Genomic DNA, 72,089 nt, shown 5'->3' on the forward strand with positions numbered 1-72,089 from the left:
TGAAATGCCCATACACACTGTCCAAAACTGATTTACAATCTAATATTAAGCTACCATACCTTTATTATCTTTGCATGTGTCTATTATTTTATGTTGTGGTAGTTTGTTATTCCACAGTATTGCTACACCTCTTTTTTTTTGTGAATGTTCAGAACTAACAAGAACTGAGAAAGATTTAAACTCTAATTTGGAAATGTTATCTTCTATCAAATGAGTTTCTTGGAGAAAAATTAATTGTGAATTATGTAACTGAAGATATTTATTCAAAAATCTTCTCGTTAGGTTTATTAAGTCCACTTATATTAAGAGAAATACAATGAAGTGATGTCATGTAAATTTGTTGGATTGAAGTGCGTGCTGACTAAAACTTCTGTTCAATTTTAGTTTATGAGTTGATATTAAAAAAAGGAATATAGCAATTTATAGAGTATAATATGCAGAAAAATGGTTTACGATTACAAATATTTAAATAGCTTTCAACTATACATATTTAGTGAACATCTAAAAAAAATTATCAAAGAATTATAACAAAAACTTCTAACAATAAAACCCTTTAAACCCCACTTGGAGTTATAAACTCCTAATTTGAGTGACATTAATCACTCAAATTAACATTCCTACTAGCAGCAAATTCCTATCATGCTCTGCCTGAAATATGAATTATTTCATCGTTAGAAACATGGCTTATTGATATGCATGTTAAAGCTATGCAAAAAAAAGGAGAATTTATCATACACTTGTGTTAGATTTAACTAATAAAACATGTTGACTAGTAATAATTTACAAAATTAGATAAGATGTTATAGATTTACTAAATATTTAGTATCAAAAAACTATGTACAACAAATAACACCAGTATTATTTTAAGACAGCAGAAAAAGTATATAAAACAAATATATTAGTTGGAACTGCATAAGATCAATACTTATACAATATTTAAATATAGGGAATTTTATTTGTAGTAGTATAAACTACCAAAATTAACAGTAAAAACTATTCGTAACTACTTATAATTTTGAAAAAAAAAAGATTAAATATTTCAACATTCTTTCTAGTTTACCTATTATTTCCTAAAAGAGGCCATTAAATTATAAAAATTATACCAAAAAGAGAACAATATATTTTTACAGAGTTATATAGTCATATAAAGTATTATATTCATAAAATAGCAGGAAGTATTCTAAGAACCAAACCAGTAAAAGAATGGAGAGAAGAGATTTTGCTGATAGGGTTGACTGTGGTCAGGGAAACAAATAATAAGCAAGAGGGGGCTGGAATTTATTGGAGAAAATTGGCAATGGAACCAAGGTATTGAGAACAAACAACTAGAAAGGGAAAAGTAAAAGGTTGATACTAGGCTATCTGCCCTAGGGCATTTATAAGCCTAGCCAGAGTGTGTTTGGCTTTCACCACCCTTTTAGATTAGTTTACTGTGCTTCTGTATAGTAGGGACACAGAAGAGATCCCAGGGTTAAACCTACGATCTCCCATCCACTCGTCAAGATTTCTCTTAAAAAGGGTCATTGAGGGGGCTCTGCCTAACATGGATTGGGATTTTGTTCCAGAGTGAGGGGAGCCTCTGGGATATGAATCTGTCCCTCTAGCATGTCCTATTTATTTCTGTGCTGAGGTTTAAGTCCCTGGAGCGTGTAGCTCTAAGGGATTTGGATTTCCTGAGGTGGAGCATGTCCATTAATTCTGGGTTGGACATGGCTTTATACGTCAGGCACAGATTGCCTCTGAGTAGGCAGTAAGCAACTAAGTAGAGCTGGAGTTTCTTTAGCCTAACTGCGTAGGGCATCTGTTTGAGTCCCTTGATCCTCTTGGTGAACTTTTCAAGTTGCTGCAGGTGTTGGGTAAGGTACATCCCAAATGGGGCATTGTATTCAATTATGGGCCTGATGAGTGATGAGTAGAGGGGCACAATTACCTCTCTTGATCTAGATGTGAACCCTTTTGTGATAAGGTGGGCTATATAGAAGGTCTTTCTAACCACTTTGGCAACGTGATTGTCAAAGGAGAGATTGCTATCTACTTGGGTCCCCAAATCCCTAATTACTTCTTCCATACTTAATGGATTACCACCTATGTGGTAATTTGTGGGCACTTTGTTTTTCCCAAAGGGGATGACTATGTACTTTTTGGCATTTAGCTTTAGGCCATGGCTCTGGCACCAGTTATCCGTCTCTGTGAGACCCTTTTGGAGGATGCTTGTGTCAGTCGGCGAGTCAGTTATGGCACCCAGTTTGCAGTCATCTGCGAACTTGGTCAGCCATAATCCTCCCGTGTTAGCCTGTACCTCAGAGAAATATATACTGAACAAGAGAGGTCCCAGGACTGAGCCTTGTGGGACGCCACTTGTAACTGGTTTAGAGTCTGACATGGCACCTGCAATTCTGACCATGTGGGTTCTATCTCTGAGCCAGTTTGCAACCCATCTTGTGACATAGGGGTTGATATTTAAGCTGGTGAGCTCATTTATGATGCCCGAGTGGGGTATTGTGTCGAAGGCTTTTGCGAGGTCCAGGTAGGCTGTGTGGACTACCTTCCCTTCATCTATGGCCTTGGTGACTGTTTCAAAGAAGTCGACCAGGTTCAAGAGGCAAGATCTGCCCTTAACAAAGCCGAATTGGGTAGGATCCAGTGTTTGGAGGTTCCCAATGTCTTTGTTTATGAGTTCCATGATGATACACTCCATAGCTTTGCAGACCAGGCTAGTCAGGCTTATAGGGCGATAGTTTCCAGGGTCCGTTGTGACACCGCCTTTGTGGAGTGGGACCACTGTTGCTGTACACCATTCCTTGGGTACATATCCTGCAGTAAGGCTGAGATTGAACAGTGACTTTATATGAGGGTTCAGTCCTTCTTGGAGCTCGTGTAAGACGCAGCCCGGGACACTGACCGGTCCCATTAATGCTGTGTTTTTTGCTTTGGAGAGGGCAGCTCTCACCTGTGCATCTGTGATGTCAGGGAGGCTACACTCTGTTGGGATAGACATTAGCTCTTTTTGGGGGGGAGAAGTTTGCACTGAACCTGTCTGTCAGGATGTTGGAAATGTCTGTGGGTTCAGTGTATATTTTGTCATTTTGAACTAACTCAGAGCATATCTGGGAGTTGCCATCCAGGTTCCTGACATAACTAAAGAAGGCCTTGTGATTATCTTTAGCGTCTTGTGCAATTTTTCTTTTGAAGCTGGACTTAGATGATTTTATGAGGGATTGTAGTTTCTTGCTAGTACTGATCAGAGATGCCTTCCCTTTTTGGGATTTTGCTCTATCATGTAGTAGCTGCCTCCTTCTGTTGTATAGCTTATTTATGGCTGGGGTCCACCAGACAGGTCTCCTGCCTTTGGAGGAGTGAGTCTTGGTTTTATTTGGGATAGCACGATCCATGCATTTCTGTAGGTGTGCATAGAATGCGTTTGTAAAGGATTCTGCAGTTTGAGCTGTATTTTCCACTGGCCCGGGGGCTTTGAAGGATTCCACCTCGGTTTTGAGAAGTGTGAAGTTTGCTTTTGAGAAGTTCTTCACCGTGGTTTCCTTGGCTGGGGGTGGGGATGGAATATGGATGTCCAGTGAGATTAATTTATGGTCAGATCTTACCAATGAGGGGTATACCTCTGGTATGGAACACAGAGTCCCCATGTTGGTGATGATCAGGTCCAATATGTTTTCCCCTCTTGTGGGAGTGGTGACCAGTTGTTCCATAGCATTTGAGTTTATAAATTCTAGGGACCGTTAGAATGGGAATAGGCCAAAAATTTATTTGGACTGCAGGTTAGAAATTGCCTTCCTTATCACGGATTGATATCAGAGTATAGGCAAAGGGAAATAAATAGGGGGTTCCTAAATGAAAGACCAGCACCAGTAGAATTTTTAATAGAATATAGAACAGAAGCTGCCATTAAAAAAGGAATAATTAATAAAGCATATAAAATAATGCATGATAATTACAAGAATCTATCAGAGGAGCTTAGGAAGGATTGGGAAGAGAGACTGGATAAGCAATTCAAAAAGAGACAATGGGTGGATATATGCATATCTCCCAAATATGCAACAGGATCTTTGCCTGGAAATGTTTACATAGGTATTTTTATACCCCAAGTAGACTCCAAAGAATTTCTTCTCAGGTGGATAGCAAATGCTGGAGGTGTGATGGGCAAGAAAGAGGTAGCTGGGAACATATTTTTAGGAGGTGTGATGAGCTGGCAGACTTTTGGGCTGCTCTGTTGGAGATGCTGGGTGGGTGGATTGGACTGACTGGGGAGATGATTTTTTTGAGTTATGCTACAGAATCAGAATTGCCTAGACATAGTAAAGCCTTGCTGAGTCTAATAATGGTGGCTGCCAAAAAAGCAATTACTAGAAAATAGAAATCAAAGTCTAGACCAACTTTACTAGAAGTAGTGAATACAGTAACTGAGATAAAACAACTGGAATTGGGATCTTTAGAAAACGGAAGGAGCAAACTACATAGAAAAAATGGAAATTGTGGGAAAAGTATATGCAGAGCAGGAATGAGGTTTAAGCGGCAGGATTTGAATGAACTATATAATGCTTAACTGCCAATGACATGAATGTTTATAAGTGATTAGTAATGTTTACAACTACAGTTATTTCAATGGTGTCTGTGATGTAAACTGTTTACAACTAAAGTGATTTCATTTTGTATGTTTTTCATTTATATAAATGTAAGATTGCTTTTGTCATGTGAAAATTTAATAAAGATGTTGTCAAAAATAGGCAAGAGGGGGCTGGAATTTATTGGAGAAAACTGGCAAAGGAACCAAGGTATTGGGAGCAAGTGACTAGAGAGGGAAAGATGATAGAATGGAAAGACACTGAGAATTTATTTGGATTGCAGGTTCGATATTGCCTTCCCTATCAAGGACTGGTATCAGAGTATAGGCAAAGAGAAAGGAATACGGTGGTCCTAAGCGAAAGACCAGCACTGGTAGAGTTTTTCGTAGAATCTAGAAAAGAAGCTGCCATTAAAAAAGGAATAATTAGTAGAGCATATAAAATATTGCATGATAGCTATAAGTTATCAATCAGAGGAGGTTAAAAAGGATTGGGAAGAGAGATTGGATAAGCAATTCACATAGAAACATTGGGAGGATATATGTATGTCTCACAAATTTGCAACAAAATCTAGAATATTTAGGATTTTTCCTTGGAAATGTTTACATATATATTTTTAAACCCTAAGTAGACTCCAAAGAATTTTTCCTCAGGTAGACAGCAAATGTTGGAGGTGTGATGGAGAAGAAAGAGGTAATTGGGAACATATTTTCTAGGAGTGCAGTGAGTTGGCAGACTTTAAGGATTCCCTGTGGGATGCATTGTCGGAGATGCTGGGCGGACAAATTGGTGTGACTAAAGAGATGATTTTCTGAGCTATGATACAAAATCAGAATTGCCTAGACATGGTAAGGCCTTGCTGTGTCTAATTATGGTGGCTGCCAAAAAAGCAGTTACTAGAAAATGGAAATCAAAATCTAAACCAACTATACTAGAAGCATTAAATATACTAATAGAGATAAAAAACTGGAACTGAGGTCTTTAGAAAAGGGTAGGAGCAAACTACATAGTTAAAATGGGAATTGTGGGAATAATACATACAGGGGAGGAATGAGGTTTAAAAGAAGGTAGGACTTAAATGAGCTATGTAATGTTTGACTGAAAATGAATGGGTAGATCATAAGTGTTGTTTAATGTTTGCAACTGGGAGTGTGTTAGTATGGTTTGTGATGTAAAATGCTTGGAACTAGGATTGTGTTGGTGTGGTTTGTTTTCATTTATATAAATGGATGATTGCCTATGTTTAAGTGATGGTTTACTAAAGATGTTTCTTGTTTAAGAAAATAAAGGGGAGGAATTAAATAATTTATGTAATGTTGCTTTGGTTATACGATATATACCAATACATGTGAAATATAATGTTTGTAAATGTAAGCTTGTTAATACAGTTTGATTACTTTTATATAAATGTAAATGTGTCTATGTTACAAGTGATAATTCAATAAAGGTGTTTAAAAAAGAGAGATTAATCTTTCAGATCTTTGGATCTGTTTGTTTCTGGTGAAGGTCAGAAGGAGCAACCTCTGTCAATACAGACTATTTACAAATGGTTGTCTAAGGGTATTGCCTTTTGTTATACTCACAGCAACAATTTTTTTGCAGGCAGGGCAGATTCAGCATAGTGTCGTTTCAGTTAACTGCACTTTCCACTATTCGGTCTCGATGTGCTGAATTTCTACATTTCAGTACGTCGAGATTGTCTAGTGTATCTGTTTATATAGTGCATTGGACATTTATATAGTGCACTGGACATTCGTTTGTTCCTAATGTCTTTAAAGATGTTCTGAAATTTACATTCTAAGGGGATGTGACATTTGTCTCATATAGAAAGCAGAACAGGTACATGTAGCTACATAAACAACCCAATCCGTACTACAATTACCAAATATATGAATGTCATAAACTTTGGGTGTGTTCTTGCTGGTAAATCGTTTGCTCTTTAATACATTTTTACAAAAAGGACAATGACCACAAGGAGTACAGCCTACAAAGTCCCTCTATCAATCGTGTTCTGACATAAATATCTGCCATGATTTCTCTTTTTGTAATAACTGAAACACCCACCTAGTGTTTTGTCTCTACAAAATGAAAAAATACATCTGGGCATCAAAAAATCACATACCTTGTCATCCAAAAACAAAATATTCCAATGTTTTTGTATAACATCCATAAAATGTCCTGTATTACGACCATAACTAGTAACACACTTGATGATATTATCTACCTTTTCTTCTGTTTGTTGATATTTTAACAATGAGGACCTATCATAACTAGATGTTAAATGACTAGTTTTAATAACGTGTTCCTTTTGGTAGCCCCAATTACAGAACCTATTCTCTAGGTCCTTTTGCTGTAATTTAAATGGCCCCTCGGAAGAACAAATCCTATGAATACGGAGGAAATGGGATTTAGGAGTATTGTGTATAATGTGCCTTGGATGAAAACTAGAAGCATGTAATAAAGTATTAAATTGTGGATGTTTACGACAAACAATACTATCTAAAGTACCAGCACTATTACGAGTGACTTCAACATCCAAAAAAGACATCTGATCAACATCATAATGTGCTGTAAACTGGATGCCCCACTTATTGTCATTCAGATGATGGACAAATTCAGTCAAATAGATAACATTAGATCTCCAAACCATCCAGCAGTCATCCAAATATCTACGCCAAATAATCTCATCTAAAAATATATTACCTGGTAGCTTCATCCTTAGCATATTTTTCCCAATATACTCTGCATCCCTCCTCAGCACATGTCCAAACCAACGTAATCTTGCCTCTCTGTATCCAAACCTTCCAACCTGGGCTGACCCACTAATATACTTATTCCTAATCCTGTCCATCCTCGTCACACCCAGTGCAAATCGTAACATCTTCAACTCTGCCACATCAAGCTCTGACTCCTGCCTTTTTGTCAATGCCACTGTCTCCAACCCGTATAACATAGCTGTTCTCACTACCCTCTTGTAGACCTTCCCTTTCACTCTTACTGGTACTCATCTGTCACAAATCACTCCTGACACTCTTCTCCACCCACTCCATCCTGCCTGTACTCTCTTCTTCACCTCTCTTCCACACTCACCATTACTCTGAAGCATAAATGTTGGTAATCTTGGAAACTTTGGAATATAGACTACTTAGGAGAGGAAATTAAATTTGAGTGAGCTTTCTGATGGCCATGGTTTGGTAAAGCTAGATGTACAATTGTCTGTGCACATCCAAAATGTGAAGCAACTACTCGGCCTTGGACTGACTGGGAAAGAACACTAGCAGATAGATGGGGTGATTCAAGCCAGATATGGATGGCACCTTAGAGATAAAGAAAGGATTCATGCTTAATAAAACTTTCTGTCTGTAAAAAATCAAATAAATAGGAGATGATAGTGCATGGGACTCAGGATATTGTCCCAGCTGCAGTTATAGCCACAAGGAACAAAGTCTTTCTTGGTAGGAACTTTAAGGAGGTGGTAAACACTGGCTCAAATGGGGACCTTAAGGATTTCACTACAAAACGGATGTCCCACTGAGGAACTGAAGCAGGAATATGACCTTTGAGAAAACTTTACATGTTGTATTTGGTTAAAGAATGGAAGTCAAAGCCATGGGGGGGTTGGGGACAGTGGCTAGTTGAACCTTGATGGCTGAAACACTGGAATCTGAAGAAGAGTTGCAAAGGAAGAGAAGTTCTTGGGGACCAGATGCATTGAAAGGGTCTATTCTTTGAGCAGCTGCCTAAGGTAAAACATCTCCACTTACTCCTCTATACTTTATGGGTACATTTGTTTTAGGAGGCATAAAGAATGTTTACCACCTCTTGAGACAGGGAAGGGTATTTATCCTTTATAAGAACTGGAGAAACCAGGTAGTTAGTTTGAAACTGAGTAGATCTGGATGAGGCAACCCAGATGGGTTAGAAAGATCCTCTCTGAGATCCAATCACCAGGGGGGAGCTTCACTAATGTGATGTCTGAGTAGATGGAACCAGACTGCTTGGGCCAGTATGGGACAATGAGGATCACCATGGATTTGCATAGGATTGCCTTCTGCATTGAGCTAGACAAAAAGGGAAGAGGAGGGAAAGCATAATAAACCCATTTGGCCCCTGCCCATCAAGAATGTCTCTCAGGGACTGTCCCTTTGGGGGAATAGTGCAAAGTAACCACTGAACTTGGTGTTGGCTGGAAGAGGCAAAGGGATTGCTGCAAGGATAGCGCTAGTGGTGAAAAATTTGATGCACCACGTCTGTATCAACAGACCTTTTTTTTTTTTTTTTTTTTTTTAACTTGACTTGCTGTTTTCTGCCTGATTATTGCTGATCTGTACATTTGATTTTGAATTGAAGTTTTTCATTTAAGGTTTGGTTACTTCTATTTTTTATTTTTTTCTTATATTACATTTGTTTTGTTTTTAAGTTTTTTGTTCTTTTGGAGTTTTAAGAGATCTCGGCTAGGGTCAGTTAGAAAATAATTCCTTTGCAGGCAGTGAATAACTGCTAATTAGCAGCTAATTAGTAGGAGGGCACTGAGAAATAGCATTCCTCATTTAACTAGAAATATTTGGCCCCATCTTTATTTAGCTGGAATGTTTGTTTGACTTGCTGATCTCTGTCTGCATTTGATTTTGAATTGAAGTTTTTCATTTAAGGTTTGGTTACGTCTACTTTTTATCTTTTTCTTATATTGCATTTGTTTTAATTTTTTTGTTCTTTTCATAAGTTCATAGGTAGGTACTAGGCTATTGGCCCTAGGGCCTATATAAGCCTAGCCAAAAGGTAACCTGGCTTTCGCCACCCAAGAAAATAATTTTCCTTTGCCACTGTTGAGCAGAGCCACAGAAGTGATCCCCGGGGTGAATTTCCTATCTCCCATCCAATCAAGATTTTTCTTGAAGAGTGCTAATGAAGAGCTTTGTTTCATATAGATAGGTAGTTTGTTCCAGAGTATGGGAAGTCTCTGGGACAGGAATCTATCCCTCCAGCATGTTCTGTTTATTGTGGTGACAAGGTTTAGAGCCCTAGAGCGTGTAGCTCGGTGGGATTGGGATTTCTTTAAGTGGAGCATGTCCAAAAGCTCTGGGTTTGACATAGCTTTGTGAGTTAGGCAGAGATCACCTCTGAGTAGGTGATATGCGATGGAGTAAAGCTGGAGTTTTTTGAGACGGTCTGCATAGGGCATCTGTTTGTGGCCAGTAATCCTTTTTGTGAGGTACTTCTACGGCCTTTCCAGTTGTTGTAGATGTCTTGTGAGGTACATATCAAAAGGGGCATTGTACTCTATAATGGGTCTAATGAGTGACGAGTAGAAGGGAACAATGACCTCTTTTTTTCCTGGATGAGAAATCTTTTTTGAAGTGGTGTGCCACGTAGAAGGAGTTTCTGACTACTGTGGCGACGTGATTATCAAAGGAGAGACTACTGTCCACCTGTGTCCCAATGTCTCTTATCACACTTTCGGTGTTAAGCAGACTACCACCTATGTGGTGGTTCATGGGTACAGAGTTTTTACCAAAAGGGATGACAATGCACTTTTTGACATTGAGCTTGAGGCCATGGCTTTGACACCAGGCATCTGTATCAGCAAGGCCCTTTTGTAGGATGTCCACATCTTTTGGAGTTTTGATTATGGCTCCTAGTTTGCAGTCATCTGTGAACTTCATTAGCCAAAGACCTTCTGTGTTAGCCTGTACTTCAGAGAAGTAGATATAAACAGGAGAGGACCCAGGACTGAACCCTGTGGTACTCCACTTGTCACTGGTCTGAAGTTGGATTTGGAGTCTGCTACTTTCACAGTGTGGGTTCTGTCAGTGAGCCAGTTGGCAACCCATCTTGTGACATAGGGAATTATACCTAGTTTAGTGAGTTTATCTATAATTCCAGAGTGGGGGATGGTGTTGAAAGCCTTGGCGAGACCTAGATAGGCTGTGTGAACCACCTTACCCTCATCTACGGCTTTGGTGACCGCTTCAAAGAAGTCTATCAGATGTAGGAGACATGATCTACCTTTTACAAACCCGAACTGGGTGGGGTCCAGAGTTTGGAGATTACTAATGTCATTGTTTATAAGTTCCATGATGATACGTTCCATAGCCTTGCAGACCAGGCTCATCAGGCTAATGGGGCAGTAGTTTCTGGGGTCCGTGGTGGCTCCCCCTTTGTGGAGTGGGATAACCGTCGCTGTGCACCATTCAGTGGGCACATAGCCTGAGGTGAGGCTATGATTGAACATGGTACTTAGGTGGGGTGCCAGTTCGTTCTGTAGTTCATGTAGAACGTAGCCTGGGATGTTGTCAGGTCCCACGGATGCTGTGTTCTTGGCTTTGGAGAGTGTTTTTTTTACATGTGCAGCCGTGATTACAGGAACTTTGCATTCCTCCGGTATAGAGATGGACCCTTTAGAGGATTTTAAGAGGTCTTGGCTAAGGTCAGTTAGGAAAAGTTAGAAAAGAATTCCTTTGTGGACAGTGAATAACATCCAGCTAATCAGTGGGGGGAGATGAAAAATAGCATTCTTCATTTAACTAGAAATATTTGGGATGCATCTTTATCTGGAATGCTTGTTTATGTGCTTTCTTTCTGCCTGGCTATTGCTGATCTCTGTCTGCATTTGATTTTTTTTCCATCCACCCACCCTACTGTTGTTGTTGTACTCAAAAGCCAACAAGTTTAAGAGTTTCCTGCCCCTACTATAAAATCTGATTTTGGACACTCCTTCCTGTCCCATCTCATCAGCTCAATCTACTGAGTACTGAGAGATCAGTTGGGAAGGCCCACTCCTTAGTCTCTTAAACTTGAATCATCTTCTGTTTCCTCCCTTCCTACTTACTTAAATAATGCACTTTATTCAGCTGCTTTTACTGTACTTGTGCATCTTCCTATATTATTACTTTATTTCGCTTGCTACTTGGTCTTAAAGTGTCCAGTTGCATTTATTCTGCTGCATGTATTACTGCTTGATAGTAGCTTGATTAAATTGTAACTGTTATTCTAAGTCTCTTACTATTGATTTAAGCACTTGGGCTTCAAACTAGTTGTCTTACATAAGGAAAGTTTGTAATCTACACTCTTGTGGCAGGAGAGGTAGCTTACATCCTTCTAAGCTGGGAATTGTTGGTTGAAGACTTGTTGTGCTTGTCACTCTAAAAGTGCCTTAGTTCTGGTTTAAGTGCTTGGGCTTCAGGACAGTTATTTTACATTAAGAAGGTTTGTGGTCTACACTCTTGTGGAAAGACAGGGCAGCCTCTGCCCTTCTGAGCTGGGAATTGCTGGAGAAGGCTTATTGTGGTTGTTATTCTAAGTGCTTTTGTTATGATTTAAGGAACTTTGTTCCAAACCAGTTATTTACATTAGAGAGCTTTGTTGTCTAAACTCTTGTGGCAGGAGAGGATAGCCTACACCCTTCTAAGCTGTGAATTGCTGGATGAAGGCTTATTGTGTCTGTTATTCCAAAAGTGTCTTACTTCTGGTTTAAATACTTGGGCTCCAAACCAGTTGTTTTACATTAAGAAGGTTTGTGGTCTACACTCTTATGGGAGGAAAAGGTTTCCTTCACCCTTCTTAGCTGGAAATTACTTATGAAGTCTTATTGTAACCTGTTATTCTAAGTGTCTTTGTTCTTGTCTGTGGTCTGCACTCTTGAGGCATTACTGTCTAGACAGATTTTTAAAACTACTGGAGCATCTAGTTTCTGCATATTTGAGTGCTGAAGATGCTTGTCTTATTGACTTCTTCAATATTTAAGTTTTCTTCACTCCTCCCTAGTAGCCCATTGGCCATGGATATGTACTTCCCAACTGTCTCTCTGTAGCCATTCTGGTTGAGATGGGTATACTGAGGCACTGTATCAATTGCCTCATGTACACTGACAACCCATTTATGCATAATAAAACAGACAGTATATACAAGAGGTGTAAATACACTGATGCTGGAGATAAAACTCTCGCATATAACCAAAACTAATTCTATAGAGGTTGTCAGTAACATTTGCATCATGCCTACTACACAGGGTAAAGACCTTACACATAAAATTACTTATGCTGTGGCACATAAGGTAACCCTCCTAAACACTAGACCTCCTGCACAGTATAAGCAAGGAAAGGGTCCTCAGCCATCAGATAAACACTCTGTGAAAACGGCACCCACAGCTACACATATTAACATTGTAGCCAGTGCCTCCACTGCTAAGCCCTTAAGGCAAACCAGCACAAAGCCAAATTTCCTGGTCATTGGTGATTCTACAGTGAGATGCACAAATGTCCCCCTCACCAGACTGAGTAAGGAGAGAGTCATGGTTAGCTGCCTTTCCGGAGCTAGGATCAATCAAGTCACAGAGGCACTCAGGTCACTGAACCACAGGTAACACTATGTCTCTGTCATAGTCCATGTGGGTGTTAATGACCTGAGATGTATCTCCCTTGACTATATGAAGTGAGACATGATCAAACTCTCTGATTATGTGTCTCAGGCAGGTTTGAGCCTAGCACTGAGCAGCATACTACCTTCTCCACAGATGATGCCACATTACCAACAGAAAATGATTGATTTTAACAACTGGCTTAGCTTTTGCTCTCAATCCAGTGGAGAACAATATGTGACGGCCTGGGAGGACATGGTTGACAGATTACGCTGCTTTGCAAGGGATGGTCTCCACTTATCCCCTCTAGGCTTTTGGATACTGGCAAAGTCCTTTTCAACCACCATAGTGCCTTTTTCAGGCAATTGCAAACTGAAAATCTACCGACTTAACTGAACCTATGAAGGAATATCTGAAGGTAGTACTGCTCAATGCTAGAAATCTTAACAAGAAACGCAAATCCCTGCATGCCTTCTTCTCCCTGGAGAGTGCAGACATCTGTGTAGTAATGGAGACAAAGTTTAAAGTTGCTGAGAGTACCCCAGCAATGCAAGGTTATAATGACTTTCACACCTTTAGACCAGCTACTGCACAGAAGGGAACTAAAGGTGGAGGAGTCACAGTCTATATTAAGACTAATCTCACATCCAAACTAAAGTGTATGACCCCCCTGGAACTCATTCATGTGCAATTCATCATAAACAAGGTGCATTACCATATCATTGCAACATATAGGTCCATCTCCATGTGGCAGGAAACCCATACTACCTATTTCAATGTACTAGAGTCCCTCACTGTTGAACCCAATACAAAATTCATGGGGGATCTCAACTACCCCTCTATAGATTGGCAATCCTACACCACTTGTACTGCACAAGCCCAATGATTTATAAATGTTGTTAATATGAGCATCCTGGAACAGTTGGTCCATTTTCTTACCAGGGGTAAAAGCATCCTTGACTCTGTACTCACGAACATGGGAGTGGGCAATGTTCTTCACCCAGTGTAATATGTTCGCTTGTCAGATATGACCATAAGGCAGTACTACTTGAAATAAATATTAAATCTAGGGAACCAGCAAAATAAAAATCCTTTAGGTACTATTCCATGGCTAACCCCGTTTTATTAAGCAACACCTTGACTAAATTCCAAGCACCTCCAAACTCATTAATCACCATAGAATACACTGAGCTATTTACAAAATCTCTGTACAGTCATACTGATAGCTGAACAGTGCCTCTTTGTATTAAGAATAAGACAAATTCAAAAGACAAACCACTCTGTTGGAATCACACTATCAATCAGTTATGCAACAACAAAATAAAATCTTGGCCAAGTGTAGGAGGAACAAAGCCATACATACTAAAAGCCCTATGACCAAACTAAACAGGCAGCTAAGAGGGTTAGTTAATACTTCAAAGGTTAAATTTGAAGAAAAAAATGATTCTCAGGCAAAGGACAATCACAAAGCTTTCTACAGCTACGTCTGTAACCTCAGAAGAAATACACAATGCGCAGAACTTATTGTAAATGGCATCACCCACACTGAACCTGAGGTTATTGCCAACCTTCTGGCTGACAGGTTCAGCTCAAATTACACCCCCCCCAATAGTCCAAAGGAAATACCACATAACACAATCTCCCCAACCATTATTAGAGAACAGGTCATTTATGCACTTTCCGGAGCCAAAAACACTGCATTGATGGGTCCTGATAACATCCCAGGATGTTTAATAAATAGCATGAAACATGACCTCTCTGGTCCTCTTGAATGAATCACTTTTCAGCTAGAGCCTTCAGTCAGGTTTTGTGTCCAAGGAATGGAAGATGGCTACAGTCATTCCCCTGCACAAAGGAGGTCCAACCACTAATCCTGATAACTACAGGCCCATAAGTCTTACCAGCTTCATATGTAAGGCCATGAAAAGAATCATCATGGACACGATAAATAAGGACATAGGTAACCTGCAAATGCAGCACCCATCACATTTTGGTTTTGTGTCATGCCTATTAAATGTGGTGGACTTTTTTGAGAGGGTCACCAAAGCACTGAATGAAGGTAAGACTGTGCACACAGCTTACCTTGACCTGGCGAAGGCTTTTGATACAATACCCCACTCCGGCATTATAGACAAGCTCACTAATTTAGGTATAAACTCTTTTATCACCTGCTGAATAGCCAGATAGCTCACTGATAGGACCCAGGAGGTCAAAATAGGTGAGACAACCTCCGCCAAGAGGCTAGTCACTAGCAGAGTCTCCTAGGGCCCGGTACTGGGCCCGCTCCTTTTTAGCTTCTATTTCTCTGAATTAGAAGCAAATGCTGAAGGTTTATGGCTGTCTAAGTTTGCAGATGATTGCAAGCTGGGGGTTATCATCAACTCCCCTGCAGACACTAGCATTCTTTAAGAAGGCATATCTCTGACTAATAAATGGTGCCAAAACTAGTCTTAAACTAATGTTAAGAAATGCATAATTATACCCATTGGGAAATCAATGCACCCCTAAGAGGTGACCCAGTAGTCAGGGATCTGGGTACACATGTAGACAGTAGACTTACCTACCTCTGACCACCATGTGGCCACAGTGGGGAGGAAATCCTTTTATGTTGTGCAACATATATGTAAGGGCAAAATAAGTCATTATCACACTGTACTCTGCCCTTATCAGACCAATCATAGAGTATAATGCTCCCTTTGGTATGTACCTGTGCAGATATATGCAGCAACTAGAGTGACCTCAAAGGATCCTTACAAGAAGAATACAAGGCATAACAAACCTGGTTTATGCAGAGCACCTTAAAGCCCTTTCCTTCTACTCAGTCTCCTATAGATTGTTGAGGGATGATCTAGGCTTGGCTTACAAGGCATCTGCAAACCCCACACTTATGAATCTCCTACATATTTGTAAGTCAAAGAGTACCAGAAATACAAGGTCTAGGGACATGAATGTTTGTCTATGACATAAAAAAGAAGTTATGTACTTACCATAATATTCCATGTGAGTTGTTCATCTCACCTTCATTCTTACAAATGGGTTCAGAGCCGATCCCTCAGCTCCAAGTCGGCCACTTTCAGAAGCTTGAGGTTTTCGAATAGCTTGAGGCCAAGTCCCTATCCCTTGATGCTCTCTGCCTCACCTCAGATCTAGTTTGCTGATCCCAACATATACAACATAAGAAAACATGAACATTACTCCAGCCGGAGTAAGAAATCCTATACAAAGACCCACCAGACCCCAAATCTCTTACTCGTTCTTCGAGAAGCCTGGAAGGGGGTAGGCGTGAGGGAATACAAGAATTAAGGCGAGATGAACAACTCACATGGAACGTTATGGTAAGTACATAACTTCTTTATGTGAAGTTGTTCAATCTCCCCATTCATTCTTACAAATGGGTAGCGTCCCAAGCACCATTCATCCTGGGTGGCTCACGGGAGTATATTGCTGAGGACAGTGGAACCAAAGGAAGCCCTGTCCTTGGAGGCCTTATCTACTTTGTAATGCATAATGAAGGTATGTGGCTTTGACCAAGTGGCAGCTGCACATATTGTGTCTAACGGCAGTCTAGCCATGTAAGCTGAAGAGGTAGAAACAGCCCTTGTGGAATGCACCTTCACGTTATGTTCTAATGGTTGATTCACGGAAGAATATGTGAATTTTATACAATCAGTCAACCATTTGGAAAGAGTGACTTTTGACACTGGTAGCCCTTTCTTGGTATCAGAATGAGAGACAAAAAGTTGTTCTGATTTTCTAAATTCTTTGGTTCTATCCAAATAAAATCTGAGTTGTCTGTGAACATCAAATTTATGCAACATATACTCCAACTTGTTGGAATGGCTACTGAAGAAAGTTGGAAGTTCAATAGTTTGATTTAAATTAGCTTCTGAACATACCTTTGGAAGAAAGGCAGGGTTAGTCCGGAGCAACACTCTGTCAGGGTGAAAAATCAAGTATGGAGGTTTAATAGATAAGGCCTGAAGTTCAGACACCCTACGTGCTGATGTAATGGCCACCAGGAAAATGGTTTTCCAAGACAGGAATTTTAGTTGGCAGGAAGATGCAGGCTCAAATGGAGGAAGAATAATCCTAGATAGAACAAAATTTAGGTTCCAGGGAGTGAAAGGTTGTCTAACTGATGGTCTGAGATATATGGTTCCTTTTAAGAAGGCTCTACATAACCTGTGAGACATAAGATTAGAACCTTCTGATTCGAGGTGAAATTTTAAAATTGCAGCCAATTGAACACATATGGTAGCTGCTGCAGCACCTTCATTAAAGAGCTTAGTCTAATATGCTAGCAATTGCGGTGACATATGAGTCAATATCATTCTGAGAAGTCCAGAAAGCAAACTGCTTCCACTTGCTGGCGTATAACTTTCTGGTTGAAGCTTTGCGTGAGGATACAAGGATATGCTGCACTTCTGAGAAAAGATTGTTGGACCTGGCTGTGTTGGAAATCAGAGCAGCCAAGCTGTCAGTTTGAGGGAGTGAAATGAAGGATGAAGAGCCCCTGATGAATGTGTCAGCAGTTCTGGAACTGGGTCCAGAATCCAAGGCTCCTCCAGTTGGTAGAGTCGAAGGAAGGGGAATCAAATCTGTTGAGGCCAATGAGGGGCTATCAGAATTACAGTCCTCCCCATGGCTTTGACTTTCTGCAGAAATTTTGGAATCAGGGGAATGGGTGGAAATGCATATAGGAGTTCCAGGGGCCAAACGTGGATGAGAGAATCCCTTGGGTTTTCCCCTGGTGGGGGGATTCAGGGCAAACTAGCTTCTGCATTTGACATTCATGGGGGATGCAAACAGGTCGCAGCAAGGCTGGCCCCATCTGTGGAAAATCATCTCTGCTACGTCCTCTTTGAGGGACCACTCCTGCAGCATCAGAATGGCTCTGCTTAGTTTGTCCGTGATCACGTTGGATTTCCCCGGGATGTGCATTGCTATCAGAAAGCGCCTGGTGGATACAGCCCACTGCCAGACTCTTAGGGCCTCTCGACAAAGGGGATAAGACTTGGTTCCCCCTTGCTTGTTGATATACCAGGCTACTGACATGTTGTCGGTCTGAATCGCAATCGTTCCCAGAGTAAGAGAGTCTTGGAAGTACTGAACGCCAAAAGTACTGCTCTCATCTCCAGGACATTGATGTGCAATTGTGACTCTGTCTCTGACCAGGTGTCTTGGGCTGTTCTTTCCTGAAAAAGCCCCCCCCCCCCTATCAGAGAAGCGCCCGTGGTCACCGTGGCTGATATCAGGGGAAAAACAAATGAGCAACCTACTGTTATATGGTGGCTGGTCAAGCACCATTGTAGATCCTTTTTGCATGAATCTGTAATGAGTATCAAGAATGACACTGGAAGTTGTTGGTAAGACCACTGGGTGAAGAGTAACCATTGAAGTATTCTCATGTGCATACGCCCTAAAGGAATTGCTATGAGAGTTCCTGCCACTGTACCTAGCAGTTTTAAAACTTGAGAAGCTTTGTTGTGTGCCAGAATGTCTGATGCTTGTTGCTGAAGTGAGACTATTCTTTCCAGGGGCAGTTTTACCATGGTGGTGGTGGTGTCTAAATCTGCTCCGATAAAGGAAATACATTGCAATGGCGACAACGCAGACTTGTTAGAATTTATGGTAATTCCTAACTGGGAACACAGATTTAGAGTGAGGTCCCTGGATTGAATTAGTTGATGCCTGGTGGTGGCAGAGAGGAGCCAGTCGTCCAGGTACGGAAACACTCAGAATCCTAGACCACTGCCATGCATTTGGTAAACACTCTGGGGGCTGTTGTGAGACCAAAGGGTAGTGCTCGGAACTGATAATGACTGGCTCCCAGCCATAAATGCAGGTGACCTCTGGATGGTCTGGCCATTTTGATATGATAGTACTCATCCTTGAGATCTATAGAGCACATCCAATCACCCTTTCCTAGAAGCAGAAGAATCAATTGAAGCATGACCATTTGGAACTTCTTTCTTTACAAAGGTGTTGAGTTTGCTGAGGTCCAGGATGGGCCTCCAGTCCCCCTGTCTTCTTTGGAACTAAAAAGAATCTTGAGTAGGTTCTGGATCCTATCTGGTCTGCTGGATGACTCTTTTTTCTAGCAACCCTTGAATCTCTATGGTTGCTTGATCCCTGAGACTGGGTGGAACATCTGGGATTTTCTTTCGTACGTATGGTGGTTCTGTGAAAGGAATGACATATCCTCTGGAAATAATGCATTGTACCCAAGAGTCTTTTGTAATTTTTAGCCAAGCATCTGGATACAAAGACAAGCAACCCCCAATTGCCTCCAGAGTAGGACAGTCGGGCCTCCTTTCAGGAGCGCTGATAGGGCTTGCCAAATAACTGATCTCTGTCACCCTGGTTTTGCGAACCCCCTCTGCCACCTGGGCGGCATCTTCCATTATTGCCCCCTCCTCTGCCCCTGGAGGGGGGTTCACTGCATGTGTTCTGAAAGGCTCCTTGGGACTTGCGGAACCACATTTTTCCTTCCTTTTGCCCTTTGGGGTAAGATCTAGTAAGGGTGGAAAAACAGACTCCTATGGCAGAAAGAGTCTTTCCATCTTGTTCACACCTAGTGAGGGTCTCCTTGACTTTAGGCCTGAAAAGGGATGAGACATCAAATCGGATATTAACAAAGGAAGACTTGAAGGCTTCCACAAAGGAGCATAAGCGCATCCAGGAATGTCTCCGAAGAGCTATTCCTGAACCCGCTGCCCGGCTTGTACCATCAGCTGCATATGAGATTAGACGCATGGACGAGTTAACTATAGAGTTAAGGGTATTGAGCTGGGATGTCACCTCATCAGGAACACCCTCAGCTGCAGTACTCTGTAGAGTATCTCCAAGCTATTTAAGGAGATCTCTCTGAAGTCTGGTAAAGTGTGTCAAATAGTTGAGTGATTGCATAGCAAAAGTCGCTAAACTAAAAATGCGTTTCCCATATCTGTCCATAATCCTGGAATCTCTATTAGAAGGATGGACAGTAGAAGAGGTTTCAGACATCTCTTTCTTGGTGGCCGCTGCCACCACCATGGCATCAACCAGCACTCCTTTAGTAAGAAACAACTTGTCCTGTGGTGATGTAATAAACTTGTTGCACCTCCGAGGGACAGGTTCCACAGTATCAGGAGACTCCCACACCCTTCGACCAACTAAATCAATCACTTCATCGAAGGGTGGAATCACCCAGGAGGTGGTGGGTTGAGGCCCAAAACCTTTCAGAAGCACCGACTCATCATCAGTAGAGGTATTGAGCTGCCAGCCACCCCTCTGTCTTAGGATCTCTAGGGATATCAGCAAAAGAGATATCCTCCGAGGGGGACTGTGGGGACCCTTCTGATTCCTCCAAGTCAGTGCCTGATGTGACAGACTCCTGTGGGGAGTCTAAATGCCTCCTTTTGCAAAGCTTCTTCCAGGGAACCTCATCAGTGGGAGCTTCTGGTGAGGTCTCAGTAGAAAATGGGTCACCCAATGGGGCTACCTGAGGCTCTGGGTCTCGACACTTAAAGGGGACCTGTGATGCAGAAGTAAAACGCGGCACTTTCGGGGATGAGGAATTAGGCCCTGATAAAGTGGGTGTCTTCGAAGACATAACTCTTCTCATGGCATCGAAGGCACCACTGGTCCAATGCGAATAGGCAGCCGGTTCCGAAGAAGATGGCAACCTCCCCAGCACAGAAACAGTGGGCTCTGAACCAGAGGAAGGAGCCGAGCTCATCAGTGCTGAAGCTCTGAGAGGAAGGGTCAGAACTGACACATCGGTTCGACTCTCCCCCCTGGAGCCGACTGGAGAGTGTCAGCTCCCAGACTCCTGGAAAGGCATCAAAGTTGTCTGAGCTGACAGAGCTGATGGCACTGGAACAGGCCTCGGCTCCGAGGGTTCCATGATCATCAGTTCTACCCCCTCCGGCTCCAAAGGCCCTGCTCGGCTTGGAGGAGGAGCAGACACAGTAGGCAAGGACGTGTTCAGCTCCGAAATCGGTTGGGTCGGAGCCGACAGTAATTTGGCTAATGCCGGGTTCTGGAGGAGCCTCTGCACACCACTCAGTCCACATCCACATCGGAGAGGCTCCTTGAAGAATGAGTCAAAGGGATCGATGAAGCTACCGATTGTAAGACTGGTGATTTCAAAACTTCGGAGACTGGCTCCGAAAAACTTGCTTGGTGCTCAGTTCCAAGGACTGTGTAACCGGCGACCGCACCTTCTCAGCCAATTTCAGAGCAGAAGACTTCGGCTCCGAAGAAGTTTTTGAAGACATGGATCCTTTGGAAGATTTGGAAGTCTGGTCAGCCTTATCAAGAGATTCCTGAAATTCAGGTTTCAACAAACCTCAATCCACTAGCTTTCTCCTGCATTCTAACAAGACCATGTTGCTGAACGAATGACAAATGGAACAGTCCTCCAGAAGATGGACTGCACCCAAACAGTATACACAATTTGCATGTAAATCAGTAATGGATACTTTCTGTCCACACTTAGGGCATTTCTTGAACCCTGACTTTTGTCTCTCCTTTTCCCTTTGATCAGCCATAGTGCAAAGAAAAGAACTATATATCTATATAACTGCCTAGACAAACCAACACACTGGCTAGACTAACACCACACTCTAACATAAACAGTAAAATACTTAAACAGCTATAACTGTCTAGAGAAACACACACTAGCTAGGATACGCAGATAACAATTCAAAAGCTATAACAGTAAAGATTCAGCTACAAATAACAATATTCTCACACTAAAAGGATTACAGTTATGAGTTAAGAACACTCTAAAACAGGTTAGGGACTAACTAAAATGCGGCCAATGAAAGGCCTAAGAGCAGCTGCTCTAAAAAAGAATATATTTCATCAGAAATAATTAAAGAACGTGACTAAATATTAGTCTAAGATAAACTAGGACCAAAAAAAAAAAACACTTTCTGAAAAAATTCTTATAGATATATATAATAAATTTTGAAATACTGGCCCGAGCTCCACTCTTGACCTCTGATCTGTTGCAGCGGCAAACTAGATCTGAGGTGAGGCAGAGAGAATCATGGGATAGGTACTTGGCCTCGAGCTACTCAAAAACCTTGAGGTTGTGAAAGTGGCTGTCTCAGAGCCAAGGGATCGGCTCCAAACCCATTTGTAAGAATGAACAGTGAGATTGAACAACTTCACATCAGAACATTCTGGAGGGACAGATGTGTGTCTCAGAGACTGCTCCTCCTATGAAACAGGCTTCCCATCCATGTGAAACTGAGTTATTCTATTACCCAGTTTAAGCACAACCTAGACAAGTGGATGGGGAATAGGAATTTTACACCAGACCTGACACCCATGTCACTTATGGAAAGAGGTGGATTATAAATGCCTGTCCCTCGATGTCCTATTTGGATGCAGGATATAATTATTCTTTCAGGAGTACTTGGCTAGGCTTAGAAAGGCCCCTTGGGTTGTTAGTAACAGTCTATAAGTCTATGAATTTTGAAGTAAAAGAATGGATCTGCTGAGCCAGTTGGTGAGATAGCTGGCTCTCCAGGGAATATGCATTACTGTCAAGAAGCAATGCAAAATTATCGCTCATGCCCATACTCTCATATCTTAGCAGCATTGGGGACGGGATCTGGTTCTTCACAGTTTATTGATGTACCAAAGTACTGTCATGCTGTCCATTTGGATGGCAATCAACCCAAGAGGCAAAATATCCTGTAGTTCCCACAGTGCTGGGCATGCCCTGAGTGGCCTTCTGCCCTGATTATATGCCTGCACCATAAGGAGGAGGTGTTTATGGTCACTATTGCTGATAAAGGGGCAAAAGAAAAGGTCTTCCCTGTGATTGCAGGGAGGTCAACAACCAATGAAGCCAGCTCCTGCAAAGATTGGTAATTTAGATAGGTAATGACAGTGAGTCCTCTAGTTGCAACCATTGTGCTCTGAGCAACCACTAAAGGATTCTCATATGGAATTGAGCTAGGTGAATCTTTAGGGAGGAAGATGCCATTGAGCCTATAAACCTTAGAATAAGAGCCACCACAGAAGGTGAGAACTAGAGCAGATTTGGAACTGCAAGTCTTACAGATTCAACTCTTTCTAGAGGAAGACATAAGGTGCAAGGACCTGGTGTCTACGTAGCATCTGATAAGCTGTATGGATAGTGTCAGCTGCAGTTGGGACTTTGCATAGTTGATTGAAATTACCAAGCACAGGTAGAACTGCAGCAAGTAGACCCTGGCCTTAACCAATTCCCTCAAAGTGATAATCAAGGGCCAATCACCAATGTACATAAAGATTCTGATCATAAAAGCAGTTTCAAGTCACTGCTACCATGGTCATGTGCTTGGTGAACACTTAACAATTGGGGGGGAATGTAGTGAGACCAAATAGCAGGGCTATGAAATGGAATTGAATGGCCCCCATATGGAAGCTTGCTATTCAGATACAGAAAGAAGTGTCCTGGAGGTTGATACAGTGCAACCAATTAATTGTCTGTAGACAAGATACAATTGCTTGCACCACTGACCATCCTGAAGCAGGTCTTTTGACATACTGACTGAGTTTGGTAAGGTTCAATATTAACCTGAGGTCTCCATTTTTCTTTGGAACTAAAAAGAGTCTGGAATAACCACACAATATCTGGCCTTGGGGGACCTCTTTGATGGCTCTTTTTTGTAGATGATACAGGATCTCTCCTCTGTCCTCTTTTTTACTGGTGGGGCAGTATGTCTGGAAGTGAATGCTTGGAAGTGGGGGATGTATGGGAAAAGAGTATGTAGTAGCCCATGAATATTATCCTTCTGACCCCAAAATCTTGCGTGATGAACAGGAGTAGCTGCATATTGATGACTAAAGGTGTATGGGCATGTCGGGTGGTTACTGCACTGCAAAACTGGTATGTAATGGTGGAGATATTTGGAAGGCATGAGCAAACACACCAGTATATTAAAGCCATAGCACCAATTGAACTGGAGGCTGGCAAATAGATTTAGTAAGGGATTTTGTCCATGCACAAATATTTCAACAGTGATTCTTTGCAGTGGCATCCATTATCTGATTCAAGGTAAGTTAACCTTGATGCCCTTTATTTAAAAAAGAAAAAATCAATAAAAAATTTACTTTGTTATAAGTGACTTCTGGACACAAGAAAAAGGAAGGAGAAAATATAGCAATGTGGTTTGTACGTACAAAGACAAATCCAGGGACACTGCAAAAGGTATTTTTTGCAAACCAACCAGTGCAGTAAAAACATATGAAGGCAAACACTGCATACCAACACACTTTGCACATGTAAATCTCAATTTTTAACAAGGTGGAAGCATGAAGTGATACCTTAACACTTAAATGAATAAAGATCTAAACTGGTTAATAGTATAAATGTTTTATTCTTTAGCTCGTTGGTGCAAGACCTTACTGGATATGATTGCAGTCAAGTAAGGCCATGGCTATAGTGCAGCAAAAAAATGTCCCCTCTAACAAAGGAAATGCTGGAGCAAAGATTAAATTACATGAGTCAAGCACCCTGCTGAGATCTGCCAAACAATGGAATTACCAGGCCACATTACCCTCAGGACTTTGACAGCTAGGGAAGCTAAGTGTTATGGGGTAGGGGAGAAGTAAATGGACTGGAATTCATTGTCTCACAAATTAGTGCCATTTAAACTAAATTAGAAAAAAAGGCAGCAGTAAACAGCACTTTGAGTGTATTCTGTGGCATTTGCACTGTTTCTGTTTTAAGTAGTAGTCATCCAGCAGCAGGGAATGTTACTTACACTGTTCTATTTTACTCTACTTTGTATGCATGCAACATCTATGAAATGACAGGAACTTTAGGCAAATGGAGGCCTGCATGATGTAACATTTTTGAGCCAAGCAATGATTTCTGGGATACTGGATGGCAACCTGATTTATCCAAACCACGTCAATATGCCAGACTCCAGGTGGTCAGAGTCTGGAATTATATATACAAATATTTAAAATCCTGTAAATAATCCCAGAGTGCTGTTAAAGTGTAGGAAACATCATGCCATGATGTTTTAAACATGTTTTTTGAGTCTGTGGGTGCGGTACTAGCAAGTCATTACACTCCCAGAAAATATGTTCCCAGTTACCTCTTTCTCCACCATTACATCTCTAACATTTGCTGTCTACCTGGGGAAAACTTCTTTGGAGTCTACTTAGGGTATACAAATACCAATGTAAACACTTCCAAGCAAAGATACTAAATCTTCTAGTCTTCATTGCATATTTGGGAGATATACATATATCCCCTCATTGTTTCTTTGTGAATTGCTTATTCAGTCTCTCTTCCCAATCCTTCCTAATCTCCTGCAATTGATTATTATACTTCTTATGCAATATTTTATATGCTCTACTAATTATTCTTTTCTTAAGGCAACGTCTATTCTAGATTCTACTAAAAACTCTACCAGTGTTGGTCTTTCATTAAGGAAACCACCTTCCCATTTCTTTCTCTTTGCCTACACTCTGATATAAATCCTTGCTAGGGGAAGGCAATATCTAACCTGCAGTCCAAATAGGTTCTTGGCATCTTCCCATTCTATTACCTTACCCCCTCTAGTTATTTGCTCCCAATACCTTGGTTCCTTTGCCAGTTTTCTCCAATAAATTCCAGCCCCCTTCTTGCCTGCATCCCTAATTGCAGTCACCCCTATCGGCAGAATCTCCTTTCTCCATTCCCATGTTGGCCTAGTTCTTAGAATACTTTCTGCTGCTTTATGAATATAATATTCTGTATGATTATGGATATTCTTCTTAAAAATCTGCATCCAAAATACCAGTTTCTCCATGTTTCTTGAACTTCTCCCATTTTATCATAATCTCTTTCAACTTTGAATTATAGTTTTCTGCTTGTGCTATGCATAGGAGCCTTAACTGTGTTGCTGTGAAATACTCCTTCAAATCAGGTAATCCCAATCCGCCTTGTTCTATTGAAATAATAAATTTATCCCATGTAACTCTTGTCATCTTCTCCTCCCAAATAAAATCATTTAGCTCTTTATTAATTGCTATCCACAACATTTCCTCTGGTTGATAAAAATATGCCTGACCTGTGTATAAGACTAAAGGGCCTAAAAACAATTTAACTGCTTGTATCTTACCAGCGATAAACATATAACAGAGCTTCCATTTTCTCAGTTTTTGTATTATCTTTTGTTTAGTCTCTTCCCACATATCCTTAACTACCACACTGGAGTCATTTTTAATCCTTACTCCTAAATACTTCATCATGTCATGTCCCCATAAATATGGATATTGCTGAACCAATTTGTATGTGGGAATATAATTTAACCCTATTGGTTTTGTTTTAGCTTCATTAAATTTGTATCTCGAAAAGGTCTGAAACTGTCTCAGTATGTTCCACACCACGGTAATGTCCCTGCTGGTTTTATCACGTATAAAATAATGTCATCTGAAAACAGAGCCAACTTTTCTTGACTACTACCAATTAATTATATCCTTGAATTTCTGACTCCCTTATTATGTCTGGCAAAGGTTCTAAATATAATACAAATAACAAAGGGGAAAGAGGACACCCCCTGAAAATTCCTCTGCTTAAGTAGAGATTATCAGAGAGGACCCCACCCAGTTTAATTTTTGCCTCCGATCCCTGATATATCCTCCTATCAACCTTATAACTTTATCAGAGAATGGAAATGATTCCATTGCTCTGCTGATAAACTCCCAGCTTACTCTTGTCAAATGCTTTCTCTGCATCAAGACCCACCAACAACAATGGTATTTTCTTACATTTTGTTTCTCTCTGGATCATGTGTTCTGTTAATGTTGCCAAATGTTTGCCTCCCCTTCACAAAACCACATTGATCCATATCTATCAATTTTGGCATCACTCTTGCCATTTTTTTAGCCATTATAGACATAAACACTTCATAATCATGATTTAATATTGAAACTGGCCTGTATGAAGCTGGAGCTGATGAATCCTTACCCTCTTCAGGTATTACAGCTACCACTGCTTTCTTCCAGGATGTTGGTACTTCTCCTCCTCTTAAAATACTGTTAAATAACACCTTCCAGATCTTTATCAGTGTTTTCCCTCCTAGCTTCCAAACTTCCACAGGAATGCCATCTGTTCCTGGGGACTTTACTGTAGATTTGTTATACAACACAATTTTTATCTCATCTCCTCCTATCCTAACCATTACTAATTGAGCCTCATCTACCTCTAACCTGGGCATACTGAATTCTTTCATAAACATTTCCATTTGTATCTTTTCTTGATTTCCATATTTCTCTGCTTTATACAGACTTTCACAGAATTTCTGAAATATTTCTAATATCTCTACAGGATAGAATAGTTGTGCAAAATCTTACCATAACCATAGATGTCCTTCTCATCCATGTTGCAGTATTCTTGGTGTGGGATTTCTCACTTCAGGTGACGCGAACGTTGGCTCCTATACAAAAGCTTCAGCTTGGCTGTTGTAGTTGCATGGGATGTCATACGTAGGGCCATAAACCAGGGACCTTAAATGTGACATCTACACGCACAGACCTCAGAACTTGAATGCCCAGCAGGAGAGGTCCCAGTAGAGTAGCCAGTGATGTCATCAATAGGATTACAGAGCCATTGGGTGGTAAAACAGGCCATAGGGTAGGGTATGGCCACCAGGAGACCCAGAACAGGTCAGTTATGAGCGAGAGAGAGAGATAAGGGGGTTAGGTGGGTGGGAAGGAATGATGCGAAAGCCACATAACTATGGCAGATAGCCTAGTATGAACCTATGAACCTATGAACCTAAGAGAAGGACATCTATGGTTATGGTAAGATTTTACACAACTATTCTATGGCCTTCTATTCCGATGTTGCAATATTCTTGGTGTGGGAGTACCACAGCTTAGAAGGAAGGAAGTAAGGAGGTAGAAGAACCTGATTCCACAAAGCCCTGCAGAATTGCTCTGGCAAAACCTGCACATGCTCTGGAGATATTGTCTGACTTGTAGTGTTTGATGAAAGTGTGAATGGTGGACCATGTGGCTGCCTCCAGGATGGATGGCATTTCCAGGCCTTTTAGGAGGGCTCTGGAGGCTGATACTGCCCTGGTAGAGTGAGCTTTTACACCCTATGGGAGTTTTTTGCCATGGATAGAGTAACACAGGCAAATAGTTTTTCTAATCCAACATGCATGGTTTGTTTGGAGACTGCCTTGCCCAGGGCCCCGGGGTGGAAAGAAATAAAGAGCTGATTGGATTTCTTTATGGATTTGGTTTTGTCTAGGTAAAACCTTAGCTGTCTGTGTACATCTAGGGAGTGGAGTATCCTCTCACTTTCATTGGTGGGAGAGGGGAAGAAGGTGGGTAGATGAATGGATTGGTTTAGGGACAGATCGTCGACCACTTTGGGCATAAAGGAAGGGTTGGTTCATAGGGTTACCTTGTCCTTGTGGGAGGTAGTGTATGGACAGCAGGACATTAGGGCCTGTAATTCTGACACCCTTCTGGATGAAGTTATAGCCACTAGCAGAACTGTCTTCCATGTGCACATTTGCAGAATGGCCATACTGGCAGGTTCAAAAGGAGACTGTGTTAGTTTTTCTAGGGTGAAATTCAGGTCCCAGGGTGGTGGGATGGGTTTTCTTGGTGGTCTGATGTGCAAGACTGCCTTTAAGAATAGCTTAACATCAAGCCTGGCTAGTAGGAGAGGCTCTAGAGGCAGGCAGACTGAAATTGCTGAAAGGTGGACTTTAACTGGAGAGTATGAAAGCCCCCTCTTAACTAGTTGACACACACAAGCAAGAACTAGGGGTGGATCTGCGATGCATGGATCCCTGCCCTTGCCCAGACACCATTTGGAAAGTCTTTCCCATTTAGCTAAGTAAGATTTCCTTATAGCAGGTTTCCTGGCCTCCCTCAGGACTGAAAGCATGTCCTCTGACTAGTGGTGCCTGAAGGGAATTAGAAGTTTATCACCCACAGTGTCAGTGCCAACATCTGCAAGTGCGGGTGAATGAGAGTTCCCTTCTGCTGTGTCAGAAGGTCCACCTTGTGGGGTAACTTGTGGTGACTGCCCTTGGCTAGATTGAAAAGTAGGGGGAATCAGTGCTGCCTTGGCCAGTAGGGGGGTCACCAGCAAGATTTTTAGTTTGTCTCTCCTGATTTTAAGGAGGACTTTTTGAATAATGGGAAGGGTGGAAAGGAATAAAGAAACCTCCCTTTCCAAGAAATGCTGAATGCGTTTACTCTCCAAACTAGTGGGGAGTGGTTTTTGGAGCAGAAAAACTGCAGTTGTCTGTTCTGGGGGGAGGCAAATAAATCTACTTGAGGTGTGCCCCACTGGTGGACAATATCTAGAAATATATGAGAGAAAACACTAAACCGGGTACCACACAATAACGTCTTTATTTAAACAATGTAAAAAGGAGAGGTGAGCGCTTTCGCAACCTTCATTGCTTCATCAGACAAAGAATTAACTGTTCAACTGCTTGTTTTATATCACTCTCAGTCAAAAAAATTTTTTCCAATTAGTGACATCATACAACTTTTGAAAATTTAAAGGCATATATGACAAGAATATTGTAAAATACACATATGAATATAAAATATATATACAAAAATGTAAAGTATGTTCATATTTATGCATATCTAATTTAAAACAGTTAAATAATCTCATTAAAAATGCATATATATAAAAAATGCATATAAATAAAAATGCATAGTATATTCATATTTATGTCATGCCTTCTATATAGGAAAAACAAATAGAAACTTAAAGGATAGAATATTGGAACACATAAGAGACATCAGAAATAACAAAACTACTAGTGCGCTTGCTCAACATGTTTTAAACACTGACCCTTCACACTCTTTCAAGTTCTTTGTTAGAACATAGAAAATTTCACAGAGAGCCGAGAACAAAGATGGATTATCAAGCTCAATGCTGATAGATATCCAGGCTTAAATGGTTGTACATCACTGGTTCCATTTCTTAAAGCTAGACGCCTTCAACACAATTAATTTTTTGCATAAAATAAAAATATATATATACATATATTTCTTTTATTATATATTTTGTATTATGCATTCTTTTTTTATATATATATATTATATATATGCATTTTTATGAGATTATTTAATTGTTTTAAATTAGATATGCATAAATATGAATATACAAGCAGTTGAACAGTTAATTCTTTGTCTGATGAAGCAATGAAGGTTGCGAAAGCACTCACCTCTCCTTTTTACTTTGTTTAAATAAAGACGTTATTGTGTGGTACCTGGTATAGTGTTTTCTCTCATATACTTCTCTTTTTATATACTGGGTTTTACCTGTATAGCCGTTTTGCTTTTCGTTTATTAGATATCTAGAAATACATTCCTGTCCAGCATCCATTCAGGATTTGGAGAGGATGTCCTGCTGAGAAGGCCTGCTTGCTTGCTTGTCCTGGGAGGGGATGTAGGCTGCCTGCAGGGCCTAGTTGTGTTATGAGACTAGGTCCCAGATTAGTAAGGTTAGTCTGCGGAGGTGGTATGCTTTTGTCCCTCCTTGCTTATTGAGGTATCACATAACTGTGGTGTTGTCTGTTATTATTTGAAGAACACTTGGTTGTAAGAGGGGAAGGCAGGCTTTCAGTGCCAGAAGGACTGCTGTCATTTCCCTCACATTGATATGTTTGTTCTTTATGGAAGGGTCCAACTTTGGTTAAACCCTGTAGTTTGACATTGTGGCTCCCCATCCTAGGTCTGATACATCTGTATGCATGAACTGGTTTGGGGTGGGTAACTGCAGTGGAAGACCAGGGTTCAACTGAATTTGCTGAGTCCACCATTTTAGCTCTGACTGTAGGCAGGGAAAGAGTGTGATTTCTTGCTCTAAAGGATGCTGGTGTTGTGACCATACATTTTTTAGATACCACTGCAGCTTTCGCATGTGCATTCGGCTAGTGGTAGCATGGGAATGGTGGCTGCCGTTAGACTCAGGGTTCATAGGAATTGCCTTGCTGTTATCTGTTGGGTCTGTAGAAGGGTTTTGAAGTTGGAGGACAGGGAGCTGACTTTGTCCTAGGGAAGAATGGCTTTCATTATACCTATCCTGATCCTGCAACCCAGAAATGTTTTGTCTTGTTCTGGGGTCAAGGAAGATTTTGGGAAGTTGAGGGTGAACTCCAGTCTTTGAAGTAGGCAAATGGTGAACTTTAGATGGATTAGCAGGGTTTCCTTGCAATCTGCTAGGTTCAGGATGTCATCCAGGTAGGGGTAAATCTGAATCCCTTGTGTTCTGCAATAGGTTATAGCAGGTGCCAGGCATTTTGTGAACACTCTGAGAGCAGTGGACAAACCAAAGGGCAATGCAGTAAACTGGAAGTGAGAGGAGGGTCCAGAAAAGTGTAAGAATTTCCTGTGGGAAGGTTGAATGGGTATGTGCAGATAGGCTTCTTTCAGGTCGAGTGTGGCCATGAAAGCCTGGACTGGTATAAGAGGGTGTAAATTTTGTAGGGACAATGTTCTGAAGGTGGGAACCTTTAAGAATAGGTTTAAAAAGGAAAGGTCTAGAATGGGTCTCCATGGATCATCTTTTTTGGGGAACAGAAACAGTCTTGGATAGAAGCCTTTTCCTTTCTGCCCCGAAGGGACAGGTTCTAATGTACCCAGGTTCAGAAGGTCTTGCAGAATCAGTAGGAAGAGGTGTCTGTTTTCTTGGGGGGAAGGAGACGCTCCTTAAGGGTGGCCTTTCTTTTCAGGAGAGGAAGTATCCTTTTTGAATTATAGCCAGAACCCATTTGTCTGTGGTGATGGTTTTCCAAAAGGGGAGGCAGTGGGAGAGGTGGGCAGAAACAGGGAAGTGGGCAAGGCAGTCATGCATTGTTGGGTCCTCCTCTGTCTTGAACGGGCTGTCTAGTGGGGGGCTGTGAGACCGCTGGCCTGGAAGGGGGTTATCTTCTGGCCCCTCTCCTGTGTCTGGAAGAGGTAGGTCCAGCTGAGGCTGGGTTTCTTCTGACAAAGGTGGCTTTGGCAGGGTAATTCCTTTCCTTATCTGTATGTAAGAAAGAGGTAGACAGAATCAGTCTGGATTGTTTATCAGGTGATACAGCAATCACAGCAGGGTCTGCCAAGCATGTAAATATTGTAATCATCTGGGGAAAAAAAAATTTCACTTTGTAATTTCTATTGTATTGTATTGCTGATGGAGCTTTTTCTCACTTTGTATTTTAACCTTTATTGTATTGTATGTCACTTTGTAACCTGATTTGTACTTTAACTTTTATTGTATTGAATTGCTGTTGCTGATGGAGCTTTTCTCCCCTTGTATTTTAACTTTTATTGTATTGTATTGCTTATGGAGCTTTTCTCCCTTGGCCTCCACTGAAAATGGGTACTTCTTGGCCCAGTGGACTTCCCCGGTAATCAAACTGATAATAAATAAATAATAATATTTGAGAATAGGAGACACCAGAAGGTGCTTGATGTCTTGCAATTCCTTACTCTTTTCTTGTACATTTTTGAAAAGGTCTGCTGACTCTTTTCCAAACAAAAAGTTAGGGTCCAGAGGGGCATCTAAGATGTTAGACTTGAAGTCCTCTGGTAAGTGTTGGAGAAATAGCCAAGAGTATCTTTGAAGTACAGTGGCAGAGGCTGCAGATTGTGCAGAGGCCTCTGCAGCATCATGACTACATCTAATGGGGTGTCTGGCTACTTGGGCAGCCAGAGATAGTTTGGAGGAGATGTCAGATTTAGAGGGGCAGTCTGGAGTACCAGCCAGCAGAGTTGAAGCTTGACAGACAAGGTCCAGAGCATATTTGGTCATATGGGTTTGATAGTCGATGGTTCTAAAGGCCAATATGGAGAAGGTGTACACCTTCTTTCCAATTCTATCCATGGTTTTGCTGTCCTTATCTGTAGGTAAGAAAGAGGTAGAAAGAATCCATCTGGATTGTTTATCAGGTGACACAGCAATCACAGCAGGGTCTGCCAGGGGTGGTTTGACTAAATAGTTCTGGTCATCAGGCACTTTGTAGAAGTGATCTGGCCTCTTAGGGGCAGGTGGCTGAGAGTCTGTTGTCTTAGATGCTGAGGAAAAGGCATCTAAATAAGCAGGGATGACAGGAGGAATGGCAGAAGGGGAGGGAGATTCCACTTATAACAGTTCAAAATACCTTTTTTGAGTATCAGACATTTGAGAGGTGTCCCATTTGAAGTATTCCTTCATTTTGGTTATGGTTTCTCCAAAGGTGATATCCTCTGGAGGGGAGTCCACTTCGATGGATTCTTCATCTGGGGAATAATACTCTTGAGGAGAGGCTATTTGTGAGGTATAACATATTGATTCATCAGAAGATGAATAATAAGTCTCTTGCTCTTCTTCCCTGTCTTGTGAAGTAGACGGTGAAAGAGAGGAGACAGAGGCAGACCTAGGGCTGAGGAGGGGAAAAGTAGATGGAGAAGAGGCTGAGGGCCTAAGGGTTATGGAGGCCTGCATCAAAGATGTGGTGAACGACTGCCAATCAGGTAGGCCTTCAGTGGGTGTAGCCAGATGTTTGGTTTTCTGCTTCTTTTTAACTGGGGTAGTCTTAGGCATAGGCTTGGAATCGGAAGCTTGGCAAAGGGTAGCGGTGTCCAGAGGTGGATCCTGGTCAGAGGCCCAGGTGTGTCTGGTTCCCCCTCGACCGTAGCCAGTGTCTGGGTAATCTCCGTGGACATGTTTGTCGTCAACTGTGAAATGTGTGCTCTAGTGTTATTATCAAAAACAGTTGCTTAACAGCAATCTTTCTAATCTTTGATCCTCCTGTATTGTGAGATTCCTCATGCTTTGGAATACATTTAAAAAGAAGTTATGTACTCACCATACCATTCCATGTTTGTAGTCCATCTCGCTCATCATTCTTACATATGGGTTCGGAGTCAATACTTGGCTCTGACTCGGCCGATTACAAAGCTCGAAGTCTCTCAGTTGGCTCGTGGCAAGGTAAGTATCCCATAGTGCACTAGTAATAATCCCCAGATCTTGTTTGCTGCTATCTAAAAAAGTGATAGAACATATTTCCACAAGGAACAACAAAGATGAAAGGTCTCCACCCTACAGAAGATAAATACTATCTTGTCTCCAGATCCTCCAAGGATACATGGATGGGGGTAGATGGGTGGGTTCGTAAGAATGAAGGGCGAGATGGACTACAAACATGGAATGTTATGGTGAGTACATAACTTCTTTATGTTCTGCAGTCCTATCTTGCCTTAATTCTTACATATGGGACAGCGTCCCCTAGCACCTTTTTCTCAGGTGGCTCAGGGTAATATACTCCTAAGAACCACGGAACCAAAGGAGGCTTTACCCCTTGAAGCCAAATCCAATTTGTAATGAGTAATAAAGGTATGAGGGGTAGCCCAAGTTGCTGCTGCACAAATACTGTTAATTGGAACTCTGGCTTAAAAAGCAGCCAGTGTGGATATGGATCTGATAGAATGAGCTTTAATTTTAAATGGGAGTTCCTTACCATTGGAAGAGTAAATAAACGAGATACAGTTTGAAATCCAATTTGATAAAGTTATCTTAGAGACTGGCATACCTTTTCTTGTCACAGAGAAAGATACAAACAAATGGTCTGATTTTCTAAGCTCCTTGGTTCTATGTAGACAGAACCTTAACTGTTTGTGAACATCAAGTTGATTAAATTTATATTCTGCACTGTTTGAATGATTAGGAAAAAAGACTGATAGTTTGATTCAAATTAGACTGAGAGCAAACCTTGGGGGTGAAGGACGGATTTGTACGAAGGGAATCTGTCTTTATGAAAAATCAAGTAAGGAGGTTTGACTGACAGTGCTTGTAATTCTGACACTCTTCTGGCAGATGTAACAGCTACTAGAAAAATAGTCTTCCATGAAAGGAACTTCAATTTGCAAGAATGTGCAGGTTCAAAAGGTGGGGAAAGTAAGTTTGGACAAAATGAAATTGAAATCCCAAGGAGATACAGGTTCCTGAAAAGGAGGTCTTAGCAAGGTAGTGCCTGTTAGGAAAGATTTACAAAATCTGTGAGCCATAAGGTTAGGCTCATGTTGTCCCAAATGAAAATTGGAGATCGCTGCCAGTTGAACTTTGATTGTAGCAGCAGCTGATCCCTGATGAAAAAATTTGGTTAGGAATTGTAACACCAAAGGAATGGAGGCTGTGTAAAGATCTACGTTTTTTTCTTTTGCCCAGATAGAAAATCTCTTCCATTTGCTAGAGTATCATTTTCTCGCAGAAGGCTTGTGGGAAGATGTGAGGATATGAGTAACTGCAGGTGAGAAATCATGAAGCCTGACTAGGGATGGAAGTGGAGCAGCCATGCTGTCAAGTTGAGGGTGTGGAGGCAGGGGTGGAAGGAGTCTGACATGTGTCAGAAGGTCTGGAACTGGGTCCAGAGTCCATGGATTGTCTAGAAGGTGAGGCCCGAGAAAGGGGAACCAAATCTGATGAGGCCAGTAAGGAGTGATAAGGATCATTCTGCTTCCCAAGGTCTTTGCTTTCTGGATTACCTTTGATATCAGCGGAAAGGGGGGAAATACATAAAGATGTCCCGGGGGCCAATTGTGAACAAATGCATCTCTCGGTGTTTCCCCCGGAGGGGGGATAAGGGAGAAGTAGCTGCTGCATTTGGCATTGATTGGACTGGCAAACAGATCGCAGCAAGGCTGCCCCCATTTGTGGAAAATCTGTTTCGTGACTTTCTGATTCAGAGACCACTCATGAGGCATCAAGATTGCCGTGCTGAGCTTGTCGGCTCTCACACTGGTTGTCACCGGGATATACATTGCAACTAGAAAGCATTGTGAAGATACCGCCCACTGCCAAACATGAAGAGCCTCTTGACATAGGGGGTAGGAGCTGGTTCCTCCTTGTTTGTTTATATACCATACCATTGACATATTGTCCGATTGGATTGCTATCGTCCCTAGAGGAAGAAAGCTGTGAAGTGCTTGCAATGCTAGTAGCACTGCTCTCATCTCTAGGACATTGATATGCAAGTGAGCTTTGTGATCTTGCCATGTGCCTTGGACAGTCCTGTCTAGATAATGCCCCCTCACCCTATCTGGGAGGTATCTGTGGTCACAGTAGCAACAGGTTGGCGAGGAATGAAAGGTGTTCCTGTCATTAGTTGATCGGCCTGAATTCACCAATGAAGGTCCTTCTTGCAAGATTCTGTTATCAGAATAGGATGAGACAGAGGTAGTTGTTGAAGAGACCATTGGGAAAATAGTAGCCATTGAAGGATTCTCGTATGTAGTCTGGCTAGCGGAACTAGAGTTATAGTAGAGGCCATGGTCCCTAAATGTTTCAGCACTGTTTTGGCTTTGACTCTTTGTTGAGGCAGTATACTGTAGATCTGTTGTCTTAGATTTTGTATTCTGTCTGCAGGAAGACGAGCCATCATGGTGACTGTGTCTATTTCTGCACCTATAAAAGTCACATATTGAGAGGGCAACAAGGCAGACTTTTTCCAATTTATCATAATCCCTAGCTGATTGCAGAGCTGGGTGGTTGAATCCCTGGCTTGTAGAAGTAGGTGCCTGGTGGTGGCGGTCAGGAGCCAGTCATCCAGGTACGGAAACACTCGGAATCCAAGACGTCTCAAGTGAGCTGTCACTACCACCATGCATTTGGTGAACACCCTGGGGGCTGTGGTGAGACCAAAGGGCAGAGCATGAAATTGGTAATGACTGACTCCCAGCCAGAAGCCTAAATGACTCCTAGATGCTCTGTCAATTTTTATGTGGTAGTACGCATCTTGGAGGTCTATGGAGCACATCCAATTGTCTTTCCCTAACAGAGAGAGTATAGACTGCAGTGTTACCATTCGGAACTTGGACTTCTTCACTGATTCGTTTAATTTGCTGAGGTCCAAAATGGGCCTCCAGTCCCCTGTTTGTTTTGGCACTAAAAAGAATTTGGAGTAAGTTCCGAATTCTATCTGGTCTGTGGGGACAGTTTGGATGACTCTCTTTGTAAGCAACCTTTGAACTTCTATGATTGCTTGATCCCTGTGATTGGGTGGAACATCTGGGATTTTCTTGGTGGTATGGGGTGGCAGAGAGAGGGGTATGGAGTATCCTCTGGTGATTATTCTTTGTACTCACTTGTCTTGGATGATGTTGAGCCAAGCTTCTGGATACAAATATAAGCAACCCCTGACTGGCTCCAGAAAAGTGCAGTTGGGCCCCACTTCAGGAGCACTGATAGGAACATCCATGAAAGGAATCACAGCCACCCTGGTTTTGCGGTTCCCCCCCTGCCTCTAGGGCGACGTCTACCATTAGTTCCTCCTCCTCTGCCTCTGAAGGAGGTATCACCCTATGTATCCGGGAAAAATCTCTGGGATTTCTTGAACCACATTTTCCCACCTCTCTGACCCTTGGGGTATGGTCTAGCAGGGACGGAAAAATATACTCCCACAGCAGAGAGAGTTTTCCCTTCCTGCTTGCACCTGGTGAGTGTATCTTTTACCTTTGGTCCAAAAAGGAATCATCAAGGGGGACGTTGGTAAAAGTAGATTTTAAGGGCTCTGCAAAGTTACATAAACACATCTAGTAGTGTCTCCTAAGGGAAACTCCTGAACCTGCTGCCCTACTCGCTCCATCTGCTGCATAGGATATCAGCCTCATGGAGGAGTTAACAATGGAGTTTAAGGTGGACAACTGAGCAGTAACTTTCTCAGGGACTCCTTCAGTTGATGTACCTTGGAGAGTATCTCCTAGCTCCTTTTGGAGATCTCCTTGAAGCCTAGTAAAATGAGTGAGGTAATTCAGCAATCTGAGTGTAAATGCCACTGAAGAGAATATACGCTTCCCATATCTATCGATCGTTCAAGACTCCTTGTTTGGTGGATGGACAGATGAAGAAGTCTCCGCTAGTTCCTTCTTTGTGGCTGCCGCCACCACCATGGCATCTACAGGCACACCTTTGGTCAAAAAATCTTTCTCTTTGGGGGCTGAAAGAAATTTGTTGGGCCTTCTGGGGACAGGTTCCATGGCATCAGGAGTTACCTACACCTTTCAACTAACTAGGCCTAGGAGCTCATTGTAAGGTGGAGGCACCCAAGAGGATGAAGGGTGAGACCCGAAAGCCTTCAGATACACTGACTCCTCATCAGAAGGGGTGACAGTGGGCCAGCTGCCTCTCTGTTTCAGGATCTCCAAGATATCTACAAAGGAGATATCATCAGAGGATGACCTAGGGGACCCTTCTTTCTCCTCGAGGTCAGTGTCCAAGGTGATGGAGTCATCCGGTGAGTCTACATGCTTCCTCTTGCAAGTTTTCTTCTGAGGGGGCTCCTCAGAAGGGTATTCTGGGGAGGTATCGGAAGACTGGGGGCCACCCAATGGGGGCTCCTGAGGCTGCGGGTCTCTGCTGCCAAGAGAGAGAGAGATGGTGCTGAGACAGAGGTCAGAGCTTGAGGGGGAAGAGCATCGGTACCCTTGTGCAGAGCAGACGACCTAGACAGGATGTTCCTCATCATCTCGAATACAGATCTCTCTGGCTCCGAGGACAGTCCCGGTTCTGAGGAAATGGAAGTAGCCCTTGGCTCCGAGATGGATGTAGGCTCCGAGCTCAGCCTAGCTGACACACCAAGAGGTAGGCTCTGAACCGAAGAAGTTCGGGTCCAAGTGTCCCTATCAAGGCCGACTGGTAAGCTTCGGCTCTTAGACACCAAGGACGGCACCGAAGGTATAGGAGCAGAACTCGGCTCTGAGACAGACACGAGAGGTGCTAGAACCAAGGGTTCCACAAGTGGCACCGATAGCTATGGATCTGAAGGACCAACATGGCTTGGAGGAGGAACAGCAGCAGGGAGTATGGTCTTAGATGGCTCCGAAACCGACTGGGTTGGAGCCAGAAACAATTTTGGTAACGCTGATGACTTCAAGAGTCTAAGCACAACTCTCTCTACATCCTCTTCAGAAAGGCTCTTGGAGGATCTGGACAATAAGGTAGGTGACCTAGATCTCTGCAATATAGGAGATCTTAAAGTTGGGGAGACCGGCAATAACTCTCTCGACCGTCTCCAAGGTAAATTCTCAGTGGTCGAAAATCTTGGGGCTGACACTGGAGTCTTGATATCAATAACCTCGACTGGCTCTGAGGGCAGTGGAGCCGAAGAGGTAGAAGGCTTGTCCAATTTCAATACTTTTTGAGGAGGTCCAGATAAAATAGTCGGTGCAGGAGAATGTCTCTTAGCCGACTTGACCTTCTCTTTCTTTGAAGAAGGAGACTTGGAGTATGAGGAGGAAGAGCTGGCTAAATCCTCCTCAAAGGAAGGCTTAAGGAGATCTTTCAGGATTAGTTTGTTCTTCCTTTCTTGGAGAACTTGAGAGCTGAAAGAGTGACAGAAAGAACATGTTTCCTGAAGATGTATGGCACCGAGACAGTAAACACAGTTACTATGTCTGTCAGTTATTGACATTTTTGGGAGCATTTAAAACACTTTTTAAAACCTGAAGGTTTATGATCCTTAGACTCCTTAGACATACTTCACACAAACAAAACACTAGGGAAAGCAGAAAGGAGAGGACAAGCTCCTCAAACTTAAACGGGCCTAGCCCTGCAAGAATCACTGCACACAAGGAAACACAACCGAGGACTAGGTCCTCTAACTTAAACGGGCCTAGCCCTGTTGAGGAAACAACACCAGAAAAAAGGTTAATAGAGGACTAGGTCCTCTAACTTAAATGGACCTAGCTGTAAAACAGGAAAGAAGCTAAGTCAAGAAGAAAGGCTACCACAAATTGTAATTTTAAACAACAGGCTAATTACTGGCTAATAAGAATAGTAAACAAAACTGCCCACAAGAATACTGTTCTAGTGAAATACAATACTAGAAAAAAGGTCCTAACACAAAACACGGACCTGCGCTAATAGGAACAACTATCTCAAAAACTATCACACAGGAAAGGATACCACTCGGAGAACAAAATGGGCCTGCAGAAGCAATGGCCAACAGGTTCTCAACAATAACTTCAGAAAATAGCAAAAACACACTACTATTTACTACCTATAATAACTATGACTAAGCTATGTAAACTAAGCTAATACTATATGCAAAAATATCAGTAAGAACAATAATAATGATGAAAATATCCAACAGCCACGGCCAAGAAAGAAGCACTTCTGAACTCGTAGACGTGGCAAACAAGATCTAGGGATTATTACTAGTGCACTATGGGATACCTATCTTGCCACGAGCTAACTGAGAGACTTCGAACTTTGTAATCGGCCGAGTTGGAGCCAAGGATCAGCTCCGAACCCATATGTAAGAATGAAGGCGAGATAGGACTACAGAACATCATTTGTTTGTCCTTCTAAATAATTCTTGTTACTTCTTAACCATAGCTCCCGTTTTTTTTATTTCCACACTTTTTTTAAACTCCACCTTAATTTTATCCCACTCCCTGGCTATATTTTCAGAACTAATTTCTATCCTCTCGAATAGCTCCTGAATAATCTCCACTACCCATTCTTTAAATTCCTGTCTTTTCAACAGATATGTGGGAAAAGTGCCAGTGTCTCATTTTTATTTCATAACCCTGTGTTTTTATTTTTGTTATTATTGGCTCATGATCTAAAATAGTTGTTGGGTGCATATCAAGACCTTCAATTAAATGCACGTTCCTGTGAAATGTAAATTCTGTCTAGCCTAGCCCAGTTTTCATATCTTGGAGAATAATATGTAAATTCACATCTTCCATGCCAAATATTTTCAAAACTCTACCCTTCTTTGTCATATTTTCCTTTCTGGGCCCTCCAGATATATCTTCACTGCTGCAAATCAAATTCCAGTCCCCACCTACAAGTAATATTCCTTGCTGAAAAATGGTTATTTTTCCCAGAATTTTCTTAAACCTCCATTATATCACTTTTAGATGGAATATACATGCATGCCAATGTAATCCTCCTCCCTTGCCAGTAGCCCCTTAGCACTACAAATCTGCCATTATCATCTTTTTTATACTGTTCTATCACTATTGGAGTGCTTCTTGCAATTAATATAAGTACTCCTCTATTCCTTTGTCCCAGATATTCCACTGAATAACCATCCTGAAAACCTTTCTTTATCAAATTCACATGCTCATTTCTTTCCAAATGTGTCTCCTGTAACATAGCTATTTGCTTCAGCATTCTTTCTTTTTTGTATTTATCTGTGAGACCATTGACATTTAAAGACATTACAGAAAGCCTCACTGTATTAAAAAAGTTATTAAAATGTCTAGTTCCATCTTTTGTGTTACATGAATACACTGGCAGGGTGAACTTTTATATAGTTGTTTCTTGTCATATCCATTTGAGCCTATGTCACATCTTACAAAAGTTTTTATTTTATTGAAAGCCCTCAAAAATACCCCCTAAAACCTATTAATGTAATACTAACACACAGAACTATGTACCTCTTCAAATATTGAAGTTTTACCCCCCAATAGGAAAAAAATGTCATTATATTTTGCTCTGATGGGAAGTATGAGGCTGAAGCATCACAAAATTCTGTAAGACTAGCTCCCAGACCATCAGTGGGAACCAGCAAAGAGGGTATGACCTTACATTCCTTTGTTTATTCAGGTAAGATATTAATGTGGTAAAATCTGTGACCAATAAAAGTGGACCTGGAGACCATATGTGGTGAAAAACTTTTAAGGTCTGAATCTCTGCTGACATTTACATGCTTTGTAGTGTCTGAGGGATCCCTTTTGCCTTGCAATTAAACTCCCCTGTACACCGTTTCCCATGCAAAATTTGATGAGTCTATCTGGGCTGACTAGACTGCGGTGTGGAAGAAGGAGGGTAGGTTTGGTTCAAAAGGCATTTGATCACTCCACCACTTTAACTATTTTTGCAAAATCCAGCACTGGTACCTGGAACACGAAGGGAAGAAGGTGCAGAGTCCAACAATTTTTAAGTACCATTGAATTTTTCTCATGTGGAGTCCAGCCAGGGCTGTCAAGTGGATCACCAATGCCAAGAATTTTGAGAAACTCTGCTGCGGAGGTGGCTTCTTAAAGAGAGAAATCCCTGAAAATGTTCTAAACAGTCAGGACTACGTCTTCTGGTAGGAAAGACATACTTTTTTCTGTGTTTATCATACACCTCAGGAAGAAATTTCTTTGAGGGTGAGACAGGACATTTGTAGGTTCAACTTGAGGTTGGGAGCAACTGGTATGTGGTAAGCATCCTTCAGGTGTAAAGTTACCATGAAACAGTAGGCTGGAAGAAGGGGTAGGAATGTCTGCAGGGTGTTTTGAAACTGAGTACTTTTATTTAGGTATGTCAAATGTAACACTATTCTCCACAATAGTTCATTTTTGGGTAACAAAAAGACTTTGGTGTAAAATCGTTTTCCTTTTTGTGGTGCAGGAATTGTTTTTATGACCCCTCCTTGCAACTTGTGAAGGAAGAGAGAATAGGCACATCTGTTCTGGAGGGTGCTGGAGGATTCCCCTGATGAGAGGAAGATTTTCTGTCCAGTGCCAAGAGAATAATCTCACTGTACTATTCTCACACCCACTTCTCTGAGACTATTTGCAACCACACTGCTGGGCTGAGCTAAAACCCTGAGGGAAGGTGAAAGGGGAGGAAGGACAGGATGGAGGGATAGGATACCTAGAGTTTTGGCATAGTCATGCTTTAGCAAGGGAAATTTCATTTTTGGGTAAGCACAGTGTAAACTAAATTTCCACATGAAGCCCTGACGATTTAAGATTCTTAGGACTAAATTGCTAGACTGAGCCACATTTTTTCTGCCAAGATTTTAACCACTTGCCAATTTTATCTGTCAATGTAGGATAAGAAGCCAATGCGCTCTTGTTAGAGTTGGCAGCTGGAGAAACTGCAGCTGGGTTAACTGACAAAGGAGCAAAGACCGCCACAAGATCACAGTACGCCTTGTATTTCCTCACAGTCTTTTTAGGAACTGGTTCACTAGCCAAAGGGGATTTATATGCAATTTAACAGAAATTTTCTTAGGCCAGTGTTGGAGGAACAACCAAAACATTTGGAATCTGATCTTCAATAAGATCATAAACTGCCAACCTCTGGCATAGCTCCAGACTGCTTCCAGTCAAATACGTACCTAAACTTAGCATATGTGGAAAAGTGAACTCTTGCTTGGATTTTTGAACTTGTTCACCTTCCAAAGAATCAGACTGGGCAGACTCAGTGTGTTCACTGTTGTCTGCTTCACAGACTCCATCAAAATCTGCAGCATTAGACTGATCTCTAGAGAAGGAAGCCCCAATGTTATTCTGAATAAGAGCATTGCCTCAGAGATTAGCTAATGGTAAAACATACTTACCTAAGGAAACCACATCAGCTCTATACATGGTAACTTGATTGTCTCTCGGGTGGTGAAGATTCTGTTTCCTCTTACTATGAACTACACCACAGGACAAAATATCTGTGGACAAAGTATTATGTTTGGCAAAGGATGTCTTACCCTGGAAATCTTCTGCACCTAGAGGATTTGGTTCTCCTGTACCTGAATCAGATCCTGGAATAGCCCAAGAGGATGCAACAGACTCTCCCTTGTACTACAGAGGGCTGAAAGCTCATACCAAAGGGTACTGGGGGAAAAAGGTAAGTGGTCTGTGGACCGGCTTAAGGTATCAGATTCAAAGACCATAGGCTGAGGCATGTTTTCATGGATTTTTTTTTCTAGGTGCACCTGTATCTTATTGGGGGGGGCAGCTGTATCGGGGTCCATCAAGTCAAGAGGAAACACCAGCCAGAATAATTTACTAACACTATTAAGGGCTGACTATGATCAGAAATAATGGAAATATATGTTCCCACACAAGAAATGGTCTAAACCAGGGCTTCTTAAACTTTTTCCACTTGCGACCCAATTTTTGCAAAAGAAAATTTTATGTGACCCTGGATAAATAGGTATATAAAATAGGTATACCACTTGCTACAGCATGTTTTAAATTTAATGTTTTTAACATTTTTCCAGTAAGCAATGAAGCATAACATATTAACCAATAATGACATAACTGCCCAATTCAGTACATTTCAACCATAAAAGGCCACTCAAACTTCAGTCATTACAATCCACCAGTATTAGTCAATATGCACAATCTCTGCGGAAGTAAAAGTCATCTGAATAATTCCACATTTAAGAGATCTGTATCTAATGAAAAGGTTGCTGCTAGCAAACAACTTTATATTTCAGTGTTTAATCTACAAATTCAGTACCTGCTGCCCTTGAAGAATAAATTGCCTGTTGCATTAAAAAAAAATGGTAAGCTGGTAATATTGCAATAGGGAATGGATGGCAAACTGAAAACAGGTTCATAGTTCCTAGGCATCTTAGGGAAGTACACAGTTATTGTTCCACTCTTTATAACGGCCTATATAATTATAAACACAAATGGTAGTTCGTAGCAAGGCAGTCTTTTCAAATAGAGGTAGATGCCAGCAACTTGCCACCCTTTAGCAATAAATATCAATAAATCAATAAAAATAAATATAATAAATAAATTATAAACAATAAATAAATGTATCAGTTAAGTAAATAGATGCTCAGTCACATGTTTTAAAAACAAATAAATAATACTTTAGGTATGAAGGAATGATTTAAGTAGGACAGTTAGAAAATATGAAGAGAAATATACACTTGCAAAGGGAAAAAAAGAAGTTATGTACTCACCATAACATTCCATCTGAGTAGTTCTACTTTATTTGTCTTCAACCTGCGGGATCCCGGATCCGACCCAGCAACTTTACTAGCATCTGCTCCAAGCTCCTCCCCTTACCCATAATACACCTCACTACCTTCCAACCCCCATATCGAGTTTGCTGAACCTTATACTGACAACCCAACCTGAAAAATACTTGTGACCTACAACTGCAGCTCGTAGGCTATTCATATACCAAGGTCTGGGGGAAGGAGGGAGGGACGGTTGAAGACAAATGAAGTAGAACTACTCAGATGGAACGTTATGGTGAGTACATAACTTCTTTATCTGAAGTAGTTTACTTCATTTGGTCTTCAACCTGTGGGACAGAATCCCCAGCTACTCAACTCCTGGGAGAGGCCCTCATGGAAGGATATTCCGGAGCACCGCGGAACCAAAGGACGCCCTCCTTCTGGAAGTCAAATCCAATTTGTAGTGAGAAATAAATGTATGAGATGAAGACCAAGTAGATGCAGAACAAATATCATCCAAAGACACTCTACACCAAAAAGCTGAAGACGTAGCCATCGATCTAGTGGAATGAGCTCTCACCTGACCCGGAGGAGACATGCCTCTGTCCTTATAGACCTGAAGGATACATGAAAAAATACATCTAGCAATAGTGACCTTGGTTTCCTCAAAAAGGGTTTATAGAAGGATACAAACAATTGATCAGATTTACGTAAAATTTTTGTCCTGTGTAAATAGAATCGTAACTGTCTATGAACATCCAGCAAGTGGAGTTTGTACTCCATCTTATTAGTAAAATTAGAAAAGTACACAGGCAAATTGATATTGACTGGTGATGCCACCTTAGGAAGAAAGGATGGCTTAGTCTGAAGGGAAACCCTATCTTTATGAAAAATCATATAAGGAACTTTGCTGGACAAGGCCTGCAGTTCTGAGACCCTTTTGGCAGAGGTAATAGCCACCAGAAAAGTTGTTTTCCAAGATAAATATTTCAGATCTACTGTTGCAGCAGGCTCGAAAGGCAGAGTGACCAGAGCTCGAAGAACTATAGTAAGGTCCCAAGGGGGAACAGGATCCTTGACCGGGAGGGGGTGTAACAAAAAGGTGCCTTTAATAAAGGCTTTACAAAGTCTGTAGGAGGCTAAAGAGGCAGAATTCTTGCCCACATGAAAATGAGAAATGGCAGCCAACTGAACCTTGACCATAGAATAACTAGCTCCGTGTTGAAATATAATAGCTAGAAAATCAAGAATGGTGGAAATAGGAGCCATGAAGGGGTCTAAACTCCTTTGAGAGGCCCAAAAGGAAAAACGTTTCCACTTGCTGCAATAAACCTTCCTGGTCGAAGACTTATGAGCAGCCACCAAAATAGATCTAACTGAGGAGTATAGTCCAGGAGTCCTAGCAATCACGGGAACTGGAGCAGCCAAGCTGTGAGCTTCAAACTGTCCAGATTCGGATGAGGCACCCCCAAAGGATGTGAAATCAGGTCCTGAATGGGATCCAGGATCCAAGGCAGAGCCAGAAGGTGAGACCAAAGGAAGGGAAACCATACCTGGAGAGGCCAAAACAGGGCAATGAAGATCACTTTGCTCCCCAGTCGACAAGCTTTCTGTAGAAACCTCAGAATAAGAGGTACTGGCGGGTAAGCATACAGAAGACCGGAAGGTCAAGCATGAACTAGAGCATCTCTGGGGGACTCCCCCGGCAGGGGGTTCAGAGCGAAAAACTCGCTGCACTTCGTGTTGGAAGGAGATGTGAAGAGATCGCAGCAAGGTTGACCCCACTTGCGGAAGATCTGTTCCACTACTGAAAGATTCAGAGACCACTCATAAGGCATTAGAATAGTCTGACTTAGCCTGTCCGCTAGGATGTTGGACTGTCCCAGAATGTGCATTGCGATGATAAAGTGACCGGTGGAAATCGCCCATTCCTACACTCTTATGGCCTCGCGACAAAGGGGGTAAGATCTGGCCCCTCCCTATTTGTTGATATAACAGACCACTGACATGTCTGACTGGATTGCAATTGTTCCCAGAGGAAGAAAGGCATGAAGAGCCTGCAACACTAGAAGGACCGCCCTCATCTCTAAGACATTTATGTGTAAGCTGGTGTCTACAGGGGACCACAGGCCTTGGACTGTCCTACCCGAACAATGCCCCCCCACCTGAGTTGGGAGGCGTCCATGGTCACTGTGGTTTGGGCCGGGGCTGGAACAAAGGGTCGTCCCTCCAAAATGTCCGGAAAACACATCCACCATATGAGGGATGACCAACACACTCGACTGAGTTGAATTGGATATGCCAATGGCAGTTCCAACAGGGACCATTGTACAGCTAGAGTCCACTGTAGAATTCCCATGTGTAACTGGGCACATGAGAGAAGAGTTATGGTTGAAGCCACTGAGCCTAAGGCCCTCAACACTGATTCTGCCATTGGAAGATGAGAGTGGTAGATCAGGGATACATGCATCCTCAGATTTTGTACTCTCTCCAAGGTCAGGAAGATTTTGCACTGTAGAGTATCTATCCTGGTGCCAATGTAGTCTATCACCAGTACAGGATCTAGGAGTGATTTGGATGCATTGATTGTGATCCCCAAATGCAGGGCAAGAATCAGGAAGCAATCCCTGGTTTGGGAGAGTAGACGCCTGGTGGAGCAGTGAGGAGTCAATCGTCCAGGTATGGATAGACCTGAATCCCCTGAAGCCTCCGGTGAGCCGCTATCACTTTGGTGAACACCCTGGGGGCTGTGGTGAGACCAAAGGGCAGGGCTCGAAACTGGTAATGATTGACTCCAAGCTGAAAGTGGAGGAACCTCCTGGAACTTCTGTGCATCTTTATGTGATAGTAAGCATCCTGGAGGTCTAACGAGCACATCCAGTCGCTCTCTTGCAGGTACGATATGATGGACTGTAGTGTGACCATCCAGAACTTCTCTTTGGCAACTGACAGGTTCAGGGTAGAAAGGTCCAGAATGGGCCCTAAGTCCCCCATTTTCTTTGGCACCAAAAAAAACCTGGAGTAGAAGCCCAATCCAGACTGATCTGGGAGGACGGTTTCAATGTCTCGTTTTTCTAGCAACTTGGAAATTTCCTGTCCTGCTGCCTCTCTTTGCATGGGTGGTACATCCGGAAGGTGTTTGGGAGACTTGGCAGGACCCACAAAGGGGATAGAGTATCCTCTGGATATGATCTGAAGCACACAGCGGTCTGATGTTATGGACTCCCATACCATTAGGTGCAAGAACAATCGTCCCCCGACTGCCTCCAGAGTAGAGCAGTCAAGCCACCCCTCTGGGTTGCTGCCTGGATCTGTCTGAGAAAGGTTCTTGAGACACAAAATTCCTCAGACACCCTCTGCCTCTGGGCCAGCATCAATTCTGTCCTCCTCTGAGGGAAGAAGAGCCCTGAGTGTCCCGGGAATACTGTGACTTCCGGAACCACATCTTATTTTGCTCTCTCTGTTTGCGGGAAAAGGACCTTTGAGGGTTCGAGAAGCCGATCCCGATGGCAGACAATGTCTTCCCATCCTTCTCACTCTGGACTAATGTCTCTTTGACCATCTTACCAAAGAGAGTAGAGCCATCATAAGGGGCATTGGCAAAGGACGCCTTGAAAGGTTCCAAAAATTGACATAATCTGAGCCAGGCATTGAGCCTCATGGACACAGCTGCCTTAGCTGCTCCTTCAGTAGCATGTGAAAGGAGTCACATGGATGTGTTGGAGACTGCTTTAAAAGTGGCTATCCTCATTGAGAATGAGACCCTGTCCTCCTGCAGCATGGACTTAGGGGGAGACTCCTCCAGCTCCTTTTCCAGGTCGCGTTGGAGTCTAGTGACATGGGGCAGGTAGTTCAGCACCCTAACTGAAAAGGTAACTGAAGCGTACACCCACTTCCCTAGGCGGTCCATCGTCCATGACTCTCAGACAGGAGGATAAACTGAGGAACTCTCCTGGGCAAGTTCCTTCTTTGTGGCTGCTGCTACCATCATAGTGTCTATGGGGCAGTCCTTGTTCCATGCTGGTCTGTCTGTGGGGGGACTCAAAATTTTGTTGGGTCTTTTTGGAATTGGTTTCATGGTATCTGGCTCCTTCCATGCCTGCAAGGTGATCAGGTCCACCAAAGGATCCATGGGAGGGGACACCCAGGAAGTAGATGGGCCCATGCCGAAAGCCTCCAGGAACATGAACTTGTCAGAAGAAGGTTTGGGGGCAGACCAACCTCCCCATTGGTGCAGGATTTCCATGATGTCTCTAAAGGAGACATCTTGGAAGGTGACCTAGGGGAACCTTCTCCCTCATCCAAGTCCGTATCCTCAGTGAGGGACTCGGGGGAGTCCAAGTGCCTCCTCTTGCACATATGCTTGCGATGCACCTCTCCAGTGGGTGTCTCCGGGGGGAACTCGCAAGCTACTTGTTCCTCAGGGGGAACCGTCTGGGGCTCCTCGAGCACGGACGGTCCCTCTAGTAAAATGATGGGGACTGTAGAAAGAGCAGAGGGGTTCTGGTTGGAGTCTGAGGGGGCAGTCAAGGGTCTTGATCCAGTGGAGAAAACCCTTTTTACCACGTTGAACGCCAAAGGAGAGCGAACCTCCTGAGAAACCAATAAGGAGGCTGGACTCCCTGGGTCCAATGAGAGAATCGGAGCTGGGCCCGAAGTGGACAGAGCTCTGAGGGAGGGAACTTGGCCCGACAAAGGTGAAGCTGATGAAAAAAGTTCCACTCCCTCGGATCTGACACCCAAGATCCGGCTCCAAGAGCGGCTCGGATCCAAGCTGGTTGAATCTGACACAATCCAGGCAGCTGTTGGCATCGAGGAAGCATGGCGCTGACCCCCTGACTAAAGCCGTCCTCGGATCTGAATACTCTGAACCTAATGGATGGATCGAAGAAGGAGATATTGGATGGAAAAAAAGAAGTGAGTTCCCCCCACCTGAGGGAGAGGGGGCTGGCAAGACCCCCATCTGAATTTGTGTACGGATGGACCTCATCATCATTTTATCCATATCAACCTCAGACAAAGACCAGGTGGACCTCGACGAGGCCACGGACTCTAACCTTGTAGGTCAGGGCACTGAGGCCCTAGAAACTGAACATGTCTCCTTCAGCTCCGGGGAGAACCTCATAGATCGGAGCCGAGGGAAGTCACGGATCCATAATGTTTTGACTGGTGAAGGGAGGTCTGGAGACCTCTTGCGCTTTTCCCTTGACTTCGACTCTCTCTCCTTCTCTCTGCCCCTTTTCTGCTCTGCTTCCACAGGCTTTTACACAGGAGGTTGAGTCCCAGCCTGGGAGGGAAGGGAAGCCAGGGGAAGAGAAGAAGGAGAGGCGGCTACAGCAGCCACTGTGACCGAAGCCGAAGATGAGGCAACAGTCTCAGAAGGGGGAAGAAGGCCTTTAAGGGCCAACTTGGCCTTCCTATCTTTAATGACATGCGGGTTGAACCCAGCGCATATAGTGCAGTCTGTGCTCAGATGGGTCACGCCCAAGCACATAACACACAGTGTCGTCATCCGCAGGGGATAACTTATGGCCACACTCAGTGCATCTTTTGAAAATAGACTTGTCAGCCATAAGGTCAGAAGAAAGAATAACTAAAAAAGAAAATGTTATTCTTTCTTTCTGAGAGCACACACTCACACACAGAACACACTGGGGGGGGGGAGCAAAAATACACACAACTACTCTAACTAAGCTAACTACCCTAAAACTACAAAGCGCGATGCACCAAGCAAGGGGAGGAGAAAGGGGAACCTACTCAATCAGTATCTATATTTTTAAAGAAAAAAGAGAGATATTTTTAAAGATTTACCCACTGAAAAACCTGGAGCTCTAAAGATCATGATGCATAAGCTATTCGCGGCAAACGAGATCTGAGGGTTGGAAGGTAGTGAGGTATTATGGGTAAGGGAAGGAGCTTGGAGCTCAGAGCAGATGCTAGTAAAGTTGCCGGCTCGGATATGATACGGATCCCACAGGTTGAAGACCAAATGAAGTAAACTACTTCAGATCAAAAAATTAATTTTTAAGAAATAGATTACAAGACAGAAAACATATGTCTACAACTAGACCTTCCTCAAACATAACACTAAAATAATTACTATAGTACTATGCTATACTATAACTAAAGTGAGCTAAACAGGCTGACATTTGATAACTGGTTGCTGAGCCTGAAGAAGGTTAAAAAAAAAAAAAGGTAGTTAGGTTTTTGAAAACACAGTGGATGACATTAAATTTAAAGTAAGCTGTTTCATATTGTAATACAGTTATGGTATAACATTGCTTACATTGCATAAAGCCTCTTATTACAGACTCATACGTAAGCTTAATGGGAATCATCCAGTAAAAGAGACCTCCACCACCAAGCCTCTTAGAGTGAAAAATCTGGACAAAGCTTCAAATAATGGGGGACAAAGGCCCAAAAACAGGGACACTTTTTAAATATTGCTCTTCCAAACTTGGACAGCTGATAGTCTAACAAGTTTTGCATTACCATGAATTTTCTGAAGGATATGAGGTCTGAAACCTACGTCTGCTCTTATTTTCAATCTTCATTCCTCAATGATTTCCCAGAAAATTATCAGTTATGTACTTACCATAACTTAATATCTGTGTTGTCCTCTTCTCATTCTGCTTCACGTATGGGTATCGGATATAACTCAGCCACCTCCCACAGACTTTAGCTTCCAGGCTCAAACTCCTCCTTTACCCATAATCCTCTGCCTCTCACCCAAACTTCTCAGATCAAGTTTGCTCCTGCTATAAGTAGAATAGAAAAGAAAAGAAAAGATAACCAAGAGCTCAACCTGGAACCAAGGTTCCAACAGAGGCTGTTCCAGATCATCTAGAACCCTATCTAATTTGGAGGGGGATGGTTGGGTGGGAAGGTGAAGCAGAATAAGAAGAGCACAACACAGATACCAATTTATGGTAAGTATATAACTAATAAATCTGCTGTTGTCCTTCTCATTCTGCTTCATGTATGGATCAGAGTCCTCAGCTACATTATTTCTTGGGCGGCCTCAAGGAAAAATATGCCATTGAATCAAAGGGCGTTCTGCTCCTGGACATGACATCTAATTTATAGTGAGTCACAAAGGTATGAGAGACCAAGTGGCTGCAGCACAAATGTCATCAATGGGAATCCTAGATGAAAAAGCAGCTGACCTTGATGAATGAGCTTTTGGAGGACCAGGCAACTGCAAACCATTCTTTTCATAAACAAAAGAAATACAGCTAGTAACCCACTTTGCTATTGTCACTTTTGAAACAACTTGACCCTTACGATTAGGAGAAAAAGAAACAAATAACCGCTCCAATTTTCTAAAATGCTTTGTCCTGTGTAGGTAGAAATGGAGCTGCCTGTGAACATCTAACGAATGTAAAAGGTATTTCCCTTTGTTAGAATAGTTAGGAAGGAACACTGGTGACTGAATTCATTGGTCTATATTGGTGAAGGTAGCCACCTTTGGCATGAAAGAAGGATTAGTACAAAGGGAAACTGTATCCTTGTGAAAAATTATGTAGGACTGCTTGGAAGAAAGAGTTTGCAACTCAGATACCCTTTTTGCTGAAGTAATGGCAACAACTTCAAGTCACAATCTTTAGCTGGTTCAAAAGGACTCTGGGTCAAGGCTTGTAGAACAACAGTCAAATCCCATGGAGGAGTAGGATCTTTGAGTGGAGACCTCAGAAGAAAAACACCTTTCATGAAGGTTTTACATAATCTAGCAGAAGCAACAGACTCTGAAGGTAATCCTGAATGGAAATTGGATATGGCTGCCAACTGAAGTTTAATGGTCACAAAACTAGAACCTTGCTTATATAAAGATTCTAGAAATGACAAAATAGAAGGAATTGGAGCTGAAAAGGGATCAATGTGATTGTGATTAACTGCCCAAATCAAAAACCTTTTCCACTAAGTCTTGTACATCTTCTTAGTAGACGCATTCTGAGAGGCCAAAAGGATAGGTTTGACCGGAAAGGAGAACCTGGACCCTGTAGCAGTCATAGGAACTGGAGAAACCATGCAGGTAACTTGAGAGTGGGGAGATCGGGGTGGCATCCCAATGCTGGGTGAGAAAGGCGGTCCGGTTTGGGTTCCAGCAACCATGGAGGATGTTTGAGCATGATGCCAGTGCACTTCTATGGGCTAGGCTTGTAAAGGCTCCAGGGCCATTAGCCTAGTACACACCTATGAACCAGAGGAAGGAAATTCACACCTGATGAGGGCAAAAGGAGCAATGAGGATCACCGTGCACTTCAACTGTTTGGCTTTCTGGAGAAATCATGGGATCAAAGGAAGAGTAGGATATACATACAGAAGTCCCAGAGGCCAATCCTAGACCAGAGCATCCCTCGGGGAACCACCTGAAGGGGGAATCAGAATGAAGAAACTGCTGCATTCATTGTTGTAAGGGGAAGCAAAGAGGTTGCAGCAGGGGAGACCCCAATGGTTGAATATCTCATTTGCTTCTGAATGATTGAGGGATCACTCGTGAGGCATCAGAATAGACCTGCTGAGCCTGTCTGCTAAGACGGATTTCCCTGGTACATAGGTTGGTACTGAGCTATATGCCCGAAGGCATATATTAGCCCAGCCACGTTGTGCGGTATTCACCGCCCCTTTAGTAGTTCCCTAGACCTTTGTACTAGCAGCTAGTACCCTTGGCCCCTATCTAGTAGTGCTGTTGGTGTGATCCCTGGTGCGAACTTTCTGCTACCCATCCACTCATCAAGGTTCCTCTTGAAGAGTGATAGTGAGGGGCTCTGTGTTATGTAGATCGGGACCCTGTTCCATAGTAAGGGAAGTCTCTGTGAAGGGAATCTATCCCTCCAGCATGTTCTATTCATTGTTGTGTTGAGGTTTATATCCCTAGAGCGTGTAGCTCGAGTAGATTTGGTTTTGCTAAGATGGAGCATGTTCAGCAATTCTGGGTTGGACATGGCTCTGTACGTTAGACAGAGATCGCCTCTGAGAAAGTGGTATGCAACAGAGAACAGTCAGCTTTTTCAATCGTGCTGCATAGGGCAACTGTTTGAGGCCAGTAATTCCCTTGGTTAGGTACCTCTGTGGTCTCTCCAGCTGCTGGAGATGTCTAGCCAGGTACATTCCAATTGGTGCATTGTACTCAATAATGGGTCTGATGAGGGAAGAGTAGAGGGGCACCATTACATCCTTAGATCTTGATGTGAACCCTTTCATGATCAGATGGGTCACATAGAAGGATTTTCTAACCACTTTGGCAACATGGTTATCAAAGGAAAGTTGGCTATCTACTTGGGTCCCTAGATACCTTATTTCTTCTTCAGATTTCAGGGGATTACCTCCTATGTTGTAGTTTGCAGGTACTCTGTTTTTTCCAAAGGGGATTATTACGCATTTTTTTGCATTTAGCGTGAGACCATGGCTTTGACACCATGCATCAGTCTCATTTAGGCCCTTCTGGAGGATCTCCATGTCGGCCGGAGACTCTATTATAGCACCCAGTTTGCAGTTGTCCGCAAACTTAGTCAGCCACAGCCCTTCCGTGCTTGCCTGTACTTCTGAGAAGTACATGCCAAACAGGAGGGGCCCCAGGACAGAGCCCTGAGGCACACCACTCATTACTGGTCTGGATTCGGACATAGATCCCGCTACTCTTACTTTATGTGATCTGTCTGAGAGCCAGTTTGCGATCCATCTTGTGACGTAAGGGTTTATGCCCAGGCTGGTGAGCTTATCAATAATACCCGAATGGGGAATGGTGTCAAATGCTTTAGCAAGGTCAAGGTAAGCCATGAGTACCTCCTTTCCCTTATCTATATCCTGAGTAACTGTCTCAAAGAAATCCACCAGGTTCAGGAGGCATGATGTGCCCTTGATGAAGCCGAACTGTGTGGGGTCCAGTGACTGGAGGTTCCCAATCTCTCCATTTATGAGTTCCATAATGATTCGCTCCATAGCCTTACAGATCAGACTGGTCAGGCTTATTGGTCGGTAGTTCCCAGGGTCAGTTGTGGCCCCACCCTTGTGTAGCGGGACCACCGTTGCCGTGCGCCATTCTCTGGGCACATATCCTGTGGAGAGGCTGAGACTGAACAGGGTATTAAGATGCGGGTTAATTCCTTTTGGAGCTCGCATATGACACAGCCTGGGACACCATCTGGTCCCATGGAGGCAGTGTTTTTAGCTTTAGATAGAGCCTTGTTAACCAATGCATCAGTAATAATTGGACTTACACAATCCCCTGGAATGGTAATAGGCCCTGTAGGTGGTGAGGGGGATTTGCACTGAACCTGTCAGCCAAGATGTTGGCAATGTCAGAAGGGTCAGTGTATTTTGTTCCATTTTGTACTAGCTCAGAACAGACCTGAGCATTGCCATTTAGGTTTTTGATGTAGCCATAGAAGGCCTTATGGTTATCCTTGGCAACTTTCTTTTCAAAATTAGCTTTAGTTGACTTGATGAGGGCCCTCAATTTCTTACTAATGCTGATCAGGGATGATTTTTCTACTTGAGATCTGGCCTTTTTTTGTATAAGTCTCCTCCTTTTATTGTAAAGTTTGCTTATGGCTGGGGTCCACCAGACTGGTTTCTTCTTGCTTGAGGAAGGAGTCTTGGTTTTATTTGGGATAGCACGGTCCATGCAATCCTGAAGATGCATATAGAGTGCCTTGGTGTAGGATTCCGCATCCTGGATATCATTATCCTTCTGCAAGGGAATAGTGAAGCTTTCCACCGGATGCAAGTAGTTTGAAGTTTGCTTTGGAAAGGTTTTTGACTATGGTTTTTTGACTGGGGAGGTGGAGGGTGAGGATGTCCAGGGTTATCAGTTTGTGGTCGGATCTGACCAAGGAGGGAGTGATAACGGGTGTGGTACAGTGGGCGCCCATATTTGTGATGATTAAATCCAATATGTTGTCCCTCTAGTGGGGGGAACATACTAGTTGTTCAAGGGCATTTGAATTTATAAATTCTATGAATCGCTGAGCATAGGAGTTGGAACATTGGTAGTTCGCCCAGTCTATACCAGGGTAGTTGAAATCACCCAAGATTATGGTGTTGGGTAGGACCTTTATATTTTCCAATGTCTCAAGGAATGCAGAGTGAGCATCTTGGGACATGGTGGGCGATCTATAACCGGCTACGACTTGAAATGTGGTTTTGCCTGCTGATAGTTGCGCATGGATGATCTCTGGGGCATCATGCTGCGCTGCTAACCTGGAGATATGGGTATCCTTGATGAATATGGATACACCTCCGCCCTTTGTACTGTAATCTGGTAACTGAGGCCGGAAGGTATGATATGAATTGTAACCTGGCAGTGCTGGGGTGCTCTCTTGAGCCTTGAACCAGGTTTCCATCACTGCACAAACATTGATTTTCTCCATGCTGAGGAGAGCCTCGAGTGTGTGCATTTTGAGGTTGAGACTTCTGGCATTGAGTAGCATTACCCTTAGTTTTTGGTTACCTGTGCTGGTTATGGTGGTTGGTTTGTCCTTTTGAGCCTTGCCTAAAAAAGGTACTATGGGGACGGCAAGAGCCTTGGCCAGTATTCAAAAACCTAGGTGTGACAGGTGCAACTCATCTCTGGCAAAACAGCGAGGCTTGTCTATCATGTCATCCCAGGCAGACAAACACTGGATCCCCTTAGAATGACACCAGAAGCTTAGCCAATTGTTGAAATTGATCATTTTGTCTTTGTATTGTGGTATCATTCTAGGTGAAGGTAGTATGCTACTCAAGGTCAGGGTCATACCAGCTTGGGCTACATAATTGGAGAGCTCCTCAATGTCTCTTTTCATGTAGTCCAGGGAGGTACGTCTTAGATCATTCACACCAACATGTACAATGACAGCGTCATACTTGTACTTGTTCTGGAGTGACCTAAGTGCTTGTGTTATGTGGCGGATCCGAGCACCCAACAGGCAGCTGACAGTAACTTTCTCCTTGTTCAGCCTGGTGAGTGGAACATCCATGTGCCTTACTATAGAGTCTCCTATTACTAGCGTGTTAGGTATGGTGTTTTGCCTTAAGGGCTGTTGTGAGGCAAACTGCTGAGGTGAATTATGTGTATTGCATTTAGAAAACAGTTTAAAGAGATCGCCCATTCCCAGACCCTCATGTCCTCTCTGCAGAGAGGGTATGAACAGGTTCCTCCTTGGTTGTTAATGTACCAGACTACTGACATGTTGTCCATGTGAATAGCAATAGTCCCTGGAGGGAGAACATCCTGAAAAGCTTGCAATGACAAAAGGACAGCTCTCATCTCCAAGATGTTGATATGCAGACTGGTCTCTGTTGGAATCCATGTGCCTTGGACCATCTTCCCCTGGAAATACTCCACCCTAGATAGAAAGCATCCATGGTCACAGTGGCTGAAGATAGGGGAGAGTGAAAGACCTGCTGATTGTGAGATCTGCCTGAATCCACCACTGTAGATGAGGCATGCAAATGTTTGTGAGTCTGATAGGAGCAGAAAGGGGCTGATATAAAACAGACCATTGAACAGTTAGCATCCATTGGAGAATGCACATATAGTACCTGGCTAGTAGAAGTAAAAGTATAGCAGCTGCCACGGATCCCAGAGCTTGTAGAATCAACTTGGCTGGAAGATATGGGAGATTCAGAATGGCTTGAATTTGAGATTTCAAAGTGTCACTGTGATGTTGTGGCAAACCATCTATTTAAGTAGTAGTACTCCAATGAATTCTAAGGTCTGAACTGGCATTGGTTGTGACTTGTCCAAATTTATAGTATGGGGGGGGGGGCAGTGGTGAAACCAAAGGGCAGGACTCGAAATTGGAAGTGACTGGCTCCCAGGCGGAAGCGCAGATGACTTTTGCAGCGCCTATTTTTATGTGAGAGTATGCATCCTTGAAATTCACCGAGCACATCCAGTTGTCCCTCCTCAGCAATGGGAGGATGGAATAAAGAGTCACCCTCCGGAACTTGATCTTATTCATATACCAGTTGAGATTGCTTAAGTCCAGAATGGACCGTAGGTCCCCTGTTTTTTGTGCCACCAAAAAGAAACAGGAATAAGTTCTGGACCACTTCTGATCGGCTGGGACCTCTTGGATGACTCTCTTCTGCATCAGTTTGCTGATTCTGGTAGTTGCCAACTTCCCCTGACTGGGTGGGACATTGAGGAGTCTCTTAAGTACATTTGGAGGAGGAAGGGAAAATGGAATTTAGTAGCCTCTGGAAATAATGATTCACACACAAACATCTGTCATGACTTGGGCCTAGGCATTTGAGTGCAGAGAAAAATGACCCTTGACTGGATACAAAGTAGGACAGTCGGGCAGCACGTCAAGAACACCAAAAAGGCTTTTTGGGAAAGGATTTCCTAGAACCATGGTTCTGTGGGCAACCTCTGCCTCTAGGGCGGCATCTCCCATTATAGTCTTCTTATCTGCCTCTGGAGGAGAACTCTCTGCTTTGGTCAGGAAAAGAACCTTGTGACTTATGGAATCAAGTTTTCTTAGCCACCCCTCTGATTCCTAGAGTAGGTTCATTGAGGGGTGGAAATCTTAATCCCCAAGGCAGATAAAGTCTTACCTTCTTTCTCGCTGCAGGTCAGGATGTTCTTAACAGATGGCCTGAACAGCAAGAAACCATCAAAGGGCTGTTGACAAATGATGCCTTAAAGGGCTGCACGAAATCTCACAGCCTCATCCAAGCATGGCGAGGCATTGCAATGCTGTTGCCTGCGGCACTAGAAGAACCCTCTGCTAAGTGAAAAATGAGTCTCATGGAGGAGTTAGCTATAGAAGTCCTCCAGGAATACAGATTCCTCCAAAGAGGGGCTTTTGGAAGATTTGCCATCTTTTAACTTTAAGATTTCTAGGATGTCTGCGAAAGAGACATCATCCAGTGGCATTTTGGGAGACCCCTCTCCATCTTAATCCATATCCTCGGTGAGGGACTCCATAGGGGAGTCTACGTGCCTCCTTTTGCACATCCTCTTCTGTGGGATCTCCTCAGTGGGATACTCAGGGGAGGAATTGGAAGAGGAAGGGGCCACCTCTGGTGGAGCAGACTGGAGGTCCTTTGAGATAGGCTGACCCTGGGCAGAAATGGTAGATCCAAGGCCCCAATCCAGACTGGGCACACGGGGTGGAGCAGCAGTCATAGGGTCTGGCACTCTTCTGACAGAGAAAGCCTTTTCTAAAACCTGGAAAGCTGAAGATCCCTGGGAGACCCCACTGAGTTGCCTAGGAACACGGAGAAAGTTCACCAGAACCACGACTCCCAGACAGAACTGGACCCATGCTGTCAAGGGCCGAAGCTCCAAGGGAAGGGACTGATCCAAAAACACTAGAGCTGAAGCTTTTCCCTTGGATCCAGCCATGACATCTCAGATCCAGGATGCACTCTGATCTGAAGACCTTGGAACAGAGGCAGTCAAGGTAATGGACAGAGTCGAGGAAGCAGTGGCCCTCTGATCTGACCCCAAATCCCTTTTTGGGGCTCCGAAACAGAGACCCAGATCAAAGAAGGAGAAAAAGGCACAGGCAGGATAGGCTCAGATCCATGACGGAATGGAGCAGGAAGAACCCCCACCTGAATCTTGCCTTGATGAAAGATATGACCATTTTGTCGATGTCAAGATAAAGGCTCTGAGAGGATCTGGAAGAAACCACTGAAGGTGGATGAGAATGCCTGGGATCTCTAGGATCTTAGATAGCATGGTCAGAGAAACTGAAGTGATGGATCTCCCTGAAGACCTCACGGAAGACTGTGGATCAGGAGACCTACGGATTCTAAGTGGACTACCTGGATCCAGAGATTGGCAGAAGTGGAGGGCTCACTCGGAGTCATTCAGTTGACTGGATTCAATGGAGCCAACATAGGCCTAGGTGCCAAGGTGGACCCGAAATCTTTGAGTCCTTGACAGGTGGCTCCAAAGATGCTCTAGGCTCCTTAAGGTGCCTTTTCTTTGCGTTGGAGCCAAGCGAATGCTTGGAGGGCAGGTTGAGCCCCTGGAGAATGAGAAGAAGTGGGGAAAAGACCCTTCAAGATCAGTTTGTTTCTCCTTTCTTGTATGGGTCTAGGGTTGAACCCCTCACAAATGCTGCAAGGGGTGACCAGAGGAACCGACTGTAAGCAATATACATAACAGTCATGAACATCCGAGTGCAGAAGCTATCGCACTTGAAGCAACTTTTGAAACCAGTTGGCTTCTCCGTAGCAGACAAAAAAAAAATAACACTGAACTATTAACAATAGACTATCAGTCAACTCTAACAGTAAAGGACTAATAACTACCAACTACAGCGTACAACTGCTATTAACAATAGCTGTTATAACTACTATATAAAGACAGAGATAGAGAAGGACCAAAGCCCAAAAAGAAGAAGAGGAAAAGGCAAGCAAAAAAGTGTAACACACCTCAAAAAAATAGAGAAGATGGGAGCAGACAAAGAACACTGCCAATACAATCAAACTAAGTAAAATTGCAAAGGAAAAATGACCAAAATCTAACCAAAAAAACAAAGACTTAGCTGAGCACTGGAAAACCACATCTGGGCACACTGGCAGCAAACGAGATCTAAGGAGGTTGGGCTAGAGGCAGAGGATTGTGGGTAGGGGAGGAGTTTGAGCCTGGAAGCTAAAGTCTGTGTGAGGTGGCCTAATCGGATCAGAGACCCATACGTGAAGCTGAATGAGAAGGACAACATCCGATCCACAACTGTATACGAAACAGACAAAAAATAGGCAAAAATCTGGACATTCTGCAAAAATCTAAACAGTTGATGCTGTGAATTCAAGATGGAGTGTTTCTTGAGTCACCTATATTTACTACTGTTAGCAGCCAATTTACTTGCAGCCATCCTATTCCTGATATTTAGAATTTACTTTCTACTAAATCTCAGCCTGCTGTCTTTCACATACTGTTTAAAGTTGATTAAGAGCTCATTCAAGATGGAGCTGTTCTAGTGCCGTATTTATGCCTCTTTGCTTATATTACTGCTGTATTCCATCTGTTCTGACACCCTTTGCCGGTTCTCCTAGACACCCTCCTAAGTCATACACTTCCTTCTAATATGCATTCTGTCTACCAGTCCCTTATCTTTCCTCATGCATTTTGTTTACTACACTAAGTCCTGCTTAGGTGCTCTGAATTAGCAACTCATTTGACACAGTGTGTCACCCCTTAATGCATTTAGTTACTCAAATTATCTACTTAGAAGGCCAAATGTAAATGCATTATGCTATTACTGCTGGAAGATTTCTAATTTTCCCGGCAGTATCATGAAATGACAGTCTTTGCATGAAACAGTAAGGTGCAGTAGAATTTTTCATACATTTAAAGGATGCTGAAATTCACAATCCATGACTCATCATCCCAGAACACACACACACACTTGTGGTCCACAGTCCAAATGTCTTTTGGAATTGAAACTCTGCCCATGCAGAAGACGAAGACGTAAACAATTGGTCGCACAGATGCAACAGGTGTTTGTGACATGTCTTTGTCTTCTGAATCTGTGCGACCAGATGCAAAGTGTGTCCTTAAAGAAGCACACCCTTAAAAAAAGACAACAGACGATTTTATTTTTTCTGGACAGTACGCTGTCCGGCAAAGTAGTCTCCAGATTTTTTGTGACCCCAACATTCAGTTACATGATCCCATATGGGGCCGCGACCTATAGTTTAAGAAGTCCTGGTTTAAACTGCATAAAACATAGCAGAAGGAATTTAAATTATTCTAAGCCTTGTTCTACAATGTGCACACTGTAGCAAACAGCACACAATCATAGTACTAAGTAAGATTCACAAAAAGTGACAAAAAAGCATGTATGTGCCCTTAAATCAAATGGGAACAGCATAAATAAACATTTAGAGAGTCCTTTTCCAGAAATAATAAAATATTTCCACACAAAATACAAATGTAGTAATTTGCAGTAAAATTGCAATTTGAAAAAAAATGGCTATTACAATGTTAAACCAGTAATAAATATCAAAAAATGAAGAAAAAAATGAAAAAAAGTCAGAGTTATAAATCAAAAGGTGCTTCAACAAAGAATTTAAGGGTCTGCACACACAACGAAGTATTATTTTAAGGGTATGCACACTTATGCAACCAGCGTATTGAATGGTTTATATTTTTCCCATAACAGATTTGTTTTTCAATTGAAATGTACAGGTTATAGATCACATTTAAGGTGGGAAAAGTTTTGAAATGATTTATTGTGGTCTCATTTTTTATATATCACAAAAACCTAGCATTTTAACAGGGGTGTGTAAACTTTTTATATCCACTGTAGGAGGATGGTGGGAGGGAAACATATGATGAATGATGATGTAGGATAACACAGATGACAAGTTACATAACTCTTAATCTGATGTTGTCCAAGCCATGATTCAACACCATAGGGTCAGAGTCCCCAGCTACCATCACTCTGGCAGACCTCAAGGAAAGACATTGCGGAGCACCATGCAGCCAAAGGAAGCCCTGCTCCTAGAAATCAGATCAATATTGTAGTGAGAAATAAATGTGAGGGTTAGACCAAGTGGCAGCAGCACAAATATCACCAACAGAAAGCCTTGCTAAAAAGGCTGAAGAAGTTGCTATGGACCTAGTAAAATGAGCCTTGATTTTTCTTGGAACCTCAAGGTGGGTAAGGTCATAGACTGTGGAAATGCAGCTAGATATCCATTTAGAAATAGTGACCTTAGAAACTGAAAGACTGGATCTGCTAGGGGAAAAAGCCACAAAAAGTTGTTCTGAATGGGAAAACCTTTTGTCCTATGCAGATAAAAACATAACTATTAGTGAATGTCCAAGGTATGAAGAATATACTCCCCTTTGTTGGAATAGTTGGGGAAGAACACTGGAAGTTGAATACACTGGTTAAGAGAAGATTCAAATGCAATCTTGGGCAAGAAGGAGGGGTTCGTCCTAATAGAGACTCTGTCCTTGTGGAAAATCATGTAAGGAGGAGTAATGGTGAGAACTTGCAGTTCTGAGACCTCCTAGCTGAGGTAGTAGCCACCAGGAAGGCCATCTTCCAAGACATGAACTTGTAATCGCAGGAACTAGCAGGCTCAAAGGGACTCCTAGTCAGACACCAGTGTGAGGTCCCAAGGATGGGAAGGATCCTTAATTGGTAGATGAAGCAGAAAAAAACCTTTCATAAATGCTTTACAAGGCCTAGATGAAAAGATAGACACAGAGCTCTCATGAAAGTTGGAAATCACTACCAACTGAAGCTTGATAGCAGAAAAACTGGCTCCTGCTTGGAAAAGGGAGGACAAGAACAAAAGAATGTCTGAAACTGAAGCAGAAAAGGGATCCAGATTCCTGCTCTTAGCCTAGATAGAAAACCTTTTGCACTTGCTACTATATCTATATAGCTTTCTAGTGGAGGGTTTCTGGGAGCCTAGAATGATACATTTAATGGGGGATGCCAGCCTGGACTGTTTTATGATTGTTGGAACTGGAGAAACCATGTAGTTAGATGAAGGGTCTGAAGGTTTGGGAGAGTAATCAGATCCTGATGGGGATTCAGTACCCATGATAGGTACTTCAGATGAGACTTGATGAAGGGGAACCATGGTTGACAAGGCCGGAAATGGGCAATGAGGATCAGGGATGTCACCAGGCATTGTGATTTCTGCAGAACCTTGGGTATTAATGAGATAGGAGAGTAGGCATAAAGGAGACCTGGAGGCCAATAGTGGACTACAGAGTCCCTTGGCGATTACTCAGAGGGTGGATCAGGGCAAAGTACCTGCTGCATTTGTGGTTGGCTAGGGAGACAAAAAGGTCACAGCACAGTTGACCTCAATGGTCAAAAATCTGCTCCTCCACAGAAGGACTGACGGACCACTTATGAGGACCCAAGATCGATCTGCTGAGCCTGTCAGCCAACACGTTGGAATCCCCAGGTATGTGCGTTGCAATAAGAAAGAGGCTGGGAACATCGCCCATTCCCACATTCTCATGGCCTCTCTGCACAATGGGTAAGAACATGTTGCTCCCTGCTTGTTGCCATACCAGACAACTGCCATGTTGTCTGTCTGTCTGAATTGTAGTCGTCCCTAGAGAGAGGCAGTCCTGGAAGGCTTGCAACGATAGAAGACGTGCTCTCATCTCTAAACGTTTATATACAACTTGGTCTTTACTGAAAACTACATGCCTTGTGAAATAATTGATGAGACTGTACTGTACTGGAATTAACTGGAAACAACTGGAATGAAAGTCTTTATTTGTTAATTACCCAAACTTGTGCTGAACAGGTGCCAGTCTTGTGTACTTTCAGAATGAATTCTCCAAACACTGTAGTTTATTTAATAAGGCTTTATTAGATGTTCAAAATATCTGAATACTGTCTTCATTAACAGTGCTGATAAACAATAACAGTCTGTAGAAATACTGGGATGCTGGTTAGTAATAACAGTGCTGCTAAATACATCCAAAGTTTTTGCACGTACATTCTGATTGTCCTGAATAATGTAAACTGAAACAGTCTTTATTTGACCTGTCTTCAGTACTCAGGCTCGAGTGTCTGTATTGTAGCTTCCTGTCTAAAATGCTGGATATTTAATCTTTTTTATATGTCAGGCAGATCTAACTAACTGACTTCCTTAACTGTATCTGAGATATATTTTAATAATATCAAAACCCTGTAATGTTTTACATGCCTCCTTAGCCTTGGTTACCTTGGATTACAAGCCTGGTCTTTGCCTAGTTTTTCACTGCTATGTACATTTTTCCCTTGAGAAAGGAACAGAAAAAGAACAGTCTGTAGCATTCCCTTGGGAGCTGTTATCGCTAATGCTTGACCAGAAAGGTTATTTTTCCCTTCTGTTTAACTGTCTTTTCTAAAATGTATGCATAAATGAAACACAATTCTGACACTACATTTCTAGGCTTATTTTACCTTTTAGTGTGCATAATGCCTAATAACTACTTTAAAATGGAAGTCCCTAATCTAACACTTTGGACAGTCTTCCATGAAAATTCCCCCCACCCCCCACCCCAGCAGAGAGGCCTCTGTGGGTAGGGAGAGAGAAAAGGACCTGCCTAGAGAGAGATCCTGAGACTGAAGCCACCACTGGAAGTGACGTCTACATACAGGCATCAGTTTTATGGTCACAGACAGGGGATGAAGCAGAGACAACCATTGAACAGCTAAGCTCCATTGTAACACTCGCATGTGGTACCTGACCAGAGGAAAGAGATGAACGGCAGAGGCCATAGATCTGAGAGCCCGAATAACTAGGTGAACTGGGAGGTGTGACAGGTCTAAGATCTGAGTGACCTGTTCCCGTACCAGCAGACGTCTGTGCAAAGACAAAGCTGCACTCTCTGAAACAGAGTCTTACCGAACTCTTATGAATTCCAACTATTGAGTGGGGATCAGATTGGATTTTGCAAGGATGACTGTGATTCCCAATCAACGGAAAAGAGGACGAACATAATGAATCGCTTGTATCAGTCGATGCCTCAAAGGTGCCATGAAGAGCCAATCGTCAAAGACCTGGAACCCCCTGTAGTCACATGGGAGCCGCTACCACTGTCATACATTTGGTAAACACCCATGGGCCTGTGGTGAGACCAAAGGGTAGGGCTGTGAACTAGTAATGATTGGCTCCTAGTTGGAAGCGAAGATGTCTCCTGGAATGCTTGTCTATTTTGATGTGATAGTAGGCATCCTGGAGATCTACAGAGTACATCCAATCGTCCTTGTGCAAAAGGGGCAGAATGGACTGAGCAGGGACCATCCAGAACTTTTGATTTCTTACTGAAAGATTGAGCTCGCTGAGATCCAGAATAGAATGTAGGTCCCCTGTCTTTTTTGACACCAAAAAGGAGCAAGAGTAAGTGCTGGATCGTTGTTGTCCTGCTGGGACCTTCTGAATTGTTCTTTTTAGAAGTTGTTGAACTTCTTTGAAGGCCAACTTCTTCTGACTGGGTGGAACATCTGGGAGGTAATGTCTAACTGGAGGAGAATGAAATAGCTCCTGAAATGATATTTAACACTCGCTGATTGGAGGTGATGTTTGCCCAGGCGAGTAAGGAAATGTGAACCCCAACTGCCTCCAGAGCAGAGCAGCTGGCCAAATCTTCAGGAGCACTGATAGGGATGCTCAGAGAAGGGTTCCCTGGAGCCCTGATTTTGCAGACCCCCCCCCACCTTGAGGGTGTCGTCATCATCCATTGAAACCTCTCCCCTTGCCTCTGGAAGAGAAATACTCAGGAGCTTCCCTAAAGGGAGACTGTGACTTACGGAACCACATCTTCCTAGTTAGAGAAGAAAGTTAGAGAAGTACCTTTGGGGAGTAGAAAGCTTGATCCCCACCGCAGTCATTGTCTTCCCTTCCTGCTCACTGTGGGTCAAACTGTTCTTCACAGAAGGTCCAAACAGAGTGGAACCATTGAAGGGGGCATTAGTAAAGGATGCCTTGAAGGGTTTCACGAACCCACATAAACATAACCAGGCATGACGTCTCAAAGCAATGCCTGTACCAGCTACCTGAAAGGTAGCTTCCACAACATTGTGTCATTGAGGAATTTGTGAGCGAGGTCAGAGTGGCTAGCTTGGAAGACAACTTTTCGAGGTCCTCTGGTGACAACAACTCTGTAAGGGAAGTGGAAAGTTCTTAGATCAAATCCCTTTGGAGGCAGATAAAATGTGCCAAACAATTTGTCACTCTCAGTCCAAAGGTAGTTGAGGCATACACACATTTCCCAAAATGGTCTATCGCCCAGAACTCCCTGTTTAGGAGATGGACCATGGAACTCTGCTAGCTCCTTTTTAGTGGTGGTGGCGGCAGCCACTATGGCATCGACTGGGGCACCTTTGCTCCAGAAGGAATGGTCTGCAGGAGGGCTAAGAAACTTGTTGGCCCTTTTTGGACCAGGCTTCACCATATCCAGCTCCTTCCACTCCCTGCTGGTGATCAGATCTACCAACTCATCAGCAGGGTGGTACACCCAGGAGGTAGACGGGCCCATCCTGAAGGCCTACAGAAATACAGACTCCTTTGAAGAGGGGGGTTGGGGAGACCTTCCGCCTTTTTGCTTCAAGAGTTCAAGGATGTTTCCACAAAGGAGACATCATTGGGCAGAGATCTGGGGGACCCATCTCCTCAGTGAGGGACTCCACGGAGGAGTCCAAGTGTCTCCTCTTGCACTTTCTCTTATGATGAACCTCCTCCGCAAGGGGCTCCGGGGAGGACTTAGAAGAGACAAGGACCCCCAAAGGGGAGGAAACCCTCTGAAGGCTCGATCGGGAGGGCTGACCCTGGACAGGATGGGAGGCCTCATTAGCCAAAGTAGAGAGAGGCAGGAAGGGACCATGAGGTGTGACAGAGGAAAACCGAGGGGCTGGAAGCGGGCCCGTCCCCCATATCCGTATTAAATTTAAAGTAAGCTGTTTTATATTGTAATACAGTTATGGTATAACATTGCTTACATTGCATAAAGCCTCTTATTACACACTCGTACATAAGCTTAATGGGAATCATCCAGTAAAAGAGACCTCCACCACCAAGCCTCTTACAGTGAAAAATCTGGACAAAGCTTCAAATAATGGGGGACAAAGGCCCAAAAACAGGGACACTTTTTAAATATTGCTCTTCCAAACTTGGACAGCTGATAGTCTAACAAGTTTTGCATTACCATGAATTTTCTGAAGGATATGAGGTCTGAAACCTACGTCTGCTCTTATTTTCAATCTTCATTCCTCAATGATTTCCCAGAAAATTATCAGTTATGTACTTACCATAACTTAATATCTGTGTTGTCCTCTTCTCATTCTGCTTCACGTATGGGTATCGGATATAACTCAGCCACCTCCCACAGACTTTAGCTTCCAGGCTCAAACTCCTCCTTTACCCATAATCCTCTGCCTCTCACCCAAACTTCTCAGATCAAGTTTGCTCCTGCTATAAGTAGAATAGAAAAGAAAAGATAACCAAGAGCTCAACCTGGAACCAAGGTTCCAACAGAGGCTGTTCCAGATCATCTAGAACCCTATCTAATTTGGAGGGGGATGGTTGGGTGGGAAGGTGAAGCAGAATCAGAAGAGCACAACACAGATACCAAGTTATGGTAAGTATATAACTAATAAATCTGCTGTTGTCCTTCTCATTCTGCTTCATGTATGGGTCAGAGTCCTCAGCTACATTATTTCTTGGGCGGCCTCAAGGAAAAATATGCCAATGAATCAAAGGACGTTCTGCTCCTGGACATGACATCTAATTTATAGTGAGTCACAAAGGTATGAGAGACCAAGTGGCTGTAGCACAAATGTCATCAATGGGAATCCTAGATGAAAAAGCAGCTGACCTTGACGAATGAGCTTTTGGAGGACCAGACAACTGCAAACCATTCTTTTCATAAATAAAAGAAATACAGCTAGTAACCCACTTTGCTATTGTCACTTTTGAAACAGCTTGACCCTTACGATTAGGAGAAAAAGAAACAAATAACCGCTCCGATTTTCTAAACTGCTTTGTCCTGTGTAGGTAGAAATGGAGCTGCCTGTGAACATCTAACGAATGTAAAAGGTATTTCCCTTTGTTAGAATAGTTAGGAAGGAACACTGGTGACTGAATTCATTGGTCTATATTGGTGAAGGTAGCCACCTTTGGCATGAAAGAAGGATTAGTACGAAGGGAAACCGTATCCTTGTGAAAAATTATGTAGGACTGCTTGGAAGAGAGTTTGCAACTCAGATACCCTTTTTGCTGAAGTAATGGCAACAAGAAAAGCGGATTTCCATGGCAAAAACTTCAAGTCACAATCTTTAGCTGGTTCAAAAGGACTCTGGGTCAAGGCTTGTAGAACAACAGTCAAATCCCATGGAGGAGTAGGATCTTTGAGTGGAGACCTCAGAAGAAAAACACCTTTCATGAAGGTTTTACATAATCTAGCAGAAGCAACAGACTCTGAAGGTAATCCTGAATGGAAATTGGATATGGCTGCCAACTGAAGTTTAATGGTCACAAAACTAGAACCTTGCTTATATAAAGATTCTAGAAATGACAAAATAGAAGGAAATGGAGCTGAAAAGGGATCAATGTGATTGTGATTGTTAACTGCCCAAATCAAAAACCTTTTCCACTAAGTCTTGTACACCTTCTTAGTAGACGCATTCTGAGAGGCCAAAAGGATAGCTTTGACTGGAGAGGAGAACCTGGACCCTGTAGCAGTCATAGGAACTAGAGAAACCATGCAGGTAACTTGAGAGTGGGGAGATCAGGGTGGCATCCCAATGCCGGGTGAGAAAGGCAGTCCGGTTTGGGTTCCAGCAACCATGGGGGATGTTTGAGCATGATGCCAGTGCACTTCTATGGGCTATGCTTGTAAAGGCTCCAGGGACATTAGCCTAGTACACACCTATGAACCAGAGGAAAGAAAACCACACCTGATGAGGCCAAAAGGAGCAATGAGGATCACTGTGCACTTCAACTGTTTGGCTTTCTGGTGAAATCATGGGATCAAAGGAAGAGTAGGATATACATACAGAAGTCCCAGAGGCCAATCCTAGACCAGAGCATCCCTCGGGGAACCACCTGAAGGGGGAATCAGAATGAAGAAACTGCTGCATTCATTGTTGTAAGGGGATGCAAAGATGTTGCAGCAGGGGAGACCCCAATGGTTGAATATCTCATTTGCTTCTGAATGATTGAGGGGTCACTTGTGAGGCATCAGTATAGACGTGCTGAGCCTGTCTGCTAAGACCTTGGATTTCCCTGGTACATGTATTGCATTTAGAAGACAGTTTAAAGAGATCGCCCATTCCCAGACCCTTATGTCCTCTCTGCAGAGAGGGTATGAACAGGTTCCTCCTTGCTTGTTATTGTACCAGACTACTGACATGTTGTCCATGTGAATAGCAATAGTCCCTGGAAGGAGAACATCCTGAAAAGCTTGCAATGACAAAAGGACAGCTCTCATCTCCAAGATGTTGATATGCAGACTGGTCTCTGTTGGAATCCATGTGCCTTGGACCATCTTCCCCTGGAAATACCCCACCCCCACCCCACCCTAGATGGGAAGCATCCGTGGTCACAGTGGCTGAAGAAAAGGGGAGAGTGAAAGGCCTGCTGATTGTGAGATCTGCCTGAATCCACCACTGTAGATGAGGCCTGCAAATGTTTGTGAGTCTGATAGGAGCAGAAAGGGGCTGATATAGAATAGACCATTGAACAGTTAGCATCCATTGGAGAATGCATATATAGTACCTGGCTAGCAGAAGTAAAAGTATAGCAGCTGCCACAGATCCCAGAGCTTGTAGAATCAACCTGGCTGGAAGAGATGGGAGATTCAGAATGGCTTGAACTTGAGATTTCAAAGTGTCGCTGTGATGTTGTGGCAAAGCATCTATTTGAGTAGTAGTACTCCAATGAATTCTAAGGTCTGAACTGGCATTGGCTGTGACTTGTTCAAATTTATAGTAATGCCCAGAAAGTGAGACAGCTGGTAAAGACAGTCTCTGACCTGACATGGCTGATGCTGAGTGGGAGCAGTCAGGAGCCAATCTTCCAAATATGGGAATACCTGAAACCCTTGCAGTCAGACACAAGCTGCAACCACTGTCATACACTTGGTAAACACCGGGGGGGGGGGGGGGGGCAGTGGTGAAACCAAAGGGCAGGGCTCGAAATTGGAAGTGACTGGCTCCCAGGAAGAAGCACAGATGACTTTTGTAGCGCCTATTTTTATGTGAGAGTATGCATCCTTGAAATTCACCAAGCACATCCAGTTGTCCCTCCTCAGCAATGGGTGGATGGAATAAACCGTCACCCTCCAGAACTTGATCTTATTCACATACCAGTTGAGATTGCTTAAGTCCAGAATGGACCGTAGGTCCCCTGTTTTCTGTGCCACCAAAAAGAAACAGGAATAAGTTCCGGACCACTTCAGATCGTCTGGGACCTCTTGGATGACTCTTATCTGCATCAATTTGCTGATTTTGGTAGTTGCCAACTTCTCCTGACTGGGTGGGATGTTGAGGAGTCTCTTAAGTACATTTGGAGGAGGAAGGGAAAAGGGAATTTAGTAGCCTCTGGAAATAATGATTCACACATAAACGTTTGTCGTGACTTGGGCCTAGGCATTTGAGTGCAGAGAAAAATGACCCCTGACTGGATTCAGAGTAGGACAGTCGGGCAGCACCTCAAGAGCACTGAAAAGGCTTTTTGGGAAAGGATTCCCTAGAACCATGGTTCTGTGGGCCCCCTCTGCCTCTAGGGTGGCGTCTCCCATTACAGCCTCCTCATCTGCCGCTGGAAGAGAACTCTCTGCTTTGGTCAGGAAAAGAACCTTGTGACTTATGGAATCAAGTTTTCTTAGCCCCCCTCTGATTCCTACAGTAGGTTCATTGAGGGGTGGAAAACTTAATCCCCAAGGCAGATAAGGTCTTACCTTCTTTCTCGCTGCAGGTCAGGATGTCCTTGACAGATGGTCTGAACAGCAAGAAACCATCAAAGGGCTATTGACAAATGACGCCTTAAAAGGCTCCATGGAATCACACAGCCTCATCCAAGCATGGCAACGCATTGCAGTGCTGGTGCTGGCTGCTCTAGAAGAACCCTCTGCTAAGTGAAAAATGAGTCTCATGGAGGAGTTAGCTATAGAAGTCCTCCAGGAATACAGATTCCTCCAAAGAGGGGCTTTTGGAAGATTTGCCACCTTTTAACTTGAAGATTTCTAGGATGTCTACGAAAGAGATATCATCCAGTGGCATTTTGGGAGACCCCTCCCCTTCATTTTAATCCATATCCTCAGCGAGGGACTCCATAGGGGAGTCTACATGCCTCCTTTTGTACATCCTCTTCTGTGGGATCTCCTCAGTGGGATACTCAGGGGAGGAGTTGGAAGAGGAAGGAGCCACCTCCGGTGGAGCAGACTGGAGGTCCTTTGAGACAGGCTGACCCTGAGCAGAAATGGTAGATCCAAGGCCCCAATCCAGAGTGGGCACACGGGGTGGAGCAGCAGTCATAGGGTCTGGCACTCTTCTGACAGAGAAAGCATTTTCTAAAACATGGAAAGCCGAAGATCCCTGGGAAACCCCGCTGAGCTGCCTAGGAAGACAGAGAAAGTTCACCAGAACCTCGACTCCCAGACAGAACTGGACCCATGCTGTCAAGGGCCAAAGCTCCAAGGGAAGGGACTGATCCAAGAACACTAGAGCTGAAGCTTGCCCCTTGGATCCAGCCATGACATCTCAGATCCAGGATGCACTCTGATCTGAAGACCTTGGAGCAGAAGCAGTCAAGGTAATGGAAAGAGTCGAGGAAGCAATGGCCCTCTGATCTGACCCCAAATCCCTTGGGAGACTTCTGTACTGGGGCTCCGAAACAGAGACCCAGCTCAAAGGAGGAGAAAAAGGCACAGGCGGGACAGGGTCAGATCCATGATGGTATGGAGCAGGAAGAACCCCATCTGAATCTGGCCTTGACGAAAGATCTGACCATTTTGTCGATGTCAAGATAAAGGCTCTGAGAGGATCTGGAAGAAGCCACTGAAGGATGAGAATACCTGGGATCTCTAGGATCTTAGATGGCATGGTCAGAGAA

This window comes from Protopterus annectens, chromosome 1.part1 (assembly GCF_019279795.1).
Source record: "Protopterus annectens isolate FY-2018-M chromosome 1.part1, PAN1.0, whole genome shotgun sequence".
NCBI lineage: Eukaryota > Metazoa > Chordata > Ceratodontiformes > Protopteridae > Protopterus > Protopterus annectens.